The following is a 72089-nucleotide window of genomic DNA, read 5'->3' as shown; positions in this document are numbered from 1 at the left end:
CTCCTCTTCTCCCTCTATCCTTATAATTGAGGCCTTCCCTTCATCCTCCAAGGCCCCTCTCTTTACAAGGAAGTCCGGAGATTCTCCCTTATTTCTTCCAACATCTTCAGAAGAAATGTCAGGTGATCGTCTTCCATCGAGAGATCCGGGGAGCCCCCATCCCCTAGCATGATTGCGAGCAGAGGCCAAATAAGGAAGCGAGGGTGGATGAAATAGCATCGACTGTTACAAATGACTTCCTATTTCTTTTTTACAAGAATTATCATTTCCCGAATGATGTGAAGACGATGGTTCCTAGGAGGTCAGATCGAACTAGCCTTCCTCCTTCCGGGTACTTAACCGTTTCTGAGACCCACTTGCGACTGGGTTACGCTTTCCACCTTCTACCGAGTTGATTAAAGTTTTACAAAGGTGTAGGGTGAACTTGTCCCAATTTTTATTTAGAGCGATGTCGGTGACTATGGGAATGATTGCTCTCTTTCGGGATCGAGAAGCTACTATGACACTAGAGCTCCTTTCATGGATGGATCGATTCACCAGTGATACGCATGGGCGTGTAACCTTTATATCTAAATGGTTGGATGTGCGTACCCGTGATCCTTCAAATAACTGGACCAATGCATTTTTCTTTGTAAATAATGATTGGGGCTTGATAGAGAAGTGGGGGAAGATGAGGAATCTGCCATCCCCTCTACATGTCAGCGAAGAAGACATAATGAGAATCTTGAAGGTTCCTCATCTCGATCATCTTCTATTTGAGGTTCGTCACATTAGTAAATACACTGAGGAAGAGTTCTTATTCAAGGTTGGTCTGTCATTCCATGCTGGGAGGTTTGATGCAAGGATGTTAAAGCCGAGTTCCAGGGTCCCTGAGCACCCTGCCCCAACTTCAAAAGTGGCTCCAAATGACCGGCAAGAGATGAAGATCCTCATGTTTTGAAGAAGAAGAGGGTGGAAGGGATTGCAACAAATACTGATAAAGCTCTACCTGACTCTTCCCCAGCCATGTTGCGTATCCCTGAGGATGTTTTGAGCCACCAGTGTATTGGACACAATAAAACTAGCAATTTGGTGAGTAGCATATCTCAATGCTTTTTATCTCCTTTTCTTCTAGGGTGACTTCTAATAAACTTTTCTTTCTTATTTCAGCTGTCACGTCTTTGGATCGAGATTAATGACCGGAATAGTAAATTTTTCAAGATCAAGTATCTTCAGGGAGAGTTCAAGAGAAAGTATGATCAGAAGGTCAAGGAGAAAAAGGTACTTGAAGAAGAGTTGAGTGAGTGCAGGACTAAGTTGGCCAATACAATGCACTAAGTATCTCTCCAATATTGGCAGGCAGATCGGCATCAAATAGATCTGGAGGAGGCTCAAGCGACAATCACCGGGTTTTTGAAGGATCAAAAGGCTTCTGAAAAGAAGATAGCATCACTTGAGGCAAAGAATAAGAAGTCCCAGGTTCTTATAGTTGAGAAGGAGGCTGCTTTGTCTAGCACATAACCTTCAAAAGTTATTGAAGATTTCAAGAAGTCCATAGCTTTCAAGACTATTATTCAGGATCACGTCTATGAAGCTTGAGAACATGTCTATAATATAGAAGTGAAGGGTTTGGAGCAGCAGTTTACTGAAGATGGATTCATTCGGGGCTTTTTTAAGGGGGTTTGTCTGATGCAGCGAAAGACCGAAGTTCAAGTCGAAGGGATGACCCCTAGCCAGGCTTCAGATGATTTTCCTTCAGGTTTCGATGGTGACGAGGTAGAGAGTGATCTTCGAAAGGTCCTGTATCTTGATGTGGATGATGAGATTGTAGATGTTGAGTAGGATTTCTAGTTTCTGCTGTTAGTATTGCTTTATCTTTTTTTTTAGCGATTGTGATGTGCCTGATATTTTTGTTGCTGTGTGATGTCTACTTTGATTTAGTAGTGGATTGTTGATCTATTTTTATATGACTTAAATATTTTAGTGTATTTATGAAACATGAGTGAATTTTATTTATGCTTGCTTAAGGTTTTTACCTTCCAACTTGTATGGAGAGGTTTAAGAGGATCTACCAAGGATGTGTGACTTATTTAAGGTTGTACGCCAGAGCTTTTCTTGATGACGCCAACCTGTATGAAAGAGGTTGAAAGCATCCACTAAGGATGTAGGACCTATCCGAGGTTGTATGTCATAGCCCTGCTAGATGACGCTAACCTGTGTGGAAGAGGTCGGGCGAATCCATCAAGGATGTAAGACCTATCCGAGGTTGTATGTCAGAGCCCTGCTCGATGACGCTAACCTGTGTGGAAGAGGTCAGGAGAATCCACCAAAGATATAAGATCTATCCGAGGTAGTATATCAGAGCCCTGCTCGATGACGTTAACCTGTGTGGAAGAGATCGGGAGAATCCACCAAGGATGTAAGATCTATCTGAGGTTGTATGTCAGAGCCCTGCTCGATGACGTTAACTTGTGTGGAAGAGATCGGACCAAATCCCCCTGGGATCGATTATCTGGTGACTGAGCTACAATAACGATTGTATGTTACTCAAATTAAGGATATTGAAGTTCACAGCTTGTGTGAATTTATTAATACAATTTTATTCGAAGGAGATAGAGAAACAGTGTCTTACTGCATTAAATAAAAGCGTAGCTCCCTAAGATAGCTTAGGGAGGAAGAAGCTACAAATACCACAAATAACATTCAAAACTAAAGATAAACAGTACTGAAGTCACACAATACTGAAGACCTACGGTACTTAAAACAAGCAACACCGTTGCGCTCTACTGATAGTACTTGCGAAGATTGTCTAAGTTCCAGGTCCGAGGAAGCATTCTTCCCTCAGCATCCTTCAATGTGAAAGTTCTGGGCTTTACCATAGCTGCTACTAGGGGCCTTCCCAGAGGGGGCCTTTGCCTACTGCCTCAATACTACGTAGGACCAGATCTCCAACTGATATGTGTCACGGCTTCATCCTTCGGTTATAGTGATGGGCAACTCTCTGGTGATATGCAGCAACCTTAAGCATCGCCTTGTCTCTTGCTTCTGGAAGGAGGTCTAGGTTGTGCCTGAGTTTTTCGTCGTTGGCATTAAAGTCAAAAGTTTGAACTCTATGACTTGAGACTCCAATGTTGACGAGAATAACAGCCTATGTGCCAAAGCAGAGGTTATATGGTGTTTCTCCAGTTGGAGTTTTTGCCATAATACGATAGGCCTAAAGGACATTTGGGAACTCGTCAGCCCATTGCCCCCCAGCCTCATCCAGCCGTGTCTTCAAACCTCTCAGAATGGTTCGATTAGTGACCTCTATCTGTCCATTAGTCTGAGGATGGGCCACAGCCGTGCGTACTAGTTGAATATGAAGATCTTTATAAAATGTGGTGAAGACCATCCCGGTGAACTGTATTTCATTATCGGTGATATCTTTTGCTTGAATGCCAAAACGACATATTATGTTCTTCCATAGAAACTGTTTGGCATTTGCTTCAATGATCTTTGCCAGAGGTTATGCTTCTACCCACTTTGTGAAATAGTTCATAGCCAAGATGATGAACTTCCGCTGTCCCGTGGCTATAGGAAAGGGTCTAATTATGTCAATCCCCCATTGGGCAAAAGCCCAGGAACTCTGTAATATTGAGATCTCTATGGCAGGTAGATGGGTGAGGTTGACATGTAACTGGCAACTATTACATTTTCGTACGAGCTCCAATGCGTCCTGCTTTATGGTTGGCCAGTAAAATCCCTATCTCAGGACCTTTTGGGCTAGCACTGTTCCGCCCAGATGTTCCCCACAAATGCTTGAATGTACTTCTCGGAGTGCATAGTTCGCCTCTAAAGGAAGAAGACATTTGAGTTATGACCCTATGAAAGATCGTTTGTATAATTCTCTATTAATAATGGAGAAGTTTGCTTCCTGCCTCCGGAGTCATACTGCCACTATTGCGTCTTCAGGAAGAATGCCCTCTTGTAGGAAAGTGAGAATGTGGTCGATCCAAGAAGCTTCTTTTGATTCATCTATTGATTGAATCACCCATGGGCCTTGCACGCTTGGGAAATGGATCTCCTTAATGTGCTTTCTTTTGAAAATGTCTCATGTCGTATAAGTTGTCAATTTAGAGAGAGAGTTTGCCCTTGTGCTCTGCTCCCAAAGGATATGGATGATCTGATGCTTTGTTATTTGGGCCAATAAGAATTTAACTCTCTCGAAATACTGGGCCAATAATAGATTGTGAGCATCAAACTCCCCTTCTACCTGAGAGGCGACTAGTTGGAAATCAGTGTGAATCACTAAGTCCTGTACTTCACAACTGATTGCCAATCTCAAGCCGGCGATTAGAGCTTCATATTCAGCGATGTTGTTTGTTGTTGAGAACTTTAGTCTAAGCTCGTATTCGAGTGTGGCTTTCTGTGGGGATATCAATAAGACTCCAGCACCATCTCTAGAACTCCCAGAAGCTTCGTCGACATATAATGTCTAATAGGAGGAGGAAGGAGACACATCAAATGATTCATTTGAGGTGTAGTTAGTGCATTCGACCACAAAATTAGCAAGCACTTGTGACATGATATCCAGTTTAGGTAGGAACTGTATATCAAATTCTACAAGCTCCACTGACCATTTGATCAACCTTCCAGATGCCTCGGGCTTTTGGAAAATACTCTTCAACGGTAGGTTGATATAAACCCTGATTGCGTGTGCTTGAAAATAAGGGCGTAACTTCCTTGCTGAGAAGACTAACGCCAAGGCTGTTTTATCTGCTAATTGATAGCGTGTCTCAGTCTTTGAAAGTACCTTGCTAATATAATAGACTGGGCGTTAAACAGTATCACCTACTCGAACCAAGACCGAGCTTATATCCTAGGAGGAGACGGCCATATACATATACAAAATTTCCCCTGGAACTGGCTTCGAGAGTAGTGGCGGCGAGGCTAGATAAGCTCGGAGTTGTTCGAAAGTCTCTTGGCATTTATCGGTCCATTGAAACCCTGACCTACGAGCACCTCTGAGAACCTTGAAGAAAGGCAAATATTTATCTCCTGAGCGAGCTAGGAATCGAGAGAGTGTCGCAATCCTTCCGTTCAATCACTGGACTTCTTTGATATTTCTTGGGGGTAGCATGTCCCTTAGGGCATTGATCTTCTCTGGGTTGGCCTCAATCCCTCGATGGGTAACCATGAACCCCATAAATTTTTCTGAGGCAACTCCAAATGCACATTTGGAGGGGTTGAGGCGTATGTTGTAAGATCGAAGGAGGTAGAAGTATTGTTCCAAGTCCGAGATATGCTGGGACTTCTCGATGCTCTTTACTAGCATGTCATCCACATATACTTCCATAGTGCATCCGATAATATTCTTAAAAATCTTATTCATCAGGCGTTGGTATGTTGCCCCTGCATTTTTGAGTCCGAATGGCATTACTAAGTAACAGTACAATCTCTTATCTGTTTGAAAAGCTGTCGCCTCCTCATCAGCAGGATCCATTTGTATTTGATTGTATCCATAGTAGGCATCCATAAAACTTAACATTTGATGTCCAGAGGTGGCGTCAACTATCTCATCAATACGAGAAAGCGGGAAACTATCTTTGGGGCAAGCTTTGTTGAGATCAGTATAGTCACGCACATTCTCCAAGCTCCACTCGCCTTTCGAACCATTACGATGTTGGCTAACCAAGTGGGATAGTGTACTTCCCTTATAAATCTTACATTTAAAAGCTTATCAACCTCTTGCTCAATTGCCAGTTGACGATCAGGTGCAAAATTTCTTTTCTTTTGGATTACTGGCTTGAGTGCTGGGTTGATCTTGAGGGAGTGCATAATTACTTCAGGATTGATTCCAGGCATATCCGTAAGACTCCATACAAATAAATCTTGGTTCGTACGTAGAAAGTCTACATACTCCTTCTCTTCATCTGTGAGAAGTGATCCGATTTGTACTATTCTTGAAGGATGCTCTTCTGATAGAGAGACACAAGTAAGATCTTCTATAGGGGAGACCCTTTGAGGGGTATCTTCATTCTGAAGATCAAAGTCTTCGATGCTCAGAGTAATTGATGAGCATTGTTGAGCCTGCCTAAGATAGCATGATTGTGCTACTTGTTGATCTCCACGTACGGTCCCGATCCCCGATGGGTAGAAAACTTCAGCTTTAAGTGGGGAATTGAAGTAATAGCTCCGAAGGTTGTTTGGAGTGGCCTTCCAAAGATCACATTGTAGGCTGATTCGGATTTTACTACAATGAACTGAATAGGATGCTCAACTTGACAGGGGAATTCTCCAAGTATGACCGGGAGACTGATGGTTCCTTTCACTCTTACAGGTCAGTTGTCAAATCCGTATAGTGGACCGGCAGCGGGCAGGAGTTTTTCTCTGGACAGACCCATATTAAGAAAAGTTGAGTAGAATAAAACATCTACTGAGCTCTCATAGTCAACCATGATCCTTTTAACATTATAGCATGGGTTGCCTATTCCCGCGCTAATCACCAGTGGATCTTGATGAGGAGTTTTTATGCCTTCTAGATCGAACTCTTCGAAGGTGATGAAGTGATCAGCATGAAATTTCTTTGTTGGTGGCTCTTTATTCTCCGCAATCAGAACTTGACAAGGCATTGAAGGGCCCCCAGCAATGGTTTCAATTTCACCCACTATTTAGCGATTGTTCGCCGACTGTTTTTGTTGCTGATTTTTCCCCCCAGTCGGACCAACCTCTTCTCGAGCTGTTAGATTCTTGATGAATTATTGGAGGTATCCTTGCCGAATTATTCTCTCAATTTCTTCCTTGAGCTGCCTGCATGCTTCAGTAGTGTATCCACGACTGTGGTGGAAGTGGCAATATTGCTCTTGGTTTCCGGCATTGGGCTTTAAAGTGTATGGCCACTTCACACTTTCCTGATCTTGGATGGTCATCAATACATTCGCTCACGATGTATTAAGTGGCGTGTACTCTTTTTCTTAGCGGGTCTCTCGTCATGGCTGTGAGGGTCGAGGAGGAAGATTGTAGTTTCCTTGTTTTTTCCTTTGTGATGGGGGGTTTTCCATCCCTGGGGGATTTTTACGCTTCCCAGTTGTCTGCTCAAATTGCTTCCTATGAGCATTGATGGCTTCATCTGCAATGATTTGGGCCTCTACTTGATGGATTAGATCCGCATATGAATGGTCCGTTTCTCGCATGAGTGCCGAGTAGAAGGGGCCCAGGCGAAGCCCTCCAAGAAATACACCTCTAAGCAATTCGGGATCTACCCCTGTAATTTGTCGGGCTTCTGTGGAAAACCTTTGAAAGTACTCTTTAAGATATTCACCCTCATTCTGACATATCCCTGAAAGGTGGGAGGAATCCTTAACCATCCTTCGATTGGCAACAAATTATTCGACAAATAACTTGGCCAATTTAACAAATATTGGGATGGATTGGGCAGGCAGTCAGTAGAACCATGTCCGGGCCTGCCCTTTAAGGGTGGCAGGAAAAACTTAGCAGAGTAAAGCATCCAGGGCCCGCTGGATATGCATAATGGTGCGGTAGTGATCGATATGCTCGTAGGGGTCTGAAGTCCCATCGTAAGAATCAATATTCGGGAGTTTGAATCTTGCTGGAATGGGGTATCGGAGGACAGCTTCTGTGAAAGGTGATGACTCCTGAATGTCTCATTAATGAAGAGATTGCCTTATATCCCCTGTGGGGAACTCTTCTCGGACTAGTCTCCGTAATTCATGTCGTAGGTTATTACGGGGGATTTCAGTGATGTGTTGTTGGTCCAAGTCCTCGGGAACGTCCTGAGAAATATGATGTCGATGGCCTGTGCACGAAGGATGGATAGAGCTTGTTGTGTCAGCAAGCTCATTCTCTGAATGTGTAGGAGGGCGCATCCTTGGCGGAGGAAGGTGGACTTCAACATGAAGAATGTCTTCGAATCCTGACTGATCTCGAGGGAGAAGAGTATCTTCTAGGGGTACTAGTGCTGGTCCTCGAGCTTCCCTTAAGAGTTAAAGGATCTCATTCTGAGATTCCTCCATCTTTTTGATACGCTCTTCTAGGGATGGCCCTGAAGTTCCTTCTCCTGCAGGGTGTCGGCCACCGGAGTGAAAGGAGACAGATGCCTGTCATCCCCGATTCAGTGATTGATTTTCGGATTGATGTGAATTGGAACGAGAGACTCCCATGATGCGATGGCTATGCATGTTGGCCATTGAAGGAGTACTTAGTGTAGTGGGATTGAGTTTTTCCACAGACGACGCAAATTGTTGTGGGCTAGAAAATACGCGGCGATAGAGATTTAATTTTGCGTCTTAATTTTGTACGGATAACTAGCTCACACACAGAGAACACGAGATTTTTTTACGTGAAAAACCCTTAAAAAGGGGAAAAACCACGGGGCCTAGCCCAGTTGAAAATGGTTCCACTAAAATTTGAGTCTGTTACAAAGGACTGAATCACCTCCAATGGCGATTAGATTACAACTAGTAACTGTTCGATATGAGTCAGGTGTTAGACCCAGTGTCACTTGGAAGTTTGGGTGTTGATAATCTGGCCTTGAGCAGAACGTCGGGCCTTCAGCAGAACGTCGGGTCTTCAACAGGACGTCGGGTCTGAACGTCAGGCCTTAAGCAGGACGTCGGGTCTTCAACAGGATATCGGGTCTGAACGTCGGTCCTTAAGGCGGTGGTGCAATAAAACTCCGACGGTTGTCCGGCGAGGTTCCTGCGGTGGTCCAGCGGTGCTCCTGCGGTGGTCCGGCGGCTGTCGAGGAGGAGCTTCTTCCTTCTCTTCTTCCTTCTCTTGTCCATTTGGACCCATTTGGGCTCGGATTGGGTCGAACTTGGTGTTGTTGGGTTCGTATTTCTGAGACACTCAGTTTGACTATAAGCTCGCTGAAATCGGAGTTCACGTGCTCCTGAATTTAATTTTTGAAGTTTCCGGTTTGAGTTTTGCCTCGAGATTTGTGCCCGATCAAGATAATTTAATGATGACGTATCGAGTCTCAAAGTTGTATATATAAACAGATCTTTGACAAAAAAAAAATAACAAAAAAAGAAATATTATTATTATTTTGAAACTTCCACTTAGGGACTAATTGTAAAACATATGTAATACAAGTATTAAGTATTTTTGTTAAAACAAATGTTGATAATTAAATCTTTATTTATTTGTATTAATAATAAATCCTTATTTTTAATAGATATCATATAATTTTTTATATTGTTAGTAAATATAAATAAAAAGAAAATAATTCCAAATTTTGTGTTAACTTTTTATAGAATTATAAGAAATATTAATATTACAACTTATATCATTTATATTTAACAAGTTAATGATAATATTAGCATAGTTAAATACTATTAATTAAAATTATATTGGAACATAGTGTGAAATGTTGCGAAGTTCCTAATTGTATAGATGAAATAAATATATCATTTGAAATTTAAATGTAAGTATTCAATATAAGTGCATGACCAGCATCTTTTATATTGTTATATGACGGAGAGTTATCATTAGATGGTAATTTTTCACCAATATATATTGGTGGTAAATGTCAGCCTCAACAAGTTTCATTCAACTCGACTTTGAAGCAGTTGAAGGATCGAGTTCTCAGGGCCCTGAAGTTTAATCCCTCAAAGTTTGTGGTGACCATTGTGGGTCATTTTTCAGTGGGCAACCAATTCATGGCCTTGAAGCTTGAGGATGATGAAGGTTGTAAATTTGCTTTATCATTGATCTGCTTCTGAAGTTTTGATTATGTGTGTGGAGGTTGAGGAAATTCATAATGATATTAATTTGGATGAAGATCTGTCGATTCAAATTCACAATTCAGTCATATTAGATCATGTACATGAGATGTATGATGCTGCGGAGATTGCCTTGAAAATCCCAAGTACACATCTAGGGTATGTTAGTTGTGAAGGAAATAATTAATTTTCTAAAGTAAAATCTTATTCATCATTATCTAAAATTATATAAGTAAAAATGCAGATCCACACCAATCTCATACCAAAAGAATTTGGCCAATCCTTCTACATAATCTCAGCCTACTTTTGTTTTTGAAGTCAATGATATTAGATTATCTGGTCCTACTCTAAATGATGAAGGGTATGAGACAATGAGCAGTTGATCAAGTGATGATGGGGATGAAAAGTTTGATGATATCCTCCATGATCATGCTGTAACGAATATTGGTGTTCTGCCATATATCAATGATATTATTCATGACTAATGTATAAGGACTGCAAATACATAAGAGGACATGACATCTAATAATGAATATGTTGAGATTCCCAAGACTACACTCTAGTGGAATGCAGATGTTGCACCTGATAGTAGTAATGTTTTTAGCATCACAGATGATGAATTTATCATTCTGAATGAATTGGAAGAGCATATGTATTTCCATCGAAAATCTGAACTTCAATTTGCCTTGCACAGTTGGTCAATCACAAATACTGTTCAATTTGTTGTTCTGGTTTTGGGACCTTTTCAGGCTTTCTTTACTCAGCCGACTCAGCAGTCCACACTAGGTTGGTACCCACATGAGTATGTTCTAGACAGCACGTCAGTAGGCACAGTTGGGGCAGAGCAGCAGGTGTTACGTGACAGACATGTACGTCCACCACAACATTACACACCAGGCATTTATGCTTTACCCCATAGAAGACGTACGAGACGTTAGTTGATGATATATTTTTATTATATATTACGTAAACTTTTACTGATGTTGATATATTTAGTGATCAATGAATATAAGTTAACTTACATTTCTTTTATCTAACGTAGTTGACATTTCACTTATCAATTGTTAAATTAAATGAAATATTCTCTTTTTAACTTCTATCAATGCATTAATTAGTAAATTTTAATGCCTTAATTATTCTAAACAATCTAAAATCATTTAAAAAATAAAATAAAATTGGGCAAGGGTAACTCACACATTTAAATTTGGTTTTTAAAAAAATCAAAACAGATCAAAATCGCCCGTTTGATAGACGATTTTGGTCTGGCATGTTTAGCACCCGTCAAACTGGCGATTATGCCTAGTTTTAATTTTTTAAAAATGATGTTTAATGTCCTAATTATGTTTCTAATCATGCTTTAACTAAAAATTGGCCAATTTTAAAATAAATTATTAAAAAATTGTCATCTAAAAAGATGCTCCTTTTTGTTTGCTAACTTTTCTATGGTAGAAATAATAAAAAAAAAAGTTTTTTTCTCCAAAAATAATAATGATTAAATGCTTTAAATTTTGAAAAAAAAAATATTTGGGTAGAAACTAAAAACAAGATAACGTTAGCTAGGTTCTTTTGAAAAAATATATAGTTTAAATAGTCTTATGATCTCTACCAAACACCCTAATTATCATTCAGTTTTATTTGAGAAATTTGGCTTTGTATGCCTCATAACAGGAGAAATTAGATAAATAAATCCATTATATATTTTTTGGGAGAAATATATTAGAAAATTTATTCATAACGGGAGAAATTAGATAAATACGCCTAATTTTGATCATGAATTATTTATTTAAATGAATCATGCCTGACATTAGCTAGAACAAATTTGGAACAATATTCAAGAAAATTTTTGAATGTACATAGTTAGAACAAGGTTTGAAAATGTTCGAACGTAACAAAGTTTTAACTTCATTGGAACATAGTTCAAATATATTTTACTTGCGGTAGAGAACAGAGTGAGCTCTAACATTTATAATGGTAGTTAATATAACATAGCACAATCACAACATTCATAACACAATATTATTTTATATTGAGTTTTTTTTGAAGTTGTAGCCTAATAATTTTTTTATAACAATTATATAGGGTAGTGTAAGTAGTTGCTTATTTCTGTTAAAGAAGTTTTTTTTAAAAATTTGTAAAGTTAAAATTAGTTAAGTGCATCATTTTGGTGAAATTCAAATTTGGGATTTTTTGTAGGACTTTTTTTAGCAAATATAGTGAATACGCTACCAATTTTAGATCTCTATTTTCTTGAGCATTTTACAGGACATCTCTGAACTCTCTCCATTTGAGAATGAGTGTGTTAATTCATATTTTTAAAAATTATGGTGATGCACAAGATTGTGCAAATTATAGAGGAATTAAGTTAATGTGTCATACTTTTAAACTATGGGAGCGAGTTATGGAGTATAGGTTGCGGTGTGATACTAATGTTTCTCAAAATCAATTTGGATTCATGCAGGGTAGGTCTACTATGGAAGCCATACATTTATTGAGAGTTTGATGCAGAAATATAGAGAGAATAAGAAAGATCTATATATGATATTTATTAATTTAAAGAAAGCACATGATAAAGTTCCTAGATAAGTACTATGGAGAGTTCTTGAAAAGAAAGGAGTTAATGATGCTTATATTCAAATCATTAAATATATATATGGATGAGCTATTACTTGTGTTCAAACATAACGTGGTTTGGCCAAATATTTTCCTATTTCAGTTGGATTACATCAAAGATCAGCCTTAAGCCCATATCTTTTTGGCTAAGTGATGGATGTTTTCACTAGACATTTGCAAGAGGATGTACCTTGATGTATGCTTTTTGTTGATGATATTCTACTTGTTGATAAGACTAGAGAGGGAGTTGAAGATAAACTTGAATTATGGAGATCGATCAACCTTAGAGTCTAAAAGTTTTCGCTTGAGTAGATTTAAAACTGAATATATGAAGTATAATTTTAATAGTAATAGACCTAGTGATGGGATTGTTACTTGGGGTAATCAAGTCATTAATAAGAGTACACATTTTAAATATCTTGGATCTATTGTCCAGAGTAATGGTGAAATAGATGAGGATATTATCAGCAAAATTCAAGTTAGATGGTTGAAGTGGAGGAATGCATCGGGCTTGTTGTGTGATAGAAAAGTTCCCTTCAAACTTAAGCGAAAATTCTATAAGATGGTGGTGAGACCTGTAATGCTTTATGGTGTCGAATGTTGGTCATTAAAAGAGAAGCATAATACTAAGTTAAGTGTTGTAGAGATGAGGATGCTCAAGTGGATGAGTGGCTTTACCCTTAGAGATAGGATAAAATGAGCATATACGTGAAAAGGTTGGAGCAGCTCTAGTAGAAGATAAGATTTGAGAGAGCCGCCTTATATGGTTTGGTCACTTAAAACGGCAACCTTCTGATGACCCGGTTTGTAAAGTAGAGGTATTAGATTTGGCTTATGTTAAGAAAGGTTGAGGTAGGTCTAAAAAGACTTGGTTAGCAAATATTAGAGATATCTTTCTTTATTAGATTTGAATAAGAATTTTACTTTTAATGGGATATAATGAAGAAAAAAGATTCATGTACCTGACCTCATGTAGTGGGACAAAAACATGATGATGTTATTTTAAAATCCAAGGAAAAAATGATAAAATATTTCTAAGAAAATAAAATGTCAAAAAATAAAGTAAATTAAAATTCAAATATATAATCTGTGTAAGAAAAACAAAAGGAATTAAAATATCTTTATTATCTCTATCATATCTCAAAAAATAAAGAAAATTAAAATTTAATGACTAACAAGTAATGAAATTTCTTCTATAAATATCATTTTAAAGACTATAATTTATGTTAAAAATATTCCGTTTATTAAATATATTTATATTCAATATAAATTTTAATCAATCAATTTAATTTATTTTAATAATAATTTAACCTAATATTTAATCTATAAAGTTTGATATGAGAAAAGCTTAACATTGATTAAATTTTAAACTAATTATACTAAGTGTATTTGTATAGTGCAGATGTCCTTTAACAGTAGTTTTATATGATCCTTATTAAATTAAATTTTTATTAAATTACTTTTGCTAATAAAATTTTAAAGAATGATCCTTTTAAAATATGAAAATATCTGACATGAGTGCATTCAAGAACATGCTAAGAAAAATCATGAAGGCTTAGAAGTAATATTTGCTAGCAATGAATTTATACAAACTATTATTACAACACAAGAATGGGACAAAAATGTGGACTATGATGCTCCAACAGAGGGTTTGATGCCTCAAAATCTATATTGGAAGAATTATTCTTTTATTATAAAAATATCTAAAGTCACTAAAAGATTTTAAAAAGATAAATGAATATTTTTCCAAATTAGATTCTAGGGCATCATAATTGATATCAGAGTAAAGTTATTGAAAGAATTGATTGTTATCAGAGCTATAGGAATTGATTGAGAGTTGGATAGATTGGGTAGATTAAGGTGTTTTAGTTTGCATGCAAAATTGAATGACATATAATAGAATGAATTGCATGATTATATGATTTTTGATAAATTTTGATTTTATTTGAGTTTTGATTATACAGATTTGGTTGATATTGATTTTATGTCTGAATCCTTAAGGGAAATGTCGGGGACGACATTTTCTTAATGTGGATAGATTGTAATAACTCATATCTTGACTTTGCCAAATTTTTCTGGAGTCATTATAACTCTAAATTACAAATCATCTTCATCATGATATTTTAATCGAAGTATTTTACTTACTCACTTTTTTTCATAATTTTTGGTCATTGTTGAAAATCCTTAAGGAATTTATACCTATCGGTACAAGTGAGGATTTCTGGACTTTTAGATATCCGATTTACAAGCTGATTTCATCTATATTTTTAAATAAAATGATTTATTTTATGGATATTTTTTTGTAATTTTTAAATTCATAAAATTATTTATTTAAATTTTATACTAAAATAAATGGATTAAATTAATTATATAATATTAAATTATTATTTTACTTTAAAAATATCTAAATTCACTAAAAGATTTTTAAAAGATGAATGAATAATTCTTCCAAATTAGATTCTGGTGCATCACAGTGGGGAATGCATTAACATTAACAGAATCTACGCATTCTACTGAACTTCAAGAAAGGTTGATTTTTCATACGAAGGAAGCCTTACAATGTGCAGTTAATATCTAGTCCATTGCCAATAATGCTGAGTATATCAAATGTAGTTCTAATAAGAGTAGTCTCACCATCATATGTGCTCATCATGATAACCCACAGAGGCCTTGTGCATGGCACCTACATGTAGCATGAAGTAAGAAAGTAAGGGGACGTTAGAGAATATTTTATTGTGATCCACAACACACATGTACTACTGTACACATGCTATAATGATGGAAGATCATCGTAATTGTACATCAAAATTCGTATGCACATATATTACTCCAATTGTGCGTCAGCAGCTGGACATAAAGCCAAGGGAGATAATTGCCCAAATTGAGTCAAAAAAAGACATAAAGCTTTCGTACGTCAAGGCATGGGATGCACGATGAAAAGCGATACAAGTCATATTTGGTACATATGAAGAATCTTACCGCTCCCTTTATTCATTCATCGAGGCAATCCGCATTGGTATCACGGGTACAATATACTACATTGAGTTGGTCGGTAACCACCAGTTTAAGAGCATTTTTTTGCATGCTTAATCAACTAATTACAACGCTAATGATGCTTAGTGTGAAAATTTAACTGAACTCTAATGGAATTTTTCAACTGTAACAGTCTTTGGAATACACCAAAGAATTTGGTGCATTCAATAGAATGCACCAAACAGTTTGGCAGTTTGCTTCTTTCTAAATTATTTTAGTAATATGCTCCTACGACTAATTTAAATATTGATAGTTCTTCTTCTTAAAATTTCTTTGATATAAAATCTTTTTTTTTTCTGTAATGGAAGATAAGATTAGAGAGAGTCACCTTAGATGGTTCGGTCACATAAAACGGCGGTCATCCAATGACCAAGTTAGGAAATTAGATTTATTAGGTTTGACTTATGTTACGAAAGATAGAGGTCGACCTAAAAAGGCAAATTAAGATGATTTTTGTCTGTGTTCCGACTCATTTAATAAATGAGCTTAGAATCTTATTCAAACTCAATTCACTTAATCAACAAGTCGACAACAAATGCTACAAGCATGAATTCGTTGAATCTACTAGTTTTTTTTCTGACACCTCAGGCATATATTATTCAATTTTTAGATGATTAATCAAGCATCGTTTACATTAAATTAACATGCCATTTTTAAAAATAAGAAGAAAAATAATTAAAAGAAAATTGTGATTTACATAAAAATTTTAGCTTTATTTTCCATGTGTTAGATGCTTTCAAACTGGAACAAACAGAACCAAAACCATGAAAACAAGCTCTGATATTTGCTAAAATGGCAGAAGAACTCATTCAGAAGATTTAAAATTTTTGTCATATCTAAATCTGATGAAGAAGCTTAGCTTGGAATAAAATGATTAGTGAAAATGGAGTTCATATAATCTTATGAAGTAATGAAAAAAATATTCCTACAAAAGTTAATATTATTTCTATCACACTTTGATTTTAAAACCAAAGAAAATTTTAGAAATTTGGAGAGGATAGCTAAATGAAAGTCAAGTAGTGATGACTTAAAATTTTTTATAAGTGTATCTGTATAGTGCAGATGTCATGTTAACTCTTTGAAACATCTTTATTCTTTGTAGAATGTCACGATTAATTTTATACTTTGGTGGCGAGCTGCAAGTTACAACTGATTTCATACCAAGCTATGTCGACAGTAGGAATAAGCCAATAATTAAAGAGGACATTATATCGTTTGCCCAACTAAAACTACGAATTATTCATGTGTTACAATACAATCCATCGGCAATACAATCCATCAACATAGATAGTAAATCTTGTATGTCGAATTCATAATAATGATGGATATGCTACCACCCAAGTGATTGATGACGAGGTTTGTGAATATATGTTGCTAGAGGCTAGAAGGTGCAGTGTTATGGTATATATCAAGGCTGAAGAAGTTATCCCAATAGAGCCTACCGGAACAAGCATAACAACATTCATATTTGATGTTGCTGGCCCTTCAACTCAAGTATATCGGTAAGTTATCACATAACATCGAAGATTCCTTTCTTCGCCAATGGTTTTTCAAAAAAAATATGTAATGTTCTCAAACTATGTGGTTATTTGATATGCCAACTCCAATATTCATCAAGTTGTTATCAGTGCAGAATTTTCAACTGCAATGGTTGCTGACTTTCACGAATTCCTAAGCTTATGTGAGCACCCAACTTATTTGTAACAAGATGCATAGCCACGTGATGGTGTTAGTGAGCGACGAGGTGATTGCATTTCTTTATCTGAGTTCAATGAAGATTCTGATTCTTTTAGGCTGTATGTGCAAGGGACTTCACGACAACAACCACTTATTCTTGAACCTGGGGAAGGAAATGAAGATGATATAAATGAATACCAAATAATGGATAGTAGAAGTAGTGATTCATCTAGCATTGGCCCTATAGTATACCTTCCTAATCCTTCAATTGAAGATAATAATATGGAAATATCTGACATGAGTGCATTCAAGAACATGCTAAAAAAAATCATGAAGGCTTATAAGCAATGTTCTCTAGCAATGAATTCATACAAACTGTTATTACAACACAAGAATGGGACCAAAATGCACACTATTATGCTCCAGCAATGGGTGCGATGCCCTAGAATCTAAATTTGAAGAATTATTCTTTTATTATAAAAATATTTAAGGTCACTAAAAGATTTTAAAAAAACATAAATGAATAATTCTTTTAAATTAAATTCTAAGGCATCACAACTGGTATCAAAGCACATTTGTTGGAAGAATTGATTGTTACTAGAGCTGTAGGAATTGATTGAGAGTTGGGTAGATTGGGTAGATTAAGGTGCATTAGTTTGCATGCATAATTGAATGACATGTGATAGAATGAACTGCATGACTGTATGATTTTTGATAAGTTTTGATTATACGGATTTGGTTAATATTGATTTTATGTTTAAATCCTTAAGGGAAATGTCGGGGATGACATATTTTTAAGGTGTGTAGATTGTAATAACATGTATTTTGACTTAGCCAAAATTTTGTGGAGTCGTTATTAGGGATGTCAATTTTTGACATGACCAGAACCCGACCCGAAAAAATCTGGGTTCGGATCAACCCAAACCCGAAACGGGTCGGGTTCGGGTTGACCCAGCAACACGAAATTGACCCGAAATTGACACGAAACCTCATATTTGACCCGAAAATCCGAGATTGACCCATTTTTGACCCGAAAATCGAATATTGACCCGATTTTGACCCGAAAATTAGCAATTGTAGGTCAACTTCGGGTCATTCGTGTCGGGTTGGGTTGACCCGGACCCGAATTGGGTTTGGGTTCGGGTCCAAAAACCTGACCCTTTTTTAAAAACAGGTCGGGTTCGAGTTGACCCGAATAGTGCCGGGTCATTTCAGGGTTCGACCCGAACCCGGACCCGCTAACCCGAATTGTCATCCCTAGTCGTTATAACTCCAAATTGTAAATCACCTTTGCTATGGTATTTTTATCGAAGTATTTTACTTACACAATTTTTTTTGTAATTTTTTGGCATTGTCAAAAATCCTTAAGGAAATTGTACATGTCAGTAAAGTGAGGATTTCGGGACCTTTAGGTGTCTAGTTTACAAACTAATTTCATTTGATATTTTTTAAATAAAATGATTTATTTTATGAATATTTTTTTGTAATTTTTTAAGTCCTAAAATGATCTATTTAAATTTTATACTAAAAGAAATTGATTAAATTAATTATATAATATTAAATTATTATTTTGTTATAAATTTATCTAAAGTCACTAAAAGATTTTAAAAAGATAAATGAATAATTCATCCAAACTAGATTTTAAAAAGATAAATGAATGCATTAACATTAACATTAACATAATCTACGCATTCCACTGAACTTCATGAAGGGTTGATTTTCCATACGAAGGAAGCCTTACAATGTGTAGCTAATATGTAGTCCATTGCCAATAACGCTGAGTATATCAAATGTAGCTCTAATAAGAGCAGACTCACCATCATATGTGCTCATCATGATAACCCACAGAGGCCTCGTGCATGGCACCTACATGCATGCAGAATGAAGTAAGAGACTATGGGGACTTTAGAGAATATCTGACTATGGTTCACAACACATATGTATTGTTGTACACATGCTATAATGATGGAAGGTCATCGTAATTGTATATCAAAATTCGTATGCACATACATTACTCCAATTGTGCGTCAGCAGCTAGACATAAAACTAAGGGAGATAATTGCCCGAATGGAGTCAAAAAATGACATAAATCTTTCGTACGTCAAGGCATGGGATGCACGACGAAAAGTGATTCAAGTCATATTTAGTACATATGAAGAATCTTATCGCTCCCTTTATCACTTCATCGAGGCAATTCGCATTGATATCTCAGGTACAATATACAACATTAAGTTGGTCGGTAACTCCTAGTTGAAGAGTATTTTTTTCACGTGCTTAATAAGCTAATTACGATTCTAATGATGCTTAGTGTACAAATTTGTCCGAACTCTAATGGAATTTTACAACTGTAGCAGTCTTTGGAATGCACCAAATAATGCACCAAACAGTTTGGCTAATTTGCTTTTTTTCAAAATTATTTTAGTAATATACTCCTACAGCTAATTTAAATAATAATAGTGCTTATTCTTAAAATTTCTTCGATATAAAATCTTTTTTTTCTCCAATGGAAGAAAAGATTAGAGAGAGAGTCACCTTAGATGGTTCGGTCACATAAAACGGTGGTTTTCTGATGACCCAGTTAGGCAATTAGATGTATTAGATTTGACTTATCTTAAGATAGAGATCGGCCTAAAAAGACAAATTAAGATGATTTATGTCTGTGTTCCGACTCATTTAATAAATGAGCTTAGAAATAATGCACCAAACAATTTGGCTAATTTGCTTTTTTCAAAATTATTTTAGTAATATACTCCTACAGCTAATTTAAATAATAATAGTGCTTCTTCTTAAAATTTCTTCGATATAAAATCTTTTTTTTTTTCTCCAATGGAAGATAAGATTAGAGAGAGAGTCACCTTAGATGGTTCGGTCACATAAAACGGTGGTCTTCCGATGAACCAGTTAGGAAATTAGATGTATTAGATTTGACTTATGTTAAGATAGATAGAGGTCGACCTAAAAAGACAAATTAAGATGATTTTTGTCTGTGTTCCTAAATGAGCTTAGAATCTTATTCAAACTCAATTCACTTTTTTTTTTTTTTTTTGAGAAAATTGAGGGCAGAACCCAAATTCCATTAAGTAAAAGAACTAGTTACATGTGTAAAAAAGTTCATAATATAAAATAAGCATAAACCAGCATAATAGGCTCAAAAACAACCACAAAAACTGGTAGAAAATTACACATGAGCAAAAAATATGCAAATCCAGATTTGAGATTGATCCAGCCACAAGGAGGGAAGCCGAAATCATAACTTTAAACCCACGGAAAAGAGCTGAAGAAGAGGAGAAGCATTGATGCTTACGGGCTCAGCATAAAAAACAGAGAACAACCTCCAACTACGCATACCCCCGGTTGCCTTAATTGCCATCAAAAACAAAGTTCGTTGCAAAAAATTGCCTTCCTGGGGGGAGGACGTTCCCTGAACATCATTGCCCCAAAAACAAAAACATACTCCCAGCATATAAGAAAAACAGGAAGGTGATGCTTAAGTGAACTCAATTCACTTAATAAACAAGTAGACAACAAATGCTGCAAGCATGAATTCGGTGGAACTAGTAGTTTTTTTTTTTCTGACACCTCATGCATATATTATTCAATTTTTTGGATGATTAATCAAGCATCGTTTACATTAAATTAACATGCCGTTTTTAAACATAAGAAAAAAAAATTAAAAGAAATTTGTGATTTACATAAAAATTTTAGCTTTATTTTCCATGTGTCAGATGCTTTCAAACTGGAACAAACAGAACCAAAACCATGAAAACAAGCTCTCAGATTTGCTAAAATGGCAGAAGAACTGATTCAAATGAGGAAACTATCTCCCCTTACGAAACTATACAAAACCATATCTCTCAACAGCCCTTTATTCCACCAATACTTTCTCAGCAACCCTTCTCTTTGAAATCCTACCTTCTCCAAAACCCTTTGAGATGCCTTATTCCCCTCCTCTACTAAAGCCTCCAATCTCTCCAATCCCTTTATTTCAGACATCGCTGCCTCCGTCGCAATCCTTACCGCCGCTGTCGCCACCCCTTTCCCCCACCACTCTCTTGCTAACACATATCCTATCTCGCGGCGGCACTGGCTGCCTGACCCCTCTGAAGACATTAGTAACACCTGGCCGACTGGCCGGCCACTGACAATAATAGCACGGAACCATGGACTCGGGAGAACATTCTCTTCCATGAATCGTCTAAGCTCGTCTTTGCTCGTGTAGGCTTCCCAACCGCAGTTGGACGCTACGTCCTTATCAGAGGCCCAAACCCAAAAGTCATCAAGGTCGGAGAGATCAAATGGCCGGAGGCTCACCGTAGTTGCCATTGATGTTGTTGGTGATTTGGATTATTGAGTATTTGATCTGTTTTATAGGGAGAGACGTGACTTATTTGAAGTGGTGGATTTGGATTCCTCACTCCACAATCCCCACAAAAATGAAAAGAAACGTGATGAGTGTGGCCGGCTTTTTTGAACAGACCAATGGTCAATTATGTGAGAAATCAAATTACTTCTATTAAAAATTTAGAAATCCATTTAAGTCAGCTTGCAATCAATAGCAGACCTCTTCCATCATTTCTTAGCAATATTGAAGTTAAACCAAAGGAAAAAAGAAAAAGAGTCTAATAAAAATCTTTTGAAGAATGATAGCATCGTACCCAAGCCAAATTGATAAATCTAGACAAATCTGACTAAATACTACAAACTTGGCAATGTATGGGAGGCAACCTAGGTTTTAATTTTTATGTGCTTTTGAAGATTAGATTTAACAGTAGTGATTGATCATTACTAAGTTTTCTTGTCATAAAAATTTGAGAGAGAGAGAGAGAGAGAGAGAAGGAGCATTGCAATGCTACTTATAGGGTCTCTGAAATTGGTTGTGCCGTAGTGGTTTAAAATTTAGATTTTGGCACCATCACGCCCGTAAAAATTATAAAAAGGGTAAGTTAAAAGTTTAAATTTCTATCCATGACAATTCTTCTTGAGTGAAGTATTATTGAGTGTCCTTTATTCCTTTCTTGAATCCTAAAGAAATGGGTGCAAGAAAATGAATGTATTCATCCTAAAAAAGAAGTGAAGTACACTTAAAGAATGGAGATTCCACTCTATTCTAAACATGTAGAGTTATGTAATAGTTGATAAACTTCATGAATTCAGAAATAAAATTTATCAAGATACACAACTCTATAATGCATAAATAAAGAAGATGAATGGGTACGAAATTAAAGATCATGAATTTTTTATTGGTCAAGATGTCTTGCTCTTTGATTATATTAAGAAATATTACTATGGAAAGCTTAAGTCTAGATAGGCTGACCCTTTTACTATTATTAAAGTATATCCTAATGGTGTTATAAGGATGAGAAGTATATGAAATAAGAAATATCCTGAATATGTATATCAGACATTTTTATTTTCTATGTATTTTAGAGAGAATATGTATATATGAATGCTACTCTTATTTTATTGCATGTATTTGATGAACTAGAGCTTATTGTCATTCGCCCTGACCATCACTAGCCACTCTCGGGTAAGGGTGAGGTGAAAATTTCACTGAGGGTCTGGTGAGTCCAAGCATAAGCCCAATTGATCATGAAAAAGCCCCATTCATCAATATGGCTCAGATTGACCCAAATATGTATGGTTTGGGTCAATTTGGGTGCAACCTAGGTCAAGTCAAATGGGTGATTTTGTATGGGAGGAGCATTAGGTCAAGGGCTGTCCAATGCAATAAGTAATTGTGCTTGATTTGGTTTATGATGACAATTAGCTCAGGTTAAAGTAGTTTTGACCACTTTGGGCTAGCCTAAGTCTTGAACCACATCAACCTAAGGGATGGGCTGACTGGGATAGGTGTATTAGACTTAGGACCACCCAATGGGAGTGTTGATATGGCCTGGTGGGCCCCTAATTGGGGAATGGCTCAATCCTTAGTAGTTTTAGACACCTTAGGCATGCCCAATTCCTAGCCTGAGTTGACCCAAGGATTGGGCCAGCTAGGGTAGGTGTATTGGGTCATGGGAGACCCAATGCAATCATTAGCTTAGTCAGAGGTGACCTAGTGTAAATTTTGGCTCATTGAGATACTCATTTGGAAACTTGGGTCAAACTATATGGTTAACCTAAGTGGGCCCAAGGCTTGGGCCTTCAAAGGAAAACTCTTAGGGACCCAATGGGGCATTCTAAGGGTTTGGGTTGGCTTTGTACCGCCTTGGTCAATAGGTTTGAACTAGGTTGAAGTGTGTGTATATTTGGTCAAACTTGGTAGACTTGGTCAACTAAGTTGGCCTAAGGTCAATGGTTGGGTTAATTGAGTTTAGATTGATGGTATGAAATCAAAGAGTAGTCTCAAGTGATGGGAAGAACATTTAGATTGAAATGCATGTTTTAATGGTTAAAGGGAACTTTAGTCAACCAATGTTGACTTGATCAATCAGGCCAAACCAAAGTTTGGGTTTGAGTCCAATGCATTTCTAATGATGTTTAGAATGCATTAGAGGAGGTTTCAAGTTTTGATTTGATTGACCTATGTTGAGATTTGGAGAAAAATCTAACTTTCCCCTCTAATAACATTTTCGTCATTTGAACCCTTGGTCAACTGTGGGTCAACTTGGGTCTACCAAAGTACTTAATATGTCATAACAAGAGTTATATACATGATTAAGGCTTTTGGGAAGGGCCCCAAGATCAAATTCCATAAAGTAAAAGGTCAAGTGGCATAAAGTGTAAATATTTGAAGGTTTTGTAGCCTTTGGATTTCAATTAAATTATTGGGGCTAGGGGTGTTAGATTGAACTCAAATTTAAAGGGTTGACCTTAGGGACATGCCTAATCAATATGCAATTAATTGGTCATGAATTAGGGGTCATTTGATTATATTTTGAAATGATTAAAAAAATTACTCATAAGTGGTTTCAGGACATGAACATTTAACCTTGGATTTTGGTATTGAATTCTGGACTTTGGTTTTGATTGACTGAGTTAGATTTATCCACCTAAATCACAATTAAATAAATGATTGTCGATTATTGGATATGATTAAAGCTTTATTGAAGATTAATTGAAGGCTGATGAAGGGTTGTATGGAAGTTGGGTTGGAATTTGATTAGGCTCTAGATGATTGATAACTGGATAATTATCAACCATCATATCAATAGCAGGAGTTTGGATGGATCATGATGACCTCATATAGAAATGAGGTCAACATTAGTATAGGTATAATTTATGCAATTGTTTATACAATTTATTTTCATGAGTCTATCAATGTAAAAAGGTGTATGTTAACTTAGCAATCGTGCACACACACACATGGGGAATGAAAAATGAAGAATTTTTTTATCTAATCGTATTATATAATCTTATTCATAATATATGATTAGTTCAAATAAAAAAAATTAAAATGTTTATTTCAATTAAAAATTAAAATTCACATATTATTAATCATACAATATGACCACGCATAGTATTGAATGATCAGTTACAACTAGAAACCCCACCCCGCTGTTGATTCTAGCTTACCTAAAATAGGCAAATTTGAATTTTAAAATTTTAACTATTTATATTATATGAATCATTTCATATTGTGCGATCTTTTATAGATATGTTTATTAGGTCAGTTAATTAAATAATCAAATCGAATCTGATTGATTATAGATCATACTATATGATATTATATCAAGCTGTACAACTCATCGGAGGAGTCTCTAGATGAAGTTTGGTTCATCTAATACGATCAAAAACATTGTACTGTCTAAATCACTCGAGGGCTCTCTTATAATTTTTGTTCGTCTTGTATAATTTGATATTGAATTATCATAATTATACTGCACTATTGTTCATTCTTATAGTATGATCAGTAAATAAACTTTAACTAATAATCCTATAGACCATTCATCATAAAGTACTATAGAGTAATATTTGAATTAATCATACTATACAATCTATAGATCATATTGTATGAACAGTGATAGTTAAATCAAAATTTTAGGTTTTCTTGAAACCTACTATTTAATCATCTCTTATTATGTGAGAGAGAGGCTTTGGAAGTCAAGTCGTGTGTGTCTTCTATAAGCAAGAGTTTGAAGAGTGGTTTTGAGCAAGGGAGATAGAGAAGTGAAGTTATGAGAGGGAGAATAGTCTTGTATGATCAAGGGAATATGAGAGAGATTCTACACACGGTTGTTCTAGCAAACATCCATCTTCTTCCTCCATGAGTCAAAGCCTTACTTAAGGGAAAAATCTAAGAATAACCACTTCTTCTCAATGGGCCACTATAAACTCTATTGCATTGAGGAAGGTCAAAGGGATTTGGCTAATCTGTCACATTTGGGAAGGTGAAAGGAATTTGGCTACTCTATCTCATTGAAGAAACATAGAATTGATTCTTGTGAGGGCTTCTCCGCCTTATTGTGAGGGAAAAATGAGAGACACTCAAATATTTTAGTACAATACCTGAAGAAGATGACTCCGAGGAGTGAATGTAAGTCAAGTTGACCAAACTACTATAACAATTTTTTGTGTGCTTATTTCTTTAATTTTTGCACTATACTTTCTTGTAAATTTATTTTCTTGGAAATCAAAGTTGAGAATTGATATCCTTGTGGTACAAAAAAATTTGGATTTAGTTTTTGTTCAAAAATATAAAGAAATAAAAATATCTGAAATTCAAAACATAAAAAATATATTTTTATATGTAAAAATCAAAAAACAAAATTTTGGTTGCTTTTTTATTTGCCTCCACTTTGAAAATGCTACTTTTAAATTTTTAGCAATTATTTTGATTTAAACTTTTAAAATACAATTTTTAAAAAGAAATTTTAAAACAATAATTCACCCTCCCCCCAATTGGTATGATGTTGTAGTTTAAGTGGTTTAACAACCATAGTTTGAACTTTCAAATATGATCATCCACTTTTAACTCTATCCTAAAAGTACTCAATCTACTCATCTTGAGGATAGTTTTGTTTCAGATGACTAGGAGGACTAGATTCACCTTCTTCTTCTACCCCTGTGCCCATTTGCCCTATGTTGGCCTATGATTCTAACTATATATGATGTGAAATGAGTGGTCAATGAAAGGAGAAGCATGTGGTCTAGTGTTTCATGGTATGTGATATTATATTTGGCTTCTAAAATATATGCAACAACATGTACAAGTGTTAGGTTATGCTTTTTGTGGGTGCTTGAGTGTCTATTGGTACTAAGGTTTTCTATATAATGGATTAGAAGACTTGCAATATTAAATTAGATATAACTCATGCAGTAGTAAGTGACTATGGATATAAGTGTATAATGTTAATTCCATCATTTACTTAAGGTATGACATTGTGTTGAAGCTCATGTTGGATACTATCTTTGAACAACATAGTGCTAACTAATGAATGGTGATAGTTAAGTGTGGCATGTTCATAAGGGTCATGTTTATGATAGTTCAGTAATAGCGAAGGTTAGTAGAAATTTTATGGGGTGCTACTCCAATATTAGAAATGTAAAGGTATTCATGTAATCCTTGGTCAACTATCACTACTAGTCTCCTACAAACTAATGATTGTATAGTTATACTATTCACCTTTATTCTAAGATTAGCAAAAAAAAACTCAAAGATCAATTCGAAGTGGTTGGGGAACATTAAAGAGATAAGAAATTAATGTGTTATATCGACAAAGAGGTCATAGCTTTGATATAACAAGGCTTCTTGGATTACAATTTTGGAGTCAATGATGAACGTCTGCTTATATCCTGTATATCAACTTCTTTTGTTTAAAACATATCATCTATTTATTATGGGAACAACTTCCTATTTCTTAAGCTCTTTTTCTTGCCAATGAATGCAAGTATTAGTGAGAAGAGTGGATTGCTTTTGAAAACTCAAACAAGTAGGCTCAAGAGACAAGTAGAGAGTTTTACAAAAATGGAGAGTTATAACACTATTTATAGAATTTTTACTCTCTTAAATCATATGGCACGATATTAATTATGCAATACGAGCCAAAATGTAATGGATCTTCCCAATGACTTTCTAATGTTTATTTTGGCTAGTTCAATCATATAGTATGATAACTATAATATAGTACAATTTATGAGTTTCTGATCATCCCAACAATTATCTCGAAGAGCTATTTGACTAAGTCAATTCATATAGTATGAAGTGAATCATATATTATGAAGTTTTCTAAAGTTCATTCTAAACAATTATTTTTGTATTATTGACCAAAAGATTGTATAATTTCTTGTGTATTGTACAGTACAAATAATCTTTGTTTAATTTAATTATTTTTAATGTTTAGTGATCAGAAACCTCCTAATAAATGCAATTAGAAAAAAATAAGAACAAACATAAAACAAGCATAATAATAACATTCAAACATAACACTCACAAATGCATTACATACAAATGGATCAATTTAATATAATGGTCTAGGCACTTAAGTATATCACTCTTCCCTGAAAGTTCGTGTAGATTGTTAATCCCTAAATAGTCCCGAGGCTAACCAATAAGGAGGTAAATTGGATATTTAAAAACTTTTTTACCAAAAAGAAAATCTTTTTATAACTTGATGCATAAGCAAATTACATTCACAACAAAAAGATAAATCAGATATTTCACCCACGTAGTTATCAAAAAAATAAATATGGAAAATACAATGGAAAAATAATAAAAGGAATAAACACATCAGAATTATAGTGGTTTAGTTCAACATGACCTACGTTCACTCCCTAGAACCTCCTATTCCAGGTATTGCACTAAACCTTTAGTGACTCTCCTTTAGACCCCATAGCTAGGCGGAGAAGCCCTTATAAAATCACTTCTACCTTCCCCAGTGCGAAGGAGTAGCCAGGTCCATTGACACCAAAGAGATCTTCTTCTTCCCAAAACTTTTCTCAAGATAAATCATGAATCTGATGGTACTAAGATGCAAGATTATCAGAGCAACCGTATGAAACCCCCTCAACACTCCCTTGAACCCCACAAGGATCTTCTCCCTCTCAAGTTCCACCCTTTCCTCTCTCCCATTCAAGGCCCTCTCTTCAAATTTTCTCTAAAAGAACGGAGACTCAGTACATGCCAAAGACACTTATAATATTTTTGGTGAAAGCTTAAATAGTGGGTTTCACAAATCCTAAAAAAATTAATTCTACCGATAAAGATCATACAGTACGATCCTGAGATTTTCCTGTACGATTAGTTTAAAATAGCCCTTTCAGTCAGTATGATCAGCATTACGCTATACGATTAGTTCAATTATTTGAACAGATCATCCAGTACGATATTGAGATCGTTCGGGATGATTAGTTCAACCGAAATGTAGTTCGTCCAGCACAAAACATAGGATGTCCAAAATCGTCTATGTTGATCATCAAGTATGATCCAATTCATACAGTATGATCAAAATATCAAAATTAAGTAGATTCGATTGACTAATCACAAGATTAATTTAGGCATTATTGCAAATCGAGCTCATAAGTTTATATTTTTTATGATAACTAATATTATGGCTCATATTCTATTGTCTGGTTTTATTTATAATATATTGTTGTTGGTGTGTACTAATATTTTAGGAATATCATGCAACATTCAACGAATATTCTGGACTTAAGATTGGGTAGAATAAATTATGTTGTAATTAACATGTAATATTCATTGATATTTTTTTTTTATTTCTTGAGTCATATCATGTAAGGGTGTATGCTTGCTTGGTGATCATCCACACACATTCAAGAGTGAGATCTAGTCAAAATTAGAATTTAAAGTTTTGAACTAATCATACTAAATGATTTATAACACTGTCATTGCCAGGTCCCAAGTCCTGGATGAGAAAAATGGAGGGTTGCGTTAGGTAGTCAACAGCCAGCGTGAAATTTGTCGAACAATAATGACATGAATCTTTTAAGAAATTGTGTTAATGCTAGGGCGTCCCCTGGAAGTGACGCGCTGTATGGCCTGAATATAGTGACAAGTGTGCAAGGGCCGCTGCACCGGCGCCCGGGTGCAGTGTTAAATAGGCAAGGGTCCCCACATCAAGGACGGATGTGGGCAAAGAAGCTAGTCTATGAAACTAAAATTAGGATAGGAACTTGGAATATAGGTTCCCTTACAGGAAAATTAATGGAATTAATATATATTATGATTCATAGGAAGTTAAATATTTTGTGTATTCAGGACACTAAATGGGTTGGAGATAAGGCTAAGGAAATTGATAGTTTATGATTTAAACTTTGGTATTCGGGTAGGAGTCGTACTAGAAATGGTGTAGGTGTTATTATAGATAAGACTTTAAAGGATAATGTTATAAAAATTAATAGGATTGGAGATAGAATTATAGCTTTAAAAATTATTGTTGATGATAAGATTGTTAATATTATAAGTGCTTATGCTCCTCAAGTAGGTTTGGATATGAGTTCTAAATTAAATTTTTGAAATGACTTAGAAGAATTAATACAAAAAATACCTCTTGAAGAAAGAATTTTTATTGGAGGAGATTTAAATGGACATGTTGGTAGAGAGGTAGATTTTAAAAGCATTCATGGTGGCCATGGATTTGGAACGACGAATGAAAGTGGCAAGACCATATTGGATTTTTGTTTAGCTTATGATTTTTCAATTGCTAATACCTTATTTAAGAAAAGGAATGAGCATCTCATCACTTATAAAAATGGATATAGTACAACCCAGATTGACTATTTTCTTATTAGAAAATTAAATCGTTTAGATTGCAAGCTATTTTGGTATTAATAGACCTAGTGAGGGGATTGTCACTTTGGGCGATCAAGTCATTAATAAGAGTATACGTTTTAGATATCTTGGTTCTATTGTTCAGAGTGATGGTGAAATAGATGGGGATATTATCAGCAGAATTCAAATTGGATGGTTTAAGTGGAGGAATGCATCGGGCTTGTTATGTGATAGAAATATACCCCTCAAACTTAAGGGAAAATTCTATAAGATGGTAGTGAGGCCTGCAATGCTTTATGGTGCCGAATGTTGGCCTTTAAAAGAGAAGCATAATACTAAGTTAAGTGTAGCAAAGATGAGGATGCTCAGGTGGATGAGTGGCTTTACCCTTAGAGATAGGATACGAAATGAGCATATACGTGAAAAGGTTGGAGTAGCTCCAGTAGAAGATAAGATGAGAGAAAGTCGCCTTAGATGGTTTGGTCACATAAAACGGCGGCCTTGCGATGACCCGGTTAGGAGAGTAGAGGTATTAGATTTGACTTATGTTAAGAAAGGTAGGGGTAGACCTAAAAAAACTTGGTTAGAAAGTATTAGGAATGACCTTTCTTTATTAGATTTAAACGAGAACTTGACTTTTAATAGGACACAATGGAGAAAAAGGATTCATGTAGCCGACCCCACGTAGTGGGATAAAGGCTTGATGTTGTTCTTGTATACTAAATGATTTATATCATCTAAGATGATTAGCTCATTGAACTAATCGTACTGGATGATTTCGATCATCAAGGATGATTCATTGCTATCTTGAAAAATAACCACCAATGATAATTTTAGGCATGTTTTTGAAATTATAATTTTTGTTTAATCATTCTAGACGATCAACATCGTCCTAGACGATCCAATATAATCTTTCCTAAATTGATTAGGTGATTATGGAAATTAATTAAGGTCAGATTGATCAATTATATCGTCTGAGGCGATCGTAGAAATGTACTAGACGATCTATAAGAAAAAACTTAGTTCTCTCCTGAATCTCCTGTACATCTCGAACTAACTACTAGATAATAAAATATGATTTTGAACTAGTCATATGGATGATATCCAAATTATTCTAGACGATTAAAACAAATATTATGTTCTAATTATAAAGCACACCTATATCATCTTGGCTGAAAGTGCTAATTTTGTACTCATCGTATAGGATGATCTTAGGATCATCCTGGATGTTCTTCGCTACCATAATTAATTTTTAGGGTTTTTTAAAGCCCTCTATTTAAGCTTTATCAAGGCACTTGGTAAGTGTCTTGGCATCTATTGTGTCTTCATTCTTCTAGAGAAAATTTGAAGATAGAACTTGAAAGGTAGAGAGGAAATGGTGAAGTTTGAGAGAGGGAGAATATCCTTGGAGGGGGTTTCAAGGGAGTGTGAAGGGGGTTTCACACGGTTGCTCCGTCAAGCTTGCACCTTAGTACCATCAGATTCAAAGTTCATCTTGAGGAAAGTTTTTTGAATAAGAAGATCTCTTTGGTGTTAGAGGACCCGGCTACTCCGTCGCACCGGGGAAAGTGAAAGTAATTTTATAAGAGCTTCTCCACCTAGTTGTGGGGGCTAAAAGAGATTCACTAAAGATTTAGTGCAATACTCAGAGGGTGGCTCTAAGGAGTGAACGTATGTCAGGTTGGATCGAACCACTATAAATCTGGTGCATTCTTTTTTTATTTTCTTTTACACTTTATTTTTAGTACGATTAACTGCTTGGGTGAAAACTCAGATTAATCTTTTTATAATTAATTTAATTTATTTCAATTGCAATATATAAAAAAAAATTCTTTTAGTTAATTTTTTTTAAAAATATTTAATTCACCCCCCCCCCCTGCATGGTTAGTCTCGGGACTAGTTCATAGGGGCTTAACAACCCTAACAAAATTTCAAGTGGTATCAGAGTGGAATTCATAAATAAAATTTTTTAAAACTTTAGAATTTTGATCAATGGCTAATTTTTGTAATCGTAATATGTTTGCATCTTTTAATTTGATACACTTGTAATGCATCTTTTAATTTTTGGGTATATTACGCATATTTTCATCTTTGTGTTCATTTTTTGCCTCTTTTCATTATTGTAATTTTACTTCCTTTTTTAATTTTTAAAAACTCAAAGCAAGCTCGATCCAATGATAAAAATGAACTGCTTGATTAAAAAAATTATGAAGTGGGTTCATCAGCTTGCAAAAGATTCCTATGAGATAGAAGAAATGTAAGATGATAAAAAATGATTTAATTTCGAAAGTCCCATTCTTAAATTGAATACCTTTTTATTCAAAAAGTGTAATAACATTATTAAGGAAATGAGAAGGAGATGCATAATCCTGAATTTTCTTTCTTTAATAATATAGAAAAGTCAATCACCACTAACTTAAAAGTTTTAGATAAAAAGGAGGAAATAAAAAGAAGATAGAATTTTCATAAAAACTTTTGAGAGAATTGAATTGATTCTCTTATGCAAATATAATATGAAATGTGATTTGTGTGTGTTGATGAGAGATAAATCACAAAAATATATAAATAAAATAAAATAAAATGACTACAAACAAAAATTATCAAAAATAGCACCAAAAATATTTAAAATGAACAAAAAAAATAAAGAACATATATGTATGCATTAACTACAATACATAAACACACAAATAAAACTTTACACCTTATTATACTGCTCCTGTTCTGATGATTCAAAAGCTAGGTCTGCCTAGGAGATCATTTGCTTTTTATCATTTGCTCTTATTGTAATTGACTTATTTTTACCTTTTTTTTTTACATGAAATGTTTTTATATTACGGCATTGATTTTTCATATGTCTGAATTTCCTACACCCAAAATAAATAATATTAGACGAAATCATATAATACCTTTTTTATTTTTATTCCACTTTTATTGATGTTGATGCTTGTGCTTTAGTAGAATTTTAAATTTTTTGTGATTGATGTTATCTCTTTACTCTTAACATCTACTAAGCTGCTTTCATCCATATTTTCAGCTTTTAGCACTATAGTTTCACTGACATCAAAAAATGTTTGACTCACACATTGTTCATGGAAAATGAGTGAGCCAATCAAATTATTAATAGAATAATCATTCAAGTATTTTGATTCATAAACAACGGTGACTTTAGCATGAAATTTATTAGGCAGACAATAAAGAATTTTATTGATTTTTTCAAAGTTTGAAAATTCTTTATTTAAATCATGTAATGATATCACAATTTAGGTAAACCTAGTATACATATCTAAAATCGTCTCAAAATATTTCATGAAAAAAGTTCATAATCATGTATTAGAATATTTAACTTAGATCACTTGACTTCATTAGTTCCTTCATATATATTGCATAATCTATCCCAAATTTTTTTGATAGTTGTTCATGTAGAGATTCTCTTACAATCTTCAAAATTTAAAACACATAAGAAATAATTCAAGTATTTAGCATTCAATTGAGCATTGATTTGTTTTATTCTACTATATTTAATAAAAATAATATTAATTTTGACTCCATCTATAATCTGTGACGGTTACAAAATAATCAGTTTGAATCATATGCCACTTTCAATAATCAATTTATTACAAAAAAAATAGACATGAGACTTTTCTAAAAATAAGAAATATATATTTTTTTAAATAAAGGTGATCGTGTGATTGTATAGCCTTCTAGAATGATACCATTTTCAAAGTTAGCCATTAATCTTTTTTTTTTAGTTTTCCAAAATTCTATTTTTGAATCCCTGTTCTGATACCACTTGAAAGTTTGTAAGAGTTGTTAAGCCTAAAGAATTAGTCTTGATGCTAACCAAGAGGGAGATGAATTGGATATTTAAAAAAAAATCGAAAAGAAAATCTTTTTATAACATAATGCGAAAGTGAATTACATTCACAATAAAAAAATAAATCAGAGATTTCACCCACACAATTATAAAAAAAAAAATAAATGAGGAAAATAAAGTATGAAAATAATAAAAGGAATAAACACACTAGATTTATAATAGTTTGGTCCACTCTAACATACGTCCACTCCCTAGAGCCTCCCGTTCTAGGTATTGCACTAAATCTTTAGTGACTCTCCTTTATCCCCTATAGCAAGGTGGAGAAGCCCTTATAAAATCACTTTCACCTTCTCCAGTGTGCCAGAGTAATTAGGTCCTTTGACACCAAAGAGATCTTCTTCTTCCCAAAACTTTCCTCAAGAAAAACCTTGAATCTAATGGTATTAAGATTCAAGCTTGTCGGAGCAACCGTGTAAAATCTGTTGAGATTCGTTCACTATGAATTAGGTTGTTAAACCTAAGCTTATGTCCCAAGGCTATCCAAGAGGGGGGGTGAATTGGTATTTAAAAAAATATATCCCTTTTGAGTATGTTGAACCGAAAATAAACTTTTAATGAATTTAAAAAAAAAAATCGACCACAATTTTTATAACAAAATAAAATGCGGAAAATTAAAAATAGTAAAAATAAAAGACACAAAATTTATAGTGGTTTGATCTAAACCAGACCTACATCCACTCCCCTGAGGCACCCTCAGAGTATTGCACTAATACCAATAGTGACTCTCCTTTAGCACCCACGGCAAGGCGGAGAAGCCTTTACAAAAACTCTTTCCACCACTACCCGGTGCGGTAGAGAACTGTCTTCCTTTTACACTTATCCCCAGTGTTGGTAGAGAACCGTCCGTCCTTTCACACTCTCCTAGTGTGGGCAGAGAACCCTTCATCCTTTCATACTCTCCTAGTGTGGGCAGAGAACTCTTCATCCTTTCACACTCTCCTAATGTGGGCAGAGAACCCTTCATCCTTTCACACTCTCCTAGTATAGGCAAAGAACCCGCGACTGTTCACACTCTCCAAGTGTCGGCAGAGAACCGGATTTCCTTGACAGATCTTCTCATAAGAATTCTAGAATGAAGAAAGAAAAGAGTGAAGTAATCCCAAATCACAAGTAGAGATTCTTACCTTTGAACACCAAGCAAAGCCTTCATGCTCCAGTAGTAGGAATCCTCCTTTGAATGCTCTCTCACACTCTCTCCTTGACTCTTCTTTTAATAGGCATGAAGATCAAATGGCAAAAAGATTGGGTGGTGGTCTAAATTTGACTATATATATGAGAGACAAGAAAAGTCGTTCAAAACTGCAAATTTTTCAAGTCAACATGAAATGAATCGTCCCGTACGATCGTGGATCATCCTGGATGATTTTACTTAAAGTGTCGGAAATGATCCTTATGTATATTGGTACGAACTATGTTCGTACATGATCATCATCTCGTACGAACTAGGTTCGTCCGGTATGATCCGTTATACCATAGGTCGGTTCCCAAATAACTGCATGGATGTAACCAATTTTTGTAAGTCGGTTCACATCATCCTGAGACTAACAGGACTTCGTCCGGACAAAATTTTTGCAGAGAGAAACTCGTCCTGGCACGATAATGAACTTCATATGAGCGAAATTTTTACAGAGAAGAATTCGTCCTGGAACGATTTGGATTTTATCTGTATGAAATTTTTACATAGAAGAAATCGTCCTGGCACGATTATAGATTTCGTCTGAAAGAAATTTTTACAGAGCCTATTTGGTCCTGGGACGAAAATAATTTTGTCCTGGACGATCAGGACTTAGAAAAATTTCCTCCAACTCATGTTCGTTCCATTGCTCTTACGGGGAGAAAAACTGACATGATCGTCCTGTACGAACTATGTTCGTCCCGTACGATTAGTACAAATTTGTAAGATCTCCTTAAGTAAGTGTGTGTGTGTGTTTTTTTATTCACTTAATTACAATCACTCCCTCTCAATTCAAAGAACGATTTAAAGCTTCAATTTGTGAGGAATTGTATGCTGAATTTGATTTGAAGTCTTTATAGTTTGTAGTTCAATTTTCCTGAAATATTAGTACACAAAAGAGTAAAAATAATTCTTCCAAAAAGTGTTAGGAAATAATTGCACATAAAACAAATATATTTAAAATCATCCAAATTATACAAGTTGTAAGAATGTAACATATGCAAATATCAACTTTCTTAACAAAACCCCCTCCACACTCCCATGAACTCCACAAAGATCTTCTTCCTCTCAAGCTCCACCCTTTCCTCTCTCCCTTTCAAGGATCTTTTTTCAAGTTTTCTCTAGAAGAACGGAGACTCAATGCATGCCAAAGACACTTACAATATCTTTGGAGAAAGCTTAAATAGAGGGCTTCAAAAACCCTAAAAATTTAAATTATGCGGACAAAGATCGTATAGTACGATCCTCAGATTGTCATGTACGATTAGTTCAAAATAACTCTTTCAACCGATATGATCAGTATTGCACTATACGATCAATTCTAGTATTTGAGCATATCGTCCAGCATGATATTGAGATAATCCGAGATGATTAGTTCAATCGAAATGCAATTCATCCAGGATGAAACTTGGGATGTCCAAAATCATCTATATTGATCGTCTAGTACGATCCAGTTTGTACAGTATGATCATAATATTAAAATTAAGCATATTCAATTAACTAATTACATAATTAATTTATGCATGATTATCATAGATCGTCCAGTATGATATGCATCATATTGAACGATTAGAATAAAATATAAAATTCAAAAACTTGCCTGAATTATAACTGGTGGCTATTTTTCATGATCGTAACTAATCTTACTAGATGGTCTAAATCATCTAGTATGATTTGTTAGATAAGATGATCGTACATTACGATATAAATCATATAATATAATTAGTTCAAAAGTTTAACTTCTAATTTTGACTCAAACTTACTCCCCCTAAGTGTATGTGTGCATGGTCACTAAGCTAGCATACACTCTTATAGGACTTGCCTTAAAAAAAATAAAAAATATATTAATGAATATTACAAAAAAATTATAGTATAACTTGTTTTACTTAATCTTAAGCCATGAGTCTTCGATAAATGGTGCATGATGTTCCTGAAATATTAGTACATACAAAACAAAAATATATTGCAAATACAAGTAGACATAAGGATACGAGCCACAATGTTTGTTATCATCAAAAATATAAACTCGTAAGCTCGAGTTGCAACATTGCCAACTAAGGTTATTAGTAGTTAAAAATAGTAGTGATCGTATCATACCTCTATTCCTCTTCAAATTTACTTGCCTTCCAATGAGGTCCTTATCCAATTATGTAATAGGGCTCATCAAGGTATTCATATTCATTCATCCTTCCATATTAAAATTTTTTTATTAATTTCTTAATATATCTTTTTTTACTTAAAGAGGTACCATATTTTCTTTATTTTATATTAAACCTTGGGAAGTAAGTCATGTGACTCATCATACTCATTTTAAATTCATAACTCATAGTAGATCCTTCATATAACACCTTATTTGTGAATTCAAATAATATATCATCTACATATGTTTTTTCTATCAGAATATCAAACCTTGTTCTTTTGAAAGATAATTTGATATCTATGATCACTTTTGCAAATGATTTATCTAATGGAATATACTAGCCTTTCATACCATGACCTGGGTATTTATTTCAGTCCATATAATGCATTTTCCAATGTATAAACATGATCAAGAAATAAAGCAATCTCAAAACTAGAGCTTTTTTATAACCCTCCTTTTTATAACTTTATGTAGAAATACACTTGTTTAGATTCATTTGATATAATTTGATTTCTCTAAAACATGCAAAGGCTACAAAACCCTAATATCTTCTAATCTTTCCACTAGAGTAATGGGTTCCTCAAAGTATGCTTCTTTTATTAGATTATACCCTTTTACTGCCAATCTTATCTTATTTCTCAATACTAGTCCAGAGTAATTGAAGTTATTATTAAGTACCCATTTATCATCACTGACACTCTAATCAGTAGGTCTAGATATTAATTCTTATACATTATTCCTTGTAAATTAGTTCAATTCTTCTTGCATAAGTATAATCCAAAACTCATATATTAAGGTTTCATTTATAATGGTGGGTTCAACCATTGAAATAAAGGTTGTATGACTAATCCTAACTCCATTAGAAGGATCTTTAAAAATCAAGTCCTTAGGAATAAACTTAGTTGAAAACATAAGTCCAAAATTTTTAGGTATTTGTGATCATCAAAATCTAAAAGACACTTGAGCTTATGGTTCAACAATACCCTCAATCCTTAGTTTTATTTTCAAGTAAATACTAAATCTATTTGGCCATCTTCTTTCTATTTTTCTTCATACAATACAAAAATATTAATATTTGATTTATATTTAGAAAATATTTTATCAACATATAACTTCCTTATTGTTCGATTATGATTCAAAACAAGATCGAACAAAATTTGAATCGTGTTTGAAAAAGATTTGAGGTATATTTTAACCTTATTCAAATCATTTTCAAGCACAGCTTATTTTGTCGTGATAAAACAAAAAACATAATTATTATCCATACTAGAAACAGTTTTTAAAATAGCTTTAGAGGATGAAGAAGATATTAGATATGCAAAATGAGTGGATGTCTCTTCACCATAAAGACTATATGGAGTGTAGCTCTAATCATATAAGAAAATAAATAAATGAAAAAGTTATTATATTTTTTTCCAATATGATTAGACATATATATATAAAGTTATATATATATATATATGCATTTTATTTTTCTAAATTCGTTTCATTGGCCAAAACAAGAGATTATTCTGTGCGGACACCAGACCTTTCGAAAGTGAATCAAAGAACGCCACATCACCCAATATACCGCAGTACACAGCCGCAATACACAACTAAAGGATGACATTGTGCGCTCTGATTCGAATCTGGACAGCATCCAGTATCCGCACAAAAAAAAATTTCCCAAAATAGAGGCCTTTTACTTCAGCAGCTCATCATATAAGAACTGCTTCAGGAGACTCAGAGGCTCCCGCATCTCAACCTGTTCCACACAGCCAAACCATTAATGCTTTGTTATGCTTCATTTGAGATGATTTTTTTAACTATTTTAAAAAGAAATAAAAAAGTCATGTCAAACAAAACCTTAAGTTTTAATTTCTCCTCCACAATGAGAAATTCACATAGCAGTAAAATAGCAACAATATCATCATCATCATCATTTCAAAATCAATCTTCCCTTCATAGAATAAAATTCACAATTTGGTTTTTTTTTTTTTTTTCTGAGCTGAAATGTATGAAAAACAATAAAATGCCTGCTTATCTGTAATTCCCTAGAAATACAATGTCACTCAAAAAAAACAACATTCACAATGCCACATTAAGGTATAAATTTATAGAGATAGAGATATATATATATAAATATATACCTTTCCAATCAAATTTTCAGCACAGCGCAGCCAAGAATGCTTCCACTACACCGAGTCATTGGCGAAGCCTGTCGCCAAATCGGCCATTTGCTGTTCACAGATAGAACATCAACGTCTCGAAGCTGCTTGATAGACTGATTAGTCGGTCCTGGTCCAATCACTCCGCCGATGACATACAAATCATCCCCGAGCCCAATCATTCCAAATCCGATTCTGCTTTTGAATTCTGGCGCAGAAGACACCAATTTATCAAGAACAGTATTATCTTTCTGACTGCTCTCCTTATGCTGCTTCAGAATGAACCCTCCATTTAGAACATAGAGCTCTTCTCTAACAACAGCCATTGGACCCTGAAGCCAACCAAAGTCCTTAACTGACCATTGCTGCCTATCTTCCAGAATCTGAACTACTGAGAGGCCTTTGTGCAAGACATGGATCTTACCATCAATTACTACACCAGAGCAGACTGAAGTATGGGTGTGGAGAAGATCGGGGAGCGATCGCCATGTATCGGTATCGGGATCATAGATCTCGGCCTTCGAAATTGATTTCCGGAAACTCGTGAAACCTCCGGCAACAATAATCTTTCCATCTATGGAGCAGCAGGCGAACATCGCACGAGGAACGAGCATGTTGGCTCGTCGAGCCCATTCATGATATAAGGGATCATAGGACCAGACCTCACTGGTGGCAAAGATGCCATCATGATCACCTGTGAGTGGATCAACCCTGTCGCTGCCACCTCCAAGCACAAACAGCTTGCCAGCTACAGAGGTCACGCCAAAACGTGCAAGGTGTCTGATCTGGGATGGCATGACAGGAAGAGTTAGCCAATGATCCCTACATGGGTCATAAAGCTGCCAAACATTTTCAGGGTCAAAGGCTAGAACACAGAGAAGCTCCTCGGAGGCACCGATTTCATGGCGAACCTTCAATAACTCGGAACTGCAGAGTGCAGCTCTCCATGATCTGGAAACAAGCCGGAGATTTTGATGGTAGTAGAAGGGAACTCGTGCAAGGCAATGATGGGCAACTGCATCGGGAAGACCTTCAATAAGGGCAGACATAATATCATGGGTCATTCAGATTAACCTTTGGAAGATATATTGAGTTGATGTGGATGGAACCTGAAATAAGAATAAGGAATTAAGCAATCTATGAGGGCGACAACAATGGATGACTAAAGTGGCAATAATAGGATAATGATCAAAGGAAATGAAAATTTAATGCCAGCCACCAGTCTTATATTTCCTGGACAAAAGCATATGGAGGAAATATAAACAGTGAACAGCATACTCATAACTCTTTAAATTAGCACATTTTAGTGCAACCAAACCTAGCGATATCAAATGTAAGTAATGGAAGTTGGCACAAACAAATAAATGGTGGGGACAAAAAGCATTAAAAACATATTTAGACACCAATGGTACACAATGAGGGAGCGGAAAACATCTTCTTTCCCCATTGGTTTCTAAGCTTGATCAAGATTGCCACTGCATATTGTATACTTGTGAGGGTGTGAATGTACCAGTGAGTGAAGATTTGATAGAATTATTTATCAGATACTAACGAGAATAGAATCAGAAAAGCTTCATGCAGGCTATTCTATACATATTTTAGCATCTACTGGTAGACTTTAAAAGAAGAATTGAAAGCTTCCTTTGCAGATGGCTTCAGTTATCCATGATTAGATATCTAACTAATAAATTTAAGAAACATGAAAGATATTTAAAGGAAATTCCTGGGTCTCATTGGTGAAGCAATATCAGCATAATATGCTTCGGTTTTGATTTAGTATCAATCATAAAAAAGTTCCATTATACATGAATCATGAACATGAAAACAAATGCAGTATAAGTTTCCTAGTGCGCTAAAGAATATATCTGATGTTGTATGCGAACTTTCAAAAAACTCAGTATAACAGCAGGCTAACACTTCTCATTCTAGAAGTAATCTCATTCCATTTTTTATGTTCAAGAACTATCAGGTCAATTCATCTAAAATAATTGTGAAGAAGCAGAATAATGTAGCATAATGCTTATATTCAAATCATTAAAGATATGTATGCAGGAGCTATTAGTCATGGATGGGGTAAACACAAGGTCGATTGACCAAGTATTTCCCTATTTCGGTTGGGTTACATCAAGGATCAGCCGTAAGCCCATATCTTTTTGCATTAGTCATGGATGTTCTCACTAGACATTTGCAAGAGGATGTACCTTGGTGTATGCTTTTTGCTGATGATATTCTTCTTGTTGATAAGACTAGAGAGGGAGTTGAAGGTAAACTTGAATTATGGAGGTCAACCTTAGAGTCTAAAGGTTTTCGCTTGAGTAGATCTAAAATGGAATATATGGAGTGTAATTTTAGTAGTAATAGACCTAGTGAGGGGATTGTGACTTTGGGCGATCAAGTCATTAATAAGAGTACACGTTTTAGATATCTTGGATCTATTATTCAGAGTGATGGTGAAATAGATGGGGATATTATCAGCAGAATTCAAGTTGGATGGTTGAAGTGGAGGAATGCATCGGGCTTGTTATGTGATAGAAATGTACCCCTCAAACTTAAGGGAAAATTCTATAAGATGGTAGTGAGGCCTGCAATGCTTTATGGTGCCGAATGTTGGCCTTTAAAAAAGAAGCATAATACTAAGTTAAGTGTGGCAGAGATGAGGATGCTCAGGTGGATGAGTGGCTTTACCCTTAGAGATATAATACGAAATGAGCATATACATGAAAAGGTTGGAGTAGCTCCAGTAGAAGATAAGATTAGAGAAAGTCGTCTTAGATGGTTTGGTCACATAAAACGGTGGCCTTGCGATGACCCGGTTAGGAGAGTAGAGGTTTTAGATTTGACTTATGTTAAGAAAGGTAGGGGTAGACCTAAAAAGACTTGGTTAGAAAATATTAGGAATGACCTTTCTTTATTAGATTTAAACGAGAATTTGACTTTTAATCACAATGGAGAAAAAGGATTCATGTAGCCGACCCCACGTAGTGGGATAAACGCATGATGTTGTTGTTGTTGTTGTTGTAGAATAATGTAGCATAACCATAAAAGCTACTTTCCAATCATGACATCTTTTACAAGCTTGCCCATCTTAATTATATCAACAAAAATCTTCTAAAGCTTTTTAATATATGGTTAGGCATGTTGCGTTGGATAATTCAACACCACCAATTTCAGCCGTACCAAATTGCGTGGAGTTGATGAATCCTTCTGGCTATATTATTGCTGACTCTAGGAAAATACCTTTGCAAAAACTTCTACCATGTTACAAATGAAAATTGCTCTTTTTTGCACTCCTTAATAGAGTATGTAGGGTTGCGAGCGAACCAAACGTTAAACGAGCTACTCGTTGCTCGGTTCGATTAAAACTCGTTTGTGATCGTTTAACTAACTAAACAAACAAACTTGAACAACATTTTTAATACTCGATCATTAAATAAACAAGCTTGAATACAATGTGTTTGGTTTATTTAAATGTTCATATTTATGTTCACAAACAACATCATTTGAAGATCGTGAACAAGCTCGAGTTTAAGCTCGATAAAAAAACTCGATAAAAGCTCGATTCTTGTTTGATTTAGAACTCGCAAATAATCATAAAGATTAATTATATTTTCATTTTAAACGGATAATTTCTTTTATTATAAATTTAATTTCATTTTATTTTATAGCTTCAATAGAATGAATTTGTTCATGAACAAGAGACATTTCACATTTGTCAATGTTTGTTAGATTGTTTGTTTAAGATGTTCAAGAACAAATATAAAATTAATCATAGATCGTTTGTTCGTGAACAAGCACATTTAGTAGCTCGAATGTACTAGTTATGTATATATTAATGATCTTGCTAATTTGATAACTCAAGAATACTTATTAGATTCTTTCATGACCGTGCTTGTTTGATATTGTAAAAAAATTTACTAAATATGTTCGCGAACATAGCTCGTTAAGGCTTGTTTGTTTAAAGCTCGATAAGCACTAAATGAACCGAACATGAACCAAACATGAACACAAACAATAAAGCTCGGATCAAACACGAACCAAACTTGAACAAGCTAATATTAAACAAACTCAAACATGAACACTCATATACTCGACTATGTTCGGTTCGTTTGCAGCCCTAAGAGTTTGTTGTACCTTCATTGACGATGTACAAACACCTAAGTCCATATTCAAGAGTGGTATCATGTCGGATTCAAGTGGAGTTGGCCTCAAATCAATATAGAAAAAATTTGATTTCAGCTTGAGACTAGTTCGAGTACCAATGAAAATTATCAATTTCAGATTGATTTTGAGTCAATTCACGCCAATTATCTTAGGTTTAAAATATTATTTTCAAATTTCATAAAATATATATATATATATATCTTAAATAAGTTGTTAATCATTGTTCTAACTTTAAATTAGTTCCATACCAACCACACTTATAAGGTCATCTAATGCAAAAGCTCAAATTGAGCAACAAAATAAAGTAGAAAACTTCTAGAGGAACCAGCGGTTTGGTAAAATAAGTAGCTAAACATACATAAAAACTTTGTAATTTTGTATTTGATAGTTATAGAGAATAGTTCTATAAAACAAACTTCTTGTTTTCGTATTCTTAATTACTTTGTGTACCAAAGCAAATCATTTTTTAGAAATTCTAGACTTGAGCAAGTCTGCCACAACTTGAGCAAGTCAAATTGCATGCACACGTCCAATGTGAATATGGTTAATTTAAGTTGAGTTTCCAGTTAATTCTATTCAAGCCTATTATACTCACAAAGTATTTTTTAAATAAAAAAAAAGCTTCAATTATACATAAATGTATATTTTTATATATATTAGTAAACAAGTAAATAATGAGATATAAATTATTCCATGTTATCATGAATATTGGCACACAAATTTGTACGTGTGCGTGCACATGTGTGCGCACGCAAACACCTTTATACAACCGTCAACCCCCCTCCCCCAAATCGTTTAAAGTTCAAGCAATTACAGAGTGAGCTATAAATTTCAAGTATTATTAGCAGCATCAGCTCAAGTTGTAGAACAAAATTGTGAAGCCAGGTTCAAAGCATCAACCTTACAACAATTCATTGCAAGTTGGCTAGATCTCCTATTTTTTTAGCAATTGAAAAAGGAATCTCATATCCAGTTATCCACGAAAGTTAAGAAGCATTGAACCATTGACCCATCAGTACAGAAAGAAAATGACTTAATAAAGGGTATAAGGTGAAAAAAAAAAACTCATACAAATGGTGCATACTCCATGAGTATGATATCATTTTGGGGAGCACATTCATTACATAATAACATCAAAGCATTAAATTTTCTCATCCTTCTATTTACCCCATACACATATTCAATCCTAAACCATGAAAGATTTATAGTCTAGTTCCTCCCAAAAAAGGACGTAAGGCATTGCATAAACAAGAAACTAAGTCTTACGATCATGAAAAGAGGCGTACTATATAAATAGTCAATATGGGACTGCAAAAAAATTAACAAAACAGTATAATTAGAAATGCAACCCTTTATACTGTGTATCAGGAGAAACTCTTCAGTGCCTTTAATATTCTCATTTACTTATTCTAAAGGAACATCATTATCATCATTATTATCCCTGTAAAACCTATTCGGTATTAGTTGTAAGAACTCTGCTTGATCATTCCTTGCTATTAGCACTGCATGTGAATTCTTGTCTATGTAAATCATTTTGCACAACTTTAATTGCATGTGAGCTCTTAAACTATCTACATTGAAATTATGTTGGTAAACCAACTTCAAAGGCATGACTTAGCCAATATCATGGAGATTACTTAATGTTGCTAATTCCTAAATAAAATATGCATGATACTTAGAATATCCTGAATTCAAAAAGTAAATTAGCATCAGAATCATTAGAGCTATTTTAAAAAAAGGCATGAAACATTCTTCATGTTTTTGATTGGTCCAATTGATCAACTTTATCTAATAGGATATTAATTGAGTTCCTTTTAGATCTGACCTTACAAAATGTCGCCAACCTTCCAAAAATTGTCAATTCTTATATGATAAAAATCACCAGCAAGATTTAATATTATGAAAATCCAATCATCTTCCCCAAATTGATCATGGTAAACTCTACCTTAAACGAGCTAAGCTAAAAGTTAACTAACAAACACGAGATCTCATTAGGTTACAAGCATACTATTATATCCATTTCATAAACTAATGATAAAATTCACCTCTACATAAAATAGGACAACAATCATCATGAAAGGTATATGCAATCATTAAAGTAGAGAGCTCTCATTAGAAAGAACATAACAAAAGTATAAGAAATATAGACAAATATGAAAGTAATAATTTAATATATCTTCTATCCAATTCTTAAACTCCAAGAAATAATGTCCATTTAATGTTTATCAGCAACAAATGAAGATAATAATAAATATATTTAAAGGTGGGGGATTAAAATGAAGAAATATTTTAAGAATATTATGGAGACATGAGATATTTTTATAAAGCTATAATTAACCTAGTTATGCTATATGAATGCTGGAAAAAGAAAAGAACACTAATAGAGAAGTCGGGCAAGAAAGATATGGGAACATGAAGATGGATGCATGAAAAAATTAGGAATGAGATTTGACAAATGATTGGAAAAGAACCTAAAAGATTAAGTGGAAAATACACCAAGAAAGTGTGGATGAGTACATAAGAGGGTAAAAGATGTAACAATAACACAAATACATTAAACTAACATATAAGAATCAGGAAAAAATTTAGTCCAAAAATACACCAGAAGAAAGTTGTACAAAAAGACCTAAGTAAAGCTTTGTATAGCAGTCGACATAGATTAATGGAGAAAAAAAAATTCTTAGCCGATGAGATAAGGCTAATTATAAAGATGACGAAGAAAAGAATATTATCAGGAATTCAAAGGGAAAACCTCCAGGTCAGCAATGTGTTATTCATGCATGTTAAAGTAAAATGAGTCAAAGCAAGGGAAATTCATTTTAACAGAGTTAGAACAGTGAATACTAACTCGTATCCTATTTGCTAGCTATATACCTTCTGCATCATTCAGAATTCATATAAATATCATATAAAAATTTTTAGGCATAGAGGTCAAACGTGTGTAATTATTAAAAGAAAAAAATTGCATATAAATATGCTTTTTTTTCCAACCTGCATTCCTTATTAGCTGATGGATGAATTAACATTAAATAGAACCTTTGGAAGGAGTAGCTCGATAGATGTCAAACTTAATCAAAGAATAGTGAAAGCATTTCAAATAACAACCAAAACCTGTACATGTAAAAATAGAATAAAAATTTTGATCAAAATAAGTGTAACTACATATGGGCCACATTTATGTATATAAAAATGTTTATCTTTTCCCCTTAATAGTTCTATAACAATCATAGATCCCTTGATGTAGCTCACCGAGCCATTCATCATCATAACTGATATCCTACATGATATCAAATTAGATTTGGCAGTAAAAGATTTCAATAATGTTTGTTTTTTTTCTTAATTGGTTGAAGGCATTTACTTTATTTATTTTTTTGATAGAAATCTTTTTTCAACATCTAATAAGCATCGTAGCCATTAAGCAATAGTTAGACCATATTATCTCTATAAATAACCCTTGCAAGAACCAATTAGATCTAAATTTGATGAATGCAATATATTTTTTCCTTTCCTTGGAGAATTTGGCTAGCAAAGAAGCCAGTCTTGGAGTTCATGTGACGCCCTCCATCGTCCTCTAAGAGTTTATAATTTCTTCGATAATTTCTTCCTTTTTGCATTCATCATCCACCCTTTCCCCGGCATTTTCCATCTTTTTCCACTCTTCAAATATGCTACTAATAATCACTTGGTATCAGGACCACATTAGAATTACCTTAGTACTTATATGGCACTTTTGCAGCGGAATAGTGTGACTTTTTTTTATTTCGGTCATCCATTCTACTCTTTTCCTGCTGTTCTTGCACTCATTTCACTGCAACATTGCAAAAAATTACATTACCTCTGTATTATTTCCTGCATTGACAGCTTGCTGTCCCTGGTGTTATCCAGCCATCTGCCTCCATACCAACATCACTTTCATCCTTCAAAAAGTTCCAATTTTCCTTCTTTTGTTATTCTTTTACCTGATCTTCTCTGACATGCATTGGATACAAAGAAAAAATTCAATTTTTCTACCTCTCTTACACCTTGTTTGTGTTGCTGCTCAAGATCACTGTTATATGCTGAATCCTGCATCATGCTGACATTTCCTGAAAATCGTCAGCATTCCTCCATTCATCCGCCAACCCAATCTCCACAAAATAAATGAAATTCTAACCGCCACTAAAAAATGAAATCCCACTACCGTTCTTTAGCATTGATTGCAACAGACTAAAATACAAGTAAAAAAAAAAATCAAAACTTACCCAAAAGAAAGTCTAGTTTTCAAATTTTGAATTAGAACTTCAAAAAAATGAATTTCACTTTGAATTTTTGCATGAACATAAAAAGTTGTTGCGACTACTCAATTCTGTCTTTTTAGAAACAAGCTATCCTATCAAACAACCCAATTATATCCTCCCTCCTAAACCAATAAATTTATCCCCAGCTATACATGTACACCCATCTAAACAAGTAAGGGAAGCAAACCCAATTAAACCCGTAGGAAACTAAGGAGTTTAGTATTACCATGGTTTTAGATCATACGCTTTCAAGGATGATCCAAGATAGCATCAAAAGAAGTTCTAACTTCCCAATTCCTGTGAACGGTCCTGATTTCACCTTTCAGCTTCCTCCTGAATGCAAGCCCCTTCCAAAGACCACTGTGTGCTGAAACCTAGCATTTCCAACCCTTTCATTGTATCAACACTCCCAGACCTTCTACTAACATTTGGATGATATCTGAACCACCAAGGGGATGCACCCAGGTCTCCTCTTATTTGCCTTAGGCCACCCGAGACACTTGGCATCTCTGTCAACCACCTCTTGCAACCCATACACATCGTCTATATGTACCTGAATATTTTCAGTTCATTTGTTCTTTGAATTGGCATTTGATCCCCGTTAATTGGGTTTTTGTTATGCTAATTGAGTAAAAATCTTAGGAGTTAGCATAGGAAAGTTCACATGCATGAGCAAAAGCATTTGTTTCATATATAATCCTAAGCTTAAGTCAAGGAGAGCACTATCACTTTTTGCGAGTTGTAATTGGAGTGTTTGTTATCCAGTCCAATCACACCCTCAAATCCCTTAATTAAAATTTGTTCATTCCACAACTACAACATCATATTACTAGCATATAGTTAAACACTTGACCTAGATATAGGGGTGTAACGGCTCGCAAGCCGGCTTGAGCTCGACTCGTTAACGAGCTCATGCTCCCTCTACTGAGAGCATAGAAGAAGATCAAGAATTCAGGATACGGATGGAAGGCGAACTGGACTAGGGGTGTAATGATTCAAGTCGAATTCAAGTCAAACCTAACTCGAGCTCGACTTGCCAGCCAAATCTCGAACTCAAACTCAAGCTCGAATGGAGAGCTAGAACTCAAGCTCGGATGGCAAGCTCGAGCTCAGCTCATCCCATTGTAACCGCACTCGCAAGCTTTCTGCAGTTCGATCTACCTTCCGTAATTTGATCTTCTTACGCAGTTCGATCCGCCTTCCGCTTGTATCCAGAATTCCAAATCTTCTTCCACGCACCCAACAGAGGGATCCATATATTTTTTTATTATTTTTCAAATAGATTTGAAAAATAGCTACTGCACATTTATTACAAAGCAGCTTCTTTTGACTTTTCCAATTAAAAGCTACATATTAAGATATAAAATTAATATTTTATATATATTTTTAAAGTTGCATTAATTATGATGTAGTTAATTTTTATTTTTATAAATATTCAAATTTAAGAAAATAATAACTATTTAAAAATAGTAATAGTGATTCGAGCCGGATCACGAACTCATGAGCCGAGCCTCATCAAGCTCGTGTTTGAGCTCGAGCTCGTAGCTAGATAAGCTTGGCCAGTGAACTCGTCAATGAGTCAAGTTTGAGCCGACTCGGCTCACTTACACCCCTAAACCTGACCAAAGAAGACGATCGAACTACATAAGGTGGACCAGACTGTGGAAGGCTAGCAAGCGGCTCGCAAACTCGGTTACAGTGGGACGAGCCGAGCTTGAGCTCGACTCGAGTTCGAGCTCGAGATTTGGCTGGCAAGTTGAGCTCGAGTCAAACCTAACTCAAGCTCGACTCTACTCGTTTACACCCATACCTAGATATAGTCTTTTAACTTCTTGATGAACTATGTTGAAAGCTTGGCAAATTCAAATTGTATAAGCAAGCCCATCTAGTCATAAGCATAAAAGTTTGGTAAAAAAAATTTCATATCGATTGCATTTTCCAACTACTTGCATTTTTGCACTTCTTCCACTGAAGATACTTCGCCAGATGATCTTATGAGAATCAACATCATAAATATCACTATTGTGGCGAATACTAAGCTTATGCTCAACAAAGAATTAAAGATGCTGTTTTTACATTTGGAAATTCTACAAACCTATAAGTTTTCTAGCTTAAAATAATTAGAAGATTTCTCTAATCAACACTGTATGTCTCGATAACCTAACATATTAGGCAAGTTGAAATTAGTAGATTGACTGAAGAAGCTTCACATATATTTGAGAATGATATAAAATTCTCATAAATATCCTATAACTACATGGAATAAGAAGTACATGCTTTACAAAAAGCATCAATGAATTGTAATACCTTGAGCTTACAACCGAGCATATAGCTAAATCTACAGGTGAGAAGCTCAAAGGAATTATGAGAAATCTTTAAAAAAATTAAGTCCTCATTTTCTCTTGACCAAAAACATGAAAAAGGAATCTTCTTGGTGCAATTTCTAATTAGGTCAATCAACTAAGAAGTTAAATTTATCAAAAACATACCTAAGAATTTTAATCAAAATCTTATTTAGATTAAATTTGAATTTGAGCTGGATAATGAATCTAAATATGAATTTGAATCTAATCAAAATTTTCATTTGAATTAGATTATATGAAACTCGTATCTATTGTAGTACTTAGAACCACATGAAGGATTACCTAAAGAAATCATTTTGTATATGCATTCAATCTAGTGCCAATTTCGTATTTTGTTCTTACTTTCTTAAATTAGAAACTTGTTACAACGACTTCATCAATGCTTAACTCTTAATTACCAATTTATAAGTACCTCAACAAACATGCTTAACTCCTTAAACTAAAAAATTCATAAGGACTTCATCAAACACAATGAATTGCATAAACAAGCTAAGTCTATATTTGAAACCCAATAAGACATATCATGTTCTGATTTATATATGTCCGATGTCGATCCCAAATAGTTGGGATAAGACTAATCATGAAGAATATAATTTTGTCCCATTTGCTTATTGCACTCCGCCAAAAAAAAATGCCTAAGAAAACCATTAGATCTTACAACATTATTAGAAAGCCTGATATTAATGCTTACATGCTTCCTTGGTCACTTAAGGTTCATGTTGATCCTACTTTCAACATGAAAGTTGACTTGGTTTCATAGCTTGGTAAAATCAAGCCACCAAGTGTTTATTCAACCCAAAGTCTAATTCCATTTTAGCAAAGCTCTAGCCTATCCACACCTATCCCAACTAAATAGGAGGTTGATCAAATAGTGATCAATGATGTTGGCCTTCAGCCATCTGGAATTCAAAGATGTCTATTTCATTTGCATTGATGGTCACAATTAAATGATACAAGAAGAGTTAGGCGTCTTCTCTAAGTCTTTTGAAGGACTGCTAGGACTTTAGCTCTACAAAGGAGAGACCTTTTAGCTTGGAGGGAGTTAATGGAGCCTATTGACATGAGGTAGATTATGTTTTCATTTATGATTGTCCTTTGCGGATCCTATAATTGAGATAAGGATACTAATATGAGTATTACATCGATCCTACTAGCTTATTGCACTTCAACAAGAGGAAACCATTACAAGATAGTTAGAAAGGTTGATCTTAATGCTTATATGCTTCATTTACCACATAGCATTCATGTTGATCCAGCTTCAAATATGAAAGATAACTTGCCTTAGCATGCTAAATTCAAGCCACCAAGTGTTTATTCAACCAAAGGGTCTTCATCCATTCTTGCAGTGCCCATGCATGTCCAACCATCAATCCCTATACAATATGAGACTGGTCAAATATCATTGATGGGGTTGGTCTTGGGCCATCTAACATTCATAGATGTTCAGTTCATTAGTTTTGATGTCCAACATCAGGTCATATATAAATGACACATGAAAAGCGTGACTTTTAAGTCTTTTGAAGGAGCATTAGGATTTTCAACTCTCCAGGGGAGAATTCTTTCTAGCATGGAGAGAGTTGATGGAGCCCATTAGGATGAATTCCATTCATCATTGTTAACATTTAAACAAACATATTATATAATATTAGGCGTTAAAAGAGTAGGGAGTCGATGGAACTCATTAAGCAATTACTCATTCTCATCAATATTTAAAAATATTAGATTAGATCATGGCTTAAAAGTAATTACTAATATTTCTTTCTTACTTTATTTACTTAGGCTATTTGTCTTTTATACTTTTTATAGGCTCATTTGTCATATTTCTACTAAGAAATTGGTGTGTCATTTGCAAATGACATAATAATGATAGATGAGACCACTGCTAAAAAAAGTTGAATAATGGATAAAAACTTTAAAAGATAAGGGGGTTACGATTAAAAGAATAAAAATTGAGCATATTATATAAATTAGCTGAGGTGAAATGTCAATTATAATTAAACTTTGTTGGAAAACCAATTCATACCTAGGTTTGAAAGATTTAAGTATCATAGATCTATTACGCAAAAAAAAATGAGATATACATTAAAACATAACATCTAAAGCTATAGTTGAGTGCTTAAAACAAAGAAAATTCTTAGGAGTATTATGAAAAATAGAAGCTCATTAAGTGCATGTAATGTTGAGATATGTTAAGAAACTACCCTAATAAGCTCCCTTGCTACATCAACCTATTTATGTCACCGGTCAAGAATTTTGATCATACATTCATACTTGTTGAGTCTCTGATTAACTATTAGAATTAGTACAACAACATCAAGCCTTTGTCCCACTAAGTGGGGTCGGCTACATGAATCCTTTTTCGCCATTGTGTCCGGTTAAAAGTCAAATTCTCATTTAAATCTAATAAAGAAAGATCATTTCTAATATTTTCTAACCAAGTCTTTTTCCCACCTCCATATATTTCGTTTTAGATCTACTCAAGCGAAAACCTTTAGACACTAAAGTTGACCTCCATAATTCAAGTTTACCTTCAACTCCCTCTCTAGTCTTATCAACAAGAAGAATATCATCAGCAAAAAGCATACACCAAGGTACATCCTCTTGCAAATGTCTAGTGAGAACATCCATGACTAAAGCAAAAAAGAATATTAGTTAATATCAAATAATTAGTAACAAAGAATATTAGTTAATATCAACCAAGTTTGGATTTTGGCTCAACTTAATAAAAAACAAATGATTCAGGAGTGAAACCTCAAACTCAACCTAAAATAAAAAAATATATATATGTCTGCTAAATGGAGTCCTTTGATTTTGAGTAGAAATGAAACCCATAATTGATTTTAATTAGACTAGCTTAAAACAATATTCAAGCGAGTTAGATTAAGCTCAAAATTAATTTTACTTTAAGAGTAGAGCTAAAACTGGCTCAAATTGACTAAAATCCATTTCCCATTTAGAGAAAAGGAAACTTTCAAGAAGTTCTTAAGTTTCAAGTATTTTTAATAGTCCTAAGAAAGACAAGGCACACAATAATATATAACACCATAAAGGATCCTTGCTCTTACCTCCAATGGACCACCTTCACGATGCATTGTGGAAGAGGAGCAAGTCATTAAACAAACATTTATGTTCGCCATATTCAAATTTTGGATATTGCAAAAAGATTAGGAAAAATGGAGAAGATGGAAGTTTGAATTTGATAGTCTCCTTTGACTCTCAATGAAGAAATTGGTCTTGACCGTTTTTGGGCTCTTAGGAAATGAAATAGAGGAAGGTTAGAGATGAAGAAGTCTTGTCATCTCTATTTCATCATGACTCCGATAATGGTTAAGTAAGATCTTTAATTTGATTTAAAGATAACTAGATAATCAAATCAATTCTGAGAACAAATCAAACTAGAATTGAGATCTAAGCTTACTAACGAATTGCACTTTTCTTGAAACAAGTTATAATTAACAAAGCAACGATAAAAAAAGGCCAACTCCAAATTGAATCAAATGCATATGCATGCATATTCATGCATCAGTTTAAATTGTATGTATACAAATATTATACACTTACATTTGCATATGTATACAAATACAGACGAATGTATATGTTAGAGAAGATTATCTTAGAAGATAAAGAATAAAAAAAAAAAAATCTTATAGCTAAGATCGATACCAAGTAGAAAGTAATCAGCCAGGAATAGCTCACATCAAGATGGAATGGACCCAACTTATGGTTAGCACCATCTTGGATCAAGTTCAAATTGCAGGCCTTGAAGTTGATCTTGAGCCAAGGTCATATTAGCTCAATATTAAAGTCATAGAAACAGGAGTTTTAACTAATGCAAGTATGGTTCATCAGAGACTTGGGATGCTGAAGAAGATTAATGCCTTTGTGACACATTTTAGTATCATAAGCAGATCAATAGTATTGTGTGAAAGAATTAAATTATAGGATATAATAAGACAAAGAATAATGCAATGTACTAGTATACAAGATGCAATGATGCCTCAAACAAACTATTATTGCCACAACCCAAAATCATACCCATCAAAAATTTACCAACCTCACAAATTTATCCACCATATATAGCTTCCCATGAGTTTATCCATATCCCAAGGGTGCTCCAAGATGAGAATGCTTAACTTTGTATTTCCTCACAAAACACTCACCAGTAACACAAAAAAGAATCTCAATGTTTAAGATATTTGTTTTATTATACCTAAGAGTCTTAAAATCTCCCCACTTAAGAAATTAATATCTAGGGCTGCAAGTGAACCAAACGTTCGACGAGCTACTCGTTGCTTGGTTCGATTAAAGCTCGTTTGTGACCGTTTAACTAACTAAAGAAACAAACTTGAACAACATTTTTAATACACGATCCTTAAATAAACAAGCTTGAACACTAATGTGTTCGGTTCATTTATGTTCACGAACAACATCATTTGAAGCTCGTGAACAAGCTCGATTCGTGTTTGATTTAGAACTCATGAATAAGCTCGATAAATATATTCATATAAATTAATCATATTTTCATTTTAAATAGACAATTATTTTTATTATAAATTTAATTTCATTTTATTTTATACATTCAATAGAATGAATTTGTTCATGAACAAGAGACATTTCACTTTTGTCAATGTTTGCTAGATTTTTTGTTTAAGATGTTCATGAACAAATATAAGATGAATCATAGATCATTTGTTCGTGAACGAGCTCATTTGGTAGCTTGAAAATAATAGTTATGTATTTATTTATGATCTTGCTCATTTGATAGCTCAAGAATACTCATTAGAATTGTTCATAAAAGTGCCTGTTTGATAGTGTAAAAAAATTCGCTAAACATGTTCACGAACATAGCTTATTAAGGCTTGTTTGTTTAAAGCTCGATAAGCACTAAACGAACCGAACATGAACCAAACATAAACACCATTAATTTAAACGAACCAAGCATGAACACAAACAACAAGGCTCGAATCAAACACAAACCAAACTTGAACAAGCTAATAATAAACGAACTCAAACATGAGCATTCACAAACTCGGCTCGGTTTGATTCGTTTGCAGCCCTATTGATATCAAAGATCCTTGGAGGGGGTTTCAAGGGAGTGTAGAGGGGGTTCCACACGGTTGCTCCGGTGAGCTTGCACCTTCGTAGCATCGAATTCAAGGCTCGTCTTGAGGGAAATTTTGTGGCCTTATACATAGCCAGAATCATCCACCAAGCAAAAGTGGAGGTAGCTCCCACCATATAATACTTGCATCTTAAACGTATTAAAGAGATAACTCCCATGGGGTAACCCTTTATCATGCATATCACTTAGCTCCCATCTTATGAATAGTGTACTACTTATATATGAACTATCATAGCTTGAATTTTCATTCATTGATATATTATTCATTTAGGCTTCACATGCCTCATTATTTTGTCCTCTTGGTGGACAATTCATAAAGATGGCACATTTAGTGAGTGTTCCAAATTAAGCATGTTTAACTAAAGTTCTTAATGAAAACTTCAAACGATACCCAAAAAAGATGAATTGATGATTAAAGGTAATGCTTTAAGTGTAACTTGTTTGAGTTTCATAAGGAACTCCAATGTTAAATGTGCTCATCCAAGATTACCTTAAGAGGATAAGGCTGTGAGGCCTATAAAGCCGAAATGGATAATATCTCTATCAATGAGCATTCAGTTGTGACACTTATAATAGCATAAAGCCATATAGATGGAATATTTTTAAATCAAGAGTTATTGGTAAGAAAGGCATCTATGTTATAGTCACTTGAGGTAAATATTAAACAATATTGTGTCATGTCTATAAACCTTTTAAGGGAAAAAAGATAAATAACACTTTCTTCTAAAGTTGAACTTAAAATGGATTAAAATTAAAAAACTACCAAACTCAAACAAACATTTATGTTAAATTATAAGCTCAAGAAAACATCATAGGAGACCCATAGTGCCTATCCTTATGAAATAAATTTGGTGACCACTTCTTTAAATGTTATTTAGAATGTTATTGAAATAATATTGTTACCAAACTAGCAATATTATTCAAATAATATTGTTATCGATCAATCACAATGTGTTTGGTTTAATATCATCTTACTTAAATAATTTAGTGCTATCTAGAATAATTAATGGTAATATCATCTTAAACCTTTTTTCCCCATGATTAATATCATCTTACTTAAATAATCTAGAATAATTAAACCTTTTTTCCCATTCTTTTAATTAAACCTTTTTTCCCCATTCGATCAATCACACTAATTTGGCATTTCCTCATTTTCAATCTCATAGATAAATTTAACTTGTATGATTGAGACTTAATAATACTAGCATAAACTTCTTTTTCTTTTGAAATCATTTATTCTTTATGAGCTTGATCCCAAGTATGTAAAAAAATAAGTATTAGTAAGATACGATAACTGGAAAATCCAAGGCTTTTAAAACCGGACCGGACAATGAACCGGAAGGAGGGGTTAGTGGTTTAATGGTTCTACCGGGGTCGAACCGGGGTCGAACCGGATGATATAATAAATAATAAAATTAATATAATAATATGATGATCTAACCTTAAACTTAAACACAAATTCATCCTATCATACAAATCAAATATCTAAATTAAAAATAAGTTGGAGGTTATTTTATAAATAATATAATTCATATTTAAAATAAGATTAGTTCACATATATATGTTTTAAATTTAATATAAATTATTTCTAATTTATTTTATATGTTTAGATATACTTTATACTTATGAAAAGTATACACAATTTTCATTATAAGATTATATCTATATTTTTCATGTTATATTATTTAATATTAAAATAAAGATAAAAATTTTAAAAAATATATATTTGGTAATTAAATAAAATGAAAATAATAATACATAAATATTAAATATTATTGGCAAAATTTTAATTTAAATAGTATGATAATTTTTTATTATTATAGAAAAAATATTGATATTTTATTAAAAATTTTAATTAATTAAGTGTGAATTTTGATGTAGAACTTCAATTTCAACAAACTTATATTATAAATGAATATTTTGATAAGATAATCCTTGCTATTTCAAAAGTGAAATCCAAATAATCCAAACGTTTGAAATATTGTTAAAAATGCTATGATATTATTCAAGGGTCAAACAGTCTTCATGTTCGTAGTAAAAGCAAACATCTTAGCAAGTGAAATCTAATAAATATTTCAACAAACTTATATTATAAATGAATATTTTGATAAGATAATCCTTGCTATTTCAAAAGTGAAATCCAAATAATCCAAACGTTTGAAATATTGTTAAAAATGCTATGATATTATTCAAGGGTCAAACAGTCTTCATGTTCGTAGTAAAAGCAAACATCTTAGCAAGTGAAATCTAATAAATAAAAAATCACTTAATTTAGATATCATTAAAGTACTTATAATAATTAAAAAAAGATATATAATTCAAAAGGATAAAGATGAATTGCCCAAGGGAATACTTGGGTATTTTGTCCAAATTATCGAAATTAAACAAAAAAAAAAATTATAAATAGCCCTTCATTCATCAAATGAGAGGGCTCAAACATCGAGCTTGACTTAAAGTTGGAAAGAGATATGCCAACCATTAATGCATATGATTATTGCTAGTGAATGCTATCACTCGATACATGTCATCCAACTATCATCGCCAGAGCATGATTGCTTGACCACTATCATGTTGCGAACATGGATTCAATGATTATAATTTTGACGAGAGCAAATATTTCTGACATTTATGTTTTCTTACTATGGTTATTATTGCATATCTGTTTTGGTTGCCCTCCCTACTAACGTTTTAGGTCCACAAGGTCAATTGCAATTCAAGCCAATTCAAGATTGGTAGATTAGGACTGAGTCAGTCTGTAAGTGTACTTCAAGGGTTTTTTACCTTTTTTTCTTGAGTTAAATGTAATAAAGTAGATCATGATGTTAAGTAACCTTGCACACACACTTAGGAGGATAAATTCTATTTGTCTTAAATTTTCTATTTTTTTATCATATTGTCCAGGATGATACAAAATCATCCTGGATGATCAGTTAAAAAAAAACCTTAATTAGGGCATCCTAGTTAAAATAGTCGAGTTAAGCAAATCGTCCTGGATGATAGGCCCAAATCAAAAAGCATTAGACGCCAACTCTTTTAGGTATGATTTTATTTTAAGAAATTGTATAGGGCAATCCCATATCATCTTGGACGATTCATTGCAATCATGCCTAAATTAATCAGGTGATTAAGGAAAGTAATTAATGTTTGATTGAATTGATCATATTGTCCTGGATGATTAATTATAAAAACATTCGTCTTCTCTTGGATCGCCTAGACAAGTTGAATAATACACTGGATGAAAATCCTTGATTTTAAACTAATCGTATAGGACAATTCAAGAATTATCCTTAACGATATATTATATTTCTTCATCGTCCAACATATATGACTCTGGACAAACAAAACGATGTGATGGATGATATGTAGAGTTTTGAACTAATCATACAGGACAATGACCACATCATCCTAGATGATCAGAATAAATAAGGGTTCCAATCATATAGGATGATGTCCATATTTGTGCCATTTTTCTTGTTCTAACAAAATGTTAGATCCAAACTAAATAAGACATCCTATGAGATTATTAAGGGTAGGACACTCAATCTTTCACACCTCCATGTCTTTGGTTGTAAGGTTTTTATTCTTAACAATGGGAAATCACTCTTAGGAAATTTTGACCTAAAATCTGATGAAGGAGTGTTCTTAAGATATTCAAGTGTGGGGAAATTCTTTAGAGTGTTTAACAAAAGGATATTGGTGATGGAGGAGACTACTCATGTAGTGTTTGATGAATCTAATCCTAAGAAATCTATAGTTGGGAAAAAGATGAAGTTTGAGAGATTGCCTAAGAAGTAGAAACTATAAATTTGAAGAAAAGGGTAGAGCCTCAAAACATTGATAGAGTATGTGAGATTACCCAAGGAGTAGAAACTGTAAATATGAAAGAAAGGGTAGAACCTCAAAATATTTTGCCTAGAGATTTGAAGATATTTTACAAGTCATCCTAAAGAACTTATCTTAGGCGACCCTTCTGAAGGTATTAGAACTAGGCGTGGACTTAGGAAGGAAGTAAACCACTATGACTTTTTCTCAAAGATTGAACCCACCAATATTAATCAAGCTCTTTTTGATGAATTCTAGATTTTAGATATGAAAGAACAACTTAACTAATTTGTGAGGAATGATGTTTGAGAGTTAGTAGAAAGATCTAAGAATTAAAGTGTGATAAGAATCAAATGGGTCTTTAAGAATAAAATGAATGATTCTGATGTGGTGGCTAAGAATAAGACAAGATTGGTGGCTAAGGGGTACAACCAACTAGAAGGGATTGATTTTGAGGAGACCTTTGACCCTGTAGCTAGATTGGAAGTCATTAGAGTGCTACTAGCATTTGTCTACTATATGGGATTCAAGCTTTTGCAAATGGATGTTAATATTGCCTTTTAAATGGGATAATAAAAGAGGATGTATTTGTAGAGCAACCCCCAAGTTTTGAGAGTTCTCAATTTTCAAATCTTGTTTACAAATTAAAAAAGATTTTATATGGATTATAATAAGCACCCAGTGCTTGGTATGAAAGGTTTAACACATTCCTACTAGAGAGGGAGTTTGTTAAGGGGAGCGTAGACACCACCCTTTTGCTAAGAAAAATATAAGATTAGTTACTCATTATTCAGATCTATATTGATGATATAATTTTTGAATCTTCTGATAAAAAGTTATGTGATGATATTTCTAAAATAATGAGAAAAAAATTTGAGATGAGTATGATGACAGAATTATCCTACTTTTTGGGGTTTAGCATAAGATAGTTGGATAATATAACATTTCTTAATCAATCAAAGTATATTAAGAACATCTTGAAGAAATATGAAATGAATAAAGCTAAGCCAATAAATACTCCCATGAGCTCTAGTGTTTAGTTATATAAGTACTTAAATGAAAAATCTATTGATCAAAAGAAGTATAGAGAAATGATTAGATTACTACTTTACTTGACTGCTAGCCGACCTAATATAGTGTTTAGTGCTTATCTCTATATTAGATTTCAAGCTGATCCTAAAGAATCCCACCTGACTGTAATTAAGAGAATCCTTATATATCTCTTAGGGACCCAAAACTTAGGAATCTAGTATCCTAGGTACAATACTTCTTTAAAAATTATTGGATATTCTGATTTTAATTTTGCATGGTGTAGAGTGGATAGAAAGAGCACTTTTGGAACTTGCCAATTCATAGGACAGTCCTTAGTCTCTTAGTCCAGTAGAAAATAAAACTCTATTACACTTTCCACTATTGAAGCTGGGCACATTGCCTTAGGAAATTTTGTGGCATAAGTCCTTTGGTTAAAGCAACAAATTCTGGATTTAGGATTACCTGTTGACACAATTATAATTCTATGTGATAACATTAGTATCATTTATATCTCTAAAAATCCTATCCAATATTCAAGGACCAAACACATTGATATAAGGCATCACTTTATTAGGGACCATATTACCAAAGGAGATATTGAGTTGCACCATGTAACAACTAAAAACCAACTGGCTAATATCTTTACTAAATCACTAGCCTTTGACACATTCAGCATCTTGAGGACCAGTTTGGGTGTGATTGACATAAATGCATGAATTTGATAATTACTGGACTCTAAACCTTATATTTTATTATATTTCTTTTGTTTTTTATTTTTTGATTTTCTTTTGTTTATCGTTCCTTTTTTATTTTGATTGGTTATTCTTGTATATTTGCTAGTATTTTTCATGTTTTTAGTTTTATATTTTTTTGCTCCTTTTAGTTTTCTTTTGTTCACTACTGAATTGATATTTTATACATTGTTTTTATTTTTGAAAATTTATAATCAATGGTTGACATCCCTAAATCAGTTAAAGGAAGAAACAACATTGATCGTTTCCCTTCCTCTAACTCTTTTAGAGGTGCAAGTTTATTTTCAAAGTAAAAAATCTTTTTTAAATTAAAAATAGGACTTTGAAATTAAGATCTTATCTATCTTCCTAGAGTAATCTATTTTATATGAATAATGTTCAAAGTCATTAAATCACCTTCAAGATTTTCTTGATCATGTTGTTGCATTTATCATTTGAATATGATTCTGTTTTATGGTCTATTCTTCATTATATTAGAGAGTGAGGTTTTCTTCTCTATTATCTGAAACATATTCTCACAATTGAGAGTCTTTAAAGGTTTCAAAAGAGAGCTAGCTTACAAAAATGATAAGAGGCATAAATTAAGCCCCAAAAAAGTGAAAAGATGTGCAATGATCGTCAAAAAATTTGAAAGATATACATAGTGTATCAAAACTCAAAAAATACGTAAAGTGCATCAAAGAAATGGTAAGAGACACAAAATGAGCCCATAAAAATCAAGCTTGCTTCTCTTTCAAACCTTTAAATCTTAGAAGAATTCATATGTTACTTGATATCTTCAATCACTTGATTTTTGAAACCCTTGATTTTGGATAATTCTTTGGTACATTACTCTATCAGATATATTTTCTTGAATGAAGTGTTGAATAGATCACTTTTCTTGGTTGCTTTTCTTTTTGAGTTAGATTTTTGTTTTCAAAAGATTTTACATTGTAGGGAATCTGAGCTAGGGAAAACATGATCAATTTCTCTATCTTTTTTTAGATTTCAGTAATGTTAACTCATTTGTTACAAATTTTTAATTCAATCACATTGAAAATTTATTATATTCTTGCTTTGATAAGAAAAAACTTTATTTTTTGTTCTTTTTGTTACTTCTATCATCTTTTATTATTTTATATTTTATTTTTATTGGTTTTTTTTTTCTTGTACTATTGTTAGTTTCTGAGTTGTTTGTTTTTTCTTCTTCGTCCTCCTTTTGTGATGTTAAAAGTGGAAGTAGTGCTAGTGTTAGTGTTGTTTTGATGTATTATTATTTTTATTTGTACTCTGGTGTTTGGTTTTTGTATCACCTACTTGTTTTTAGTAAAATTTTCATTGCTTGATTCATATTGTTCTTCTTTACTTTATGCTTCATTAATATGCTTGAGTTGAATTTCCTAAAAAATGTTTGCAATTATAAAAAAGGGGGAGATTATTGAGAACATTGATTCAAGGATTATAATTTTAACGATAACAAATATTTTTTACATTCCTATTTTCTTACTATGGTTATTATTGCATATCTATTTTGGATGCTCTCCCCACTAATATTTTAGGTCCACAAGATATTGCAATTCAAGCTAGCTCAAGATTGAGTATATTAGTACTAAGTCAGTCTGTAAGTATACTTCAAGGGTTTTTTTACCTTTTCTTGAGTCAAATGTAATAAAGTGGATCTTTTGCTAAGTAGCATTACACACACACACACTCAGGAGGAGAAATTCTGTCTGTTTTAGAGTTTTTCTATTTTTGAATTGTATTATCCGGGACGATCCAAAATTATCCTAGATGATCAATTAAAATAGAAACTCTAATTAGGGCATCCTACTTAAGGAAACTGTATTAAGCAAATCGTCCTAGAAGATATTAACATCATCCTGAATGATAGGCTCAAATTAGAAAAAATCAGCCACTAACTCTTTTTGATATGATTTTATTTTAAGTAATCGTACAGGAAGATATGTTAAGTAATCAGAAAGAATCAGCCGCCAACCCATATCATCCTGAATGATTCATTGCAATCATGCCTAAATTAATCAGATGATTAAGAAAAGCAATAAATGTTTGATTGAATCGATTATATCATCTTGAAGAATAGCAGGATCATCCTAGATGATAGCAGGATCGTCCTAAATGATTAGTTATAAAAACCTTTGTCTTCTCCTGGATCAACTAGACGAACCGAATGATGTGCTGGATGAAAATCCTTGATTTTGAACAAATCATACAGGACGATTCAAGGATCATCCTGAATGATATGTTATATTTCTTCATCGTCCAACATATAGACTCTAGATGAATAAAACGATGTGTTGGATGATATGTAGGGTTTTGAACTAATCATACTTTATAATGTCTGGATAATCATAATTGTTGACCTCATTTATGTATGAGGTCTTTATAGGATCTTAAAATCAAATTCAAATCAATTCAAGCTTCAAACCCATTGAAACTTTAATCCAATCCAGTTAAGAATCCAAATTTCAATCCAGACCTTGATTTTATCTTTGATCTAGCTCTAAACCTATCCAATCACTTATAATCATCTAAATGATTATAAATTACTTGGATAATTCAATATCACTCTTCCAAATTCAAAATCCAGACTCAAATCCTAAGTCCAAAGGCCCTGTCTTAAAGGCCTTTTCCAGTGAATTTTCAAATACTTCAAAACCCAGTCAAATGATCTCTGATTCAGAGTCTATCACTTGCAAAGTGATAAGACATGTCTCTAGAGGCAACCCTCCAAATTTGAGCCTATTCTGAGCTCTCTAAACCTAGAAACTCAATTGAAATCCAAAGGCTATAAAACCTTCAAATATTTATGGCTTATGCCACTAGACCTGCCACCTAGTGAATCCTGACCCTGGAGCTTCCTCCAAAGTCTCCAATCACTTCCAGACCCTTAATCTTGACATGTTGATCAATAAACTGCATTTTGTTGGACTCATTTCAGCCTCCAGTCGACATGAGGTCAAAATGACCAAAATACCCCTCATGGGTATGAATAGCCATTTTGGATCAAATGAGCTCCAAATTAAATGCAACCATCTCCAGGAAGTTTCAAATATCAAACCAAACCTATTGGACCCATTCCCAGACTCTGGGTCAACCTGGTTGACCAAGTCAACTTGGTTGACCTAAGAGGCCCTTTAAGGGTCCAAACAGGTGATTTGACTGAAATGACTTATCTAAGCCATGGGATCACACCCAATAGACTCTAAATGCTATTTTAAATCTGTTGAACCCATTTTTAGACTCCGGACCACCTGGTTGACCAAGTCAACCAGGATTGACTCAATGGCCCATTAAAGGCCCAAATAGGTTCATTTGATCCAAACGACCTATTTGAACCTTGAAACCACATCCACCATACTCCTAATGTAATTTCAAACTCATTCAGCCCAAACCAAGCCTATATAGCTCACTCAAACTACTCCAAAACCTTCCTGGGAGCGAACTTGACCCAACCCGAGCCCTAGTACGAGTCCCAACTGGCTTGTGGTCCCCCCCTCTATGTGGGAAGGACATCCATCCTTGTCACCTGAGTTGTACGTTCTCTACCCCTTTAACCACCTAGGACACGTGTATTCCATCCAAGGATCCCTTGTAAAGCATCTGGACCATCCTTTTTGGCTCCAACAGATGAATAGGGCAAAGAGGGGCGGAAGGCTTGATTCTAACCTAGCTCGTATTCTACTCACCCTGAGAACCCTCTAGCTTTTTGTTTTGAGTTCCCAGTTATTCCTCTTCATCCCCCATTGATTTCGCGGCATTTGGTGGCTGCTAACGGCGAGATCAAAGTTCAACCGAAGCTTGAATTGTCCTAGTTGTTGGAGCTCTCGGTAGAAACTTCATTTGAACTCGAAGTCTCCTGAAGAAGTAAACGTAGACAACCCACAAGCTCAACCTCATTGATAGCAATCGAATCCATCCATTATACTAAGGTAAATCTCCAACCCTAGGATTTTTTCTAGGTTCCTAAATAACATTATATACATTACATCAAATGGCTCAAAATTAATTCCGCACTGTTCCTTATGCCCTATTTTATCTCTGTCCAAAATTTGAAATAATTTTATTATGTATCTGGCGAAAACAAGATGAAAAATGAACTTAGGGTTTGCGAGTGTTCAAACGGGGAAGACGAGTTTGTAGCCGTTAGATCCATTCATCATAGATCAACGGCTGCGATTAAGGCTGATTTGTAACTCGTTTCGATCTCTTGAAACTATAGTTAGCCAGATCCCCGTCTGGCCTGATCTACATCGTTGATCCAAACCGCATGAGCTCAGGTGACCGTGCGATTAAACTGAATCAAACTTGATACCGTGGGTTCAATCTTGACCATCGGATTAACACATTGTTAGATTCGACGGCTTATAGTTCTGCCGCGCTGGATAACTGGAGGGCCCCGCATGACCGCCGCCGTCCACACTGTAGAACCCACTGCTAATGCGTGTCTGGTCAGTGCCGCCATTTTGACCAGGCTATTAAAATCCCAAAATAAATCCAGAAAATATCCAGAACTTCAAAAATTCACAAGAATTTCATTTTTTATTCAATTTTTGACTTCTTAGGCTCGTTTTGTTCGTATTTTCAAATACTATATTTAAAAATAATTAAAAACTATTTTGATCAATATTTTATTACTAATTTCAGTAATACATAGAATCTAACTTTATTTTTAAATAAAAATATATAAAATATTTTTGGCTGAAACTTGGCAGAGCTAAGGTTGATGCTCCATATTTGTTTTAAGTCATTTTGATGTAATGTCACTTAGTTTATGAATTTGAAAAAAACTAGGTTAAAATTTGATTTAGATTTTGGAAATTCATAAATAATTCAATTTAAATCCATTTCAAGCATGTTAGGGTTCTATGGAATCAGTGAAAGGGGTTCTTTCATTTCAAAATAGACTCAAGGCCTAATCTTGATTGATTTGAGAATGAATAACTATGTAACATTTCTACCTAAGTTAACACTATAAGGAAATATTGCAAAATTTTGTTTGAGGTCAACATCTACCTTCAATCTCAGTATAACTCACTACAATAGACATTTATTCCTTTTTTTGCATTCAAATAAATGTTAAGAGTGCAAATAATACAATAACAACTTAAGAATGAAATAAGTAAAAGCTACTGATAAGCATACTGTTGTTCAATTTCATAAAAGAGTGAAATACAAACATTTAATATACTTAATAGGCACATTGTGCATCACGCTAATGATATATAAACGCAATAGAAATTTAGCATGCCATGTAGAATAGTTAGAAGTTAAAAAAGCAATGGGAAAGATTGGACTTTTAATGGAAAGTAATAATCATAAAGATAATAATATTAACCATCAAGATTAATAGCATAGTGATGGAAAATTTATTCAAAGGAATCCATTTGTCTGTACACACATTATCCTAGCTGAAACAAAAAGAAGAATTAGCAATTTCCAGCTCTTGGTGCGAGCAAAGAAAGAAAAATAATATAAAAAAAAAAAGAATTAAGGTAATAATAAATCTAAAAGTAAAATAAAGGGCATCATCAGATGAGTAGAACAACGATAACAAACCTCAACTAGAAGTCAAACCGGCAAGCTATTCACAATTTGCTTCAGAAACAGAAGTCTCAGCACAGCTGTGATCCTTAAAACATCAATAATAAACTAATGTGGTGCGGTGCATTTCATCAAGCAGGAAGCGCGTAGCAAATGCCAGATAAAATGGAAGACCCCAACAGAAAAACAAAAAAGAAGGCAACGGTAACAGAGATCTGCAAATCAAACATGATCATGGTTCAAACAATAATAAGAATCAAAAGAAACAGATGAGCCCATTGAGAACCGTACGTAATATTCGTCCAAAGGGCAGAGGGATCGGATGGGCAAGGTCGAAAAACAGAGATTGTGTAAACAGAGAGATGCAGGAGCTCAGCAAGAGAAAGTGGTGCGTAGATGAAACAGCAGGGGAGCGAAAAGAGGGGGAGAGAGAAAGGTAGGGTTTTCGTTTTTTATCGTGCCCTTCACTCTCATTTTTGCCGTGGAATATAGGAGAGAAATGGGTTGGGATATATATATATATATATAATTAGTAATATATTTTCAGAATTTCATTTTTAAGTAGTATGATAATTTTATTTTATTAAAAATTTTAATTAATTAAGTGTGAATTTTGATGTAGAACTTCAATTTCAACAAACTTATATTATAAATGAATATTTTGATAAGATAATCCTTGCTATTTCAAAAGTGAAATCCAAATGATCCAAACGTTTGAAATATTGTTAAAAATGTTATGATATTATTCAAGGGTCAAACAATCTCCAAATCTTGTATGTTCGTAGTCAAAGCAAACATCTTGGCAAGTGAAATCTAATAAATAAAAAATCACTCAATTCAAATATCATTAAAGTGCTTATAATAATTAAAGAAAGATATATAATTAAAAGTATCAAGATGAATTGCCTAAGGGAATACTTGGATATTTTGTCCAAATTATCGAAATGAAACAAAAAAAAAATCTATAAATAGCCCTTCATTCATCAAATGAGGGGGCTCAAACATATAGCTTGACTTAAAGTTGGAAAGAGCTAGGCCAATGATTAATGTATATGATTGTTGCTAGTGAATGCTATCACCCGATACATGTCATCCAACTATTATCGCCAAAGTATGATTGCTTGACCACTATCATGTTGCGAACATGGATTCAATGATTATAATTTTGACGAGAGCAAATATTTCTGACATTTATATTTTCTTACTATGATTATTATTGCATATCTGTTTTGGTTGCCCTCCCTACTAACATTTTAGGTTCTCAAGGTCAATTGCAATTCAAGCCAGCTCAAGAATGATAGATTAGGACTGAGTTAGTCTTTAAGTGTACTTCAAGAGTTTTTTACCTTTTTCTTGAGTAAAATGTAATAAAGTAGATCATGATATTAAGTAACCTTGCACACACACTCAGGAGGAGAAATTTTGTCTGTTTTAGAGTTTTTTATTTTTTGATCATATTGTCCGGGACGATACAAAATCATCATGGATAATCAGATAAAAATAAAAATCTTAATTAGGGCATCCTAGTTAAGACAACCAAGTTAAACAAAGCGTCCTGGACAATAGGCCTAAATCAAAAAACATCAGTTGCCAACTCGTTTAGGTATGATTTTATTTTAAGTAATCATATAGGACAATCTCATATTGTCTTGGATGATTCATTGCAATCATGCCTAAATTAATCAGGTGATTAAAGAAAGTAATTAATATTTGATTGAATCGATCATATCATCATGGATGATTAGTTATAAAAACATTCATTTTCTCATGGATCACCTAGACAAGCCAAACGATGTTTTTGACAAAAATCCTTGATTTTAAACTAATTGTAAAGGACGATTCAAGGATTGTCCTGAACGATATATTATATTTATTCATCGTCCAACATATATGACTCTAGACGAATAGAATGATGTGATGGATGATATGTAGGGTTTTGAACTAATCTTATATAACAATGTCCACATCGTCCTAGACGATCAGAATAAATAAGGGTTCTAATCATATAGGACGATGTCCATATTTGTGCTATTTTTTTATTTAATAGAATGTTAGATCTAAATTGAATAAGATACCCTATGAGATCATTAAGGGTAGGACACCCAATATTTCACACCTCCACGTCTTTAGTTATAAGTTTTTTATTCTTAACAATGGAAAATCACTCTTAAGAAAATTTGACCTAAAATTGATGAAGGAGTGTTCTTAAGATATTCAAGTGTGGGGAAATCGTTCAGAGTGTTTAATAAAAGGACATTGGTGATGGAGGAGACTACTCATATAGTGTTTGATGAATCTGATCCTAAGAAATCTAGAGTTAAGGAAAAAGATGAAGTTAGAGAGATTTCCTAAGAAGTAGAAACTATAAATTTGAAGAAAAGGGTATAGCCTCAAAACACTGATAGAGTATGTGAGATTACCCAAGGAGTAGAAACTGTAAATATGGAAGAAAGGGTAAAACCTCAAAACATTTTGCCTAGAGATTGACGATATTCTTCAAGTCATCCTAAAGAATTGATCTTAGGAGACCCTTCTAAAGGTGTTAGAACTAGGCATGGACTTATGAAGGAAGTAAACCACTCTGACTTTATCTCAATGACTGAACCCACCAATATTAATCAAGCTCTTTCTAATGAATTATAGATTTAGCTATATATGAACAACTTAACCAATTTGTGAGGAATAATGTTTGAGAGTTAGTAGAAAGATCTAAGAATCAAAGTGTGGTAGGAATCAAATAGGTCTTTAAAAATAAAATGAATGATTCTGGTGTGGTGGTTATGAATAAGGTAAGATTAGTGGCTAAGGGGTACAACCAACTAGAAGATATTGATTTTAAGGAGACCTTTACCCCTATAACTAGATTGGAAGCCATTAGAGTGCTACTAGCATTTTTCTGTTATAAGAAATTTAAGCTTTTCCAAATGGATGTCAATAGTGTCTTTTAAACGGGATAATAAAAGATGATGTGTTTATAGAGCAACCCCTAAGTTTTGAAATCCTGTTTATAAATTAAAAAAGACCTTATATGGATTAAAACAGGCACCCACAACTTGATATGAAAGGCCTAACACATTGCTATTAGAGAGGGAGTTTATTAAGGGGAGCATAGACACTGCCCTTTTTCTAAAAAAAAAAGGAGATAAGTTACTCATTATTCAGATTCATATTGATGATATACTTTTTAGATCTTCTAATAAAAAGTTATGTGATGATATTTTTAAAATAATGAGTAAAAAATTTGAGATGAGTATGAAGATAGAATTATCCTACTTTTTGGGATTTAGCATAAGACAGTTGGATAATAGAATATTTCTTAATCAATCAAAATATATTAATGACATCTTGAAGAAATATAAAATGGATAATGCCAAGACAATAAACACTCCTATGAGCTCTAGTGTTTAGTTATATAAGTACTTAAATAGAAAATATGTTGATCAAAAGAAGTATAGAAGAATGATTAGATTACTACTTTACTTGATTTAGTGTCTAGTGTTTGTCTCTATGCTATATTTCAAGCTGATCCTATAGAATCCCACCTAACTGCATTTAAGAGAATCCTTAGATATCTCTTAGGGACTCAAAACTTAAGAAAGAATCTAGTATCCTAGGTACAATACTTCTTTTAAAATTATTGAATATTCTGATTATAATTTTATAGGGTGTAGAGTGGATAGAAAGATCACTTCTGGAACTTGTCAATTCATAGGACAGTCCTTAGTCTCTTAGTCCAGTATAAAATAAAACTCTGTTAGACTTTCCACTACTGAAGCTGAGTACATTGCCTTAAAAACTTTTATGGCACAAGTCATTTGGTTAAAGTAACAAATTCTGGATTTAGGATTATCTGTTGGCACAATTATAATTCTATGTGATAACATCAGTATTATTTATATCTCTAAAAATCGTATCCAATATTCAAGGACCAAACATATTGATATAAGGCATCACTTTATTTGGGACAATATTACTAAAGGAGATATTGAGTTACACCATGTAGCAACTAAAAATCAACTGGCTAATATCTTTACTAAATCACTAGCCTTTGACACATTCAACATCTTGAGGATCAGTTTGGGTGTGATTGACACAAGTATATAAATTTGATAATTACTAAACTCTGAACCTTATATTTTATTATTTTTCTTTTGTTTTTATTTTCTGATTTTCTTTTGTTTTTGATTATTTCTTTCTTATTTTGATTGGTCGTTCCTATTTCTTTGCTAGTATTTTTCATGTTTTTAGTTTTGTATTTTTTTGCTCCTTTTAGTTTTCTTTTGATCACTGCTGAATTGATATTTTATGTATTATTTGTATTTTTTAAAATTTGTAATCAATGGTTGACATCCCTAAATTAGTTAAAGGAAGAAACAATATTGATCGTTTCCCTTCCTCTAACTCCTTTAGAGGTGTAAGTTTCTTTTTAAAGTAATTTTTTTTTAATTAAAAAAAAACTTTGATATTGAGATCTTTTCTATCTTCCTACAGCAATTTGTCTCATATGAATAATGTTCAAAGTCATTAAATCACCTTCAAGATTTTCTTGATCATGTTGTTGCATTTATCATTTGAATATTATTCTATTTTATGATATATTCTTCCTTATATTAAAGAGTGAGATTTTCTTCTCTATTATCTGGAACATATTCTCACAATTGATAGTCTTTAAAGGTTTCAAAAGGGAGCTAGCTCATAAAAATGACAAGAGGCGTAAAATAAGCCCCCAAAAAAGTGAAAAGATGTGCAATAATCGCCAAAAAATTTTAAAAGATACACAAAGTATATCAAAATTCAAAAGATGTGCAAAGTGCATCAAATAATTGATAAGAGGCACAAAATGAGCCCATAAAAATCAAGCTTCCTTCTCTTTCAAACCTTTAAATCTTAAAAAAATTCATATGTCACTTGATATCTTCAATCACTTGATTTTTGAAATCATTGATTTTGAATAATTACTTTGGTACATTACTCTATCATATATATTTTCTAGAAAGAAGTGTTGAATAGATCACTTTTCTTGACTGTTTTTCTTTCTGAGCTATATTTTTATTTTCAAAAGTTTTATACATTGTAGGGAATCTGAGCTAGGGATAACATGATCGATTTTTCTATCATTTTTTAGATTTAAGTAATGTTAACTCATTTGTTACAAATTTTTAATTCAATCACATTAAAAATTTATTGTATTCTTGCATTGATAAAACTTTATTTTTCATTCTTTTTATTATTTTTATCGTCTTTTGTTATTTTATATTTTATTTTTATTGGTTTTTTTCCTTGCACTATTGTTAGTTTCTAAGTTGTTTGTTTTTTTTCTTCTTCGTCCTCCTTTTTGTGATGTCAAAAGAGGGAGTAGTGTTAGTGTTTGTGTGTTAGTGTTGTTTTGATGTATTATTATTTTTTATTTGTACTCTGGTGTTTGGTGTTTGTATCACCTACTTTTTTTTAGTAAAATTTTCATTGCTTGATTCATACTATTCTCCTTTACTTTATGCTTTATTAATATGTTTGAGTTGAATTTCGTAATAAATGTTTGCAATTATAAAAAAGGGGGAGATTGTTGCAAACATGGATTCAAAGATTATAATTTTGATGATATCAAATATTTTTGACATTCATATTTTCTTACTATTATTATTATTACATATCTATTTTGGTTACCCTCCCTATTAATATTTCAAGTCCACAAAATCAATTACAATTCAAGCTAGCTCAACATTGGATAGATTAGCACTGAGTTAGCTTGTAAGTATACTTCAAGAGTTTTTTACCTTTTCTTGAGTCAAATGTAATAAAGTGGATCTTATGCTAAGTAACCTTACACACACACATTCAGGAGGAAAAATTCTGTCTATTTTAGAGTTTTTTTGTTTTTGGATTATATCATCCGGGACGATCCAAAATTATCATGGACAATCAGTTAAAAATAAAAACTTTAATTATGGCATCCTAGTTAAGACAACTGAATTAAGCAAATCGTCCTGGACGAT

The 72089-nt window shown here is 33.7% G+C and overlaps 2 protein-coding genes across 3 annotated transcripts; both read right to left on the bottom strand.

Moving 5' to 3' along the window:
- Positions 1–20302: 20302 nt before the first annotated feature.
- Positions 20303–21379, bottom strand: LOC110106901 (probable GMP synthase [glutamine-hydrolyzing]). The gene has a single exon (XM_020836982.2). The coding sequence runs from the start codon at positions 21342–21344 to the stop codon at positions 20826–20828; it is 519 nt and encodes a 172-aa protein (XP_020692641.1). The 5' UTR covers positions 21345–21379; the 3' UTR covers positions 20303–20825.
- A 17416-nt stretch (positions 21380–38795) lies between these two features.
- LOC110106904 (F-box/kelch-repeat protein SKIP30) lies at positions 38796–66577 on the bottom strand. Of its 2 annotated transcripts, XM_028697192.1 has the most exons (4): positions 66388–66577; positions 66112–66311; positions 51108–51200; positions 38796–40135 (listed from the first exon to the last, which is right to left on the bottom strand). In XM_028697192.1, exon 4 carries the CDS (start codon positions 40088–40090, stop codon positions 39017–39019), a length of 1074 nt encoding a protein of 357 aa, XP_028553025.1. In that variant the 5' UTR covers positions 40091–40135; positions 51108–51200; positions 66112–66311; positions 66388–66577; the 3' UTR covers positions 38796–39016. The 2 variants fall into 2 exon arrangements, with proteins under 2 accessions (XP_028553025.1, XP_020692643.1); XM_020836984.2 differs by lacking the exon at positions 51108–51200.
- Positions 66578–72089: the final 5512 nt, after the last annotated feature.

The sequence above is a fragment of the Dendrobium catenatum genome, unplaced genomic scaffold (assembly GCF_001605985.2).
Source record: "Dendrobium catenatum unplaced genomic scaffold, ASM160598v2 fragScaff_scaffold_896, whole genome shotgun sequence".
NCBI classification, from domain to species: domain Eukaryota; kingdom Viridiplantae; phylum Streptophyta; class Magnoliopsida; order Asparagales; family Orchidaceae; genus Dendrobium; species Dendrobium catenatum.
The sequence above is the reverse complement of the archived record's forward strand: the minus strand, read 5'-3'. Positions and strand labels throughout refer to the sequence as shown.

Bases quoted from the DNA above. Each gene is read 5' to 3' on its own strand.
- LOC110106901 (XM_020836982.2), bottom strand. From the start codon at position 21,344: ATGGCAACTACGGTGAGCCTCCGGCCATTTGATCTCTCCGACCTTGAT.
- LOC110106904 (XM_028697192.1), bottom strand. From the start codon at position 40,090: ATGACCCATGATATTATGTCTGCCCTTATTGAAGGTCTTCCCGATGCA.